Genomic DNA, 60,948 nt, shown 5'->3' with positions numbered 1-60,948 from the left:
TGACCATGGGACTGTAGATCATAGGCGGAGAAGAAGCCGTGGTTCCGGTGACTGGGGTAATCGGAGGTGCTGGTGGTGATGCTGGAGCAAGAACTCGTCGGAGGTGATCCACAATAGGATAAAAAAAATAGGATAAAAGGATAAAAAAATAAATGTTTATTGTCATAATTTTCTCAGAATGTTTGTTGACTTTAAAATTAAGTTAATTCAAGCTTGATTCACAAAGTGGCTTTTAGTGCCTGTAAAGTATCTGCAAACTTTGGCAATGATAAGAATAAAAAAACTGACTGTGTGTGTGAAAGATACAAACAATTATGTTGTGCAAACATTTCCTTTATTGCCAAAATTGTTGCTGACATTAAAAATAAATTCAAGCATGATTCATTTTGTGATTTCATGAGTTGTTTCTTGCTTAAAATTATAATATGGTTCCATTTTACAGAATTAAAGATAAAAATGACAGAAACCAGTATCATACAAATACACTGATTCAAAACCATATTCATTTGTATAAAACACATTCAAAATGTAGGCCTAATACTAAGTCCCTACCATCATGTGACTTTCCTTGATGTAAAAGGCAGTATTCATTTTGAAGGCACATGATGTAGCGCAGTGTCTGTGTCACAATTGAGACATTTTCTATAGATATTTTCTGGTTTTACATTTCAAAGTATTTTTGGCACATTCCTACATAAGTAGCCTACACAGACATTATAAAGCCCTTTAAAATACAGTGCTTTGTAAATTATTGTGTTTTACATCGGTGTGGACAGTAGAGGGCCCTCAGTACCATTGGCAGCAATACGTTTCTTTCTAGTATGAAACTCCCTCTGAATCTCCAGAAAGGTCTTGTTCTTGGTCTCAGGGACCACAAAGAAGATGTAAGTGGCCACCAAGCAACAGATAACGAGGAAAACAAGGAAGCAGTACTGCTTTAGTCCATTCTGAGAGAAATTGAGAAAGAGAAGTTTGTTGAAAACAAAACATTTAAATTCCACTTTGTTTTTAATAACTCTAATCAAAAAGTAATTAACAAATATCATCATTGGATTGTTTTTACAGAATCTGCACAGTAAATTAGGTCCTGTATCTTGGAGAAATACAACTGCTTTGTGAAATTCTGAAGAATAAGAAACTGAGTAACCATGTCAATAAAAAGGAAAGAAGGTGCTCATATATACCACAATAAACGGAAAAATCATGCCAATGAAGAAGAAAGAGATCCAGTTGATAGATCCACCGATCATGTACGCAGCAGGCCGATCGGTTTGGGTAAACAGCTCTGTTGTTAAAATGTTTGTCACACCACCTACAGCACAAAGCACATTGACAATACCATCATAATATAACAATAAGTGTGGATAGAGACGGGTTTTTATAAGGAATAGTTCACCCAAAAATTAAAATGTACTAACCCTCAGCTTTATATCACTTGCTCACCAATGGATCCTCTGCAGTGAATGGGTGCCGTCAGAATGAGAGCCCAATCAACTGATAAAAACATCACAATAATCCACAAGTAATCCACACCACTCCAGTCCATCAGTTAACATCTTGGAGAAAGCTGGCATTTTATCTTTACACTGCTTGATCTGTGTATATCTCTCTCCTGACTCGTGACGTTTTCATTGGAGAAATCAATACTATGGATACAGACTTTTATTTTAGCCAGAAGCAACATTTTGAAGTGAAAAACTTCTTGGATTTGTTTCTTATAAACACACAGCTTTTAATTTCTGGTTGCTCACTGAAGCTAAGCAGGGTTGAGCATAGTCAGTACCTGGATGGGAGACCTCCTGGGAAAACTAGGTTGCTATTAGAAGAGGTGTTAGTGAGGCCAGCAGGGGTGCTGCTCACCCTGTGGAGTGGGTCCTAGCGCCTCAGTATAGTGACAGGGACACTATACTGTCAAAAAGAACCGTCCTTCGGATGAGACGTTAAACCTGACTCTCTGTGGTCATAAAAAATCCCAGGACGTCCTTCAAAAAAGAGTAGGGGTGTAACCCCTGCATCCTGGCCAAATTCGCCCATTGGCCTCTGGCCATCATGGCCTCCTAACCATCCCATATACTGATTGGCTTCATCACTGTCTCCTCTCCACCAATAAGCTGGTGTGTGGTGGGCGTTCTGGCGCACTATGGCTGCCGTCATATCATTCAGGTGGATGCTGCACACTGGTGGTGGACGAGGAGACACCCCCCTTATGTAAGGCACTTTGAGTGCCTATAGAAAAGCGCTGTATAAATGTAACAAATAATTATTATTATTCACAAGATGTTAATTGATGGACTGGAGTTGCTTGTGGACAAACTAATCTTGGCTGGCCTGAGGATGAGCACATTTTCAACTAATTAAAATTTTTGGGTGATCTATTAATTTAATGTTAAAACATTCATAAACTACTCATAATTTTCTTTCTTTGCTTTCTTTTTTCTTTTCTTTTTTTACTCATTCATTCACCTGGTCCAAGGCCAAAACTGAGAATGAAGGCAAAAACACACATCATGCTAAGGTAGGGAACCCAAGGGCTGGACTCCTGTGAGGAAAAAACACCAAACAAACATCAGTAAATCTGCATAAATATTTGAAAATTGAGATCACAAACGTCATTCCATTTTTCAACATAACCCCAAGTATGATTCTAATAGTTTATACTAGCGACCTAATAAAATATTTGTGTAGTACACAAAATAAATATATAGAGAAAAAACAGCAGGTGTCGGGTCATTGTAAACCTGGAAAGTGAGGGCAATGGTGAAACAGACACAGCACACGCTCATGAGAGAGTATCCACCAATAATCAGAGCTCTTCTTCCCAAAGATTCGATCAAAAGACCCTGAAACACACAAACATCAGTATGAATCAACTGTGAACTGACTCACATTACTGTCTTCTGTAGAGCTGCTTACAGCTGAATTGAACTTGTTTCATAATTGATGAACTTAAAGGGATAGTTCACCCAAAAATGAAAATTTTGTCATCACTTACTCACCCTCAAGTAGTTCCAAATCTGTATGAATTTCTTTGTTCTGCCGAACACAAAGGAAGATATTTTGAAGAAAGTTTGTAACCATGCTGTTTTGGGGCACCATTGACTTCCATAGTTGGAAAAAAAAATACTATGGAAGTCAATGGTGCCCCAGAACTGCTCTGTTTCCCACATTCTTCAGAATATCTTCCTTTGTGTTCAAGCAGAACAAAGACATTCATACAGGTTTGGAACTACTTGAGGGTGAGTAAATGATGACAGAGTTTTAATTTTGGGGTGAACTATCCCTTTAATATGGTTATTGAAATGAATCTGAACCAACACTGAACTGACTGAAGCAGAATAATGACACTGTTGTCTTTTTAGAACTTTAAATTTTTTTAATTTGTCTCATATATGAAAAGTTTGCTTCTTTGATTCTGTTATTGTCCTGTTTGTTACTATAAAGCTGCTTTGAAACAATCTGTAATGTATAAAGTACTATAGAAATAAGGAGACCTGACATGTAAAAAAAGCCAAGTGGGATATGATGCTTGATCATTAGGCATTGGCCTAAAAATGTTGTTCCAAATCTGGCCATAATCTACAGTACCAATAGCCTACCAGTTAAAGTTAGTATATTATAGTATTTGCTTTGTTTCTGTGCTCTTTGTCATGCATTCGCAGATTAAAAAATAAAAATACACAGGTATACTGACAAATTCCAGACTTACACACGTCAGTGCGGTGATGCACTCACAAGCTCCAGTTCCCACTGTAGCGTACGGAATCTTGTCAGCTGGAATCCCAGCCTGGGTGAACACGTAGTCTGCATAGAAATAAATCTAATGGGAGAAGAGACATATATTGGCACTGGTAGATCTGAAATTTATGTAACATTTGGACAGTGACAATGAAACTTAACACAAAGACTCTTTTACACCATTGGACCGAATGGTTCTCTTTGCAAAACTGTAGCATGTCACCATGTCAAAATATTGATTGCTTAAAACAATAGCTATAGATTAAAGTAACAAATAACAATGTAAAAAATTGAGACTGGAGGGTCACTTTTTAGCAAAAAGATTTGCGAACACAATGTTTTAAAATGTGTTTTGTTCTTCGGTGCGGTCACGTTAGCGACATTTCTGGGTAAAAAAAAAAAACCCAACAACAACGAGGCATGAAGCACAGTCCGCAAAGTCACTTTTTAAACTATGCAATTTTCTGCTGGTCAGTGATTCAAAGATTGGTCAAAGATTAATGTGATTTTTTTTTTCTCTTTGTGCATGAAATCAAATTTAGGCTACGGTACAGTTATGTTTTTTTTTTTTTTAGAACGTAGGCTACGTAACCTTCACTCTTAAAAATAAAGGTGCTTCACAATGCCATAGAAGAACCTTTTTTTTGTCCAAATGTAAATGGTTCCATAAAGAATCTTTAACATTTACAGAGCCTTTCTGTTTCACAAAAGGTTCTTTGTCACGAAAGAAGGTTCTTTAGATTACAAAAAGGTAAGAAAGAGATGTTTAAATCTTTAAAGTTTAAATCTAATTTAATCAACAAATGATAAGTATTTTTCAGAAATGTGAGTTTGTCCTATCTTATGGTTTGATGTTTTATTAAATGCAATGCATTCATGTATATAAATTTTGTTAAAGGACTAAAGTGTCTAAATGTTTGCGCCTACTGTACATGGTTCACCATTGGCTTTTCAGTTCTACTGTATCTCACATGACACTCCATAAAAGCTTTTAAGCTTGTGTGCAAAATCCCTTTTATGCCCATTATAGGAGCTCAAGTAAATGTCACAGCCTCAAAGCTAAAATCTGAACGATTCCATGGTTTTTTTTTTGGGGGGGGGGGGGGGGGTTGCTCTGAGAAAAGATTAGGGATTAATCCACAGCAGAGCGATCACATGCCACTTTGGAGAGAGGTTTCTTTTTTTACTTTCTTGGTTTTAATAGTGTACACATCAGCAGTCAAGGCCAGTCTAAGCCACTGATGTGAAGTTGTTGTTTCCAATACACACCGCATTGATGCCGTTGAGTTGCTGGGATGTGTGGATCACGACGAGGGTCAGGAGCTGCCAGCGAAGACTAGTGTCCGTAAAAAGCTCCCAGGGCTTTTTGGGTTTAATGCCAACTGCGCTGACCCTCTCTCTCTCCATGTCCTCCCGTTCTCCGTGGTACTTATCTGGGCCATGGAACCACATTAGAGCTAAAAGAAAGTGGCAAAGGGCATAACATTCCTTTACTCACGAGATTCTCTTCTCCTCGCTTCTGTTGTTGGTCACGGCTCATTGGGTTGGATTTAGCTCCCTACAGGGTGCTCTGCTCACATCATGACATCCATTCAAGTGTGTTCATTTCAATGAGATTTTACGCTTCAGCCTTTAAACATTCTGATTTTGTGGTTATATGCAGCTGAGATGACAACACCATCTTTCTTTCAATGGAATCATGAGTTTAAATGTGACTTGTGATCTTATACTTGCAAGAAAAACAGCTAAAAACAAGCAGACAAACTTTTTCGCCTACTCATTTTCATGGTGGTTTGTTTACCTGGGTTGTTGATTAATTATTTAATTGTCATCGATTTATTTATTAAAATATACAATTTTTCGTTACATTTCTGAATTATCACATGAAGCTTATTGGAAAAGTTTATAGAAAATGTGCAGACATTTCACATGAACAATTGATATTTCAATCTGCTGTTGTCTGTAGACTATTAAATTCATCACATAACTTTAACAGTAAAATTAAAATAGCCTTAATGCCTAAATTTGCATGTTTCCAACTCGATTTAGTTTGTGTACCTATTCAGTAAGATGTTATTTAAAATAAATTAATACTTTTTACTCAGCAAGTGACAGGAAAAACATTTTTGATGTTCCAAAAAAAATATCGTATATGCTGTTCTTTTCAACTTTCATGTTTCACGAAATATTATATAGGCATTTTTAACATAGAGTGTAGTAAGAAATTAATGTTGTTCTTTTGGGCTTTCTATTCACTTTTCTATTCAAGGAATCCTGAGAAAACATATCACAGTTTCACCAAAAAAAGCATAACCTTACTAATAAGAAGAAATGAGCTGCAAATCAGCAGATTAGACTGATTTCTAAAGGATCATGTGACACTGAAGCCTGGATTAATGATGCTGAAAATTCAGATTTGCGTCATAGGAATAAATTGCATTTTAAAATATTTTCAAATATAAAACAGTTCTTATAATCATATTTTACAGTAATACCGTTTTACTGTAATTTTGAGCATATGAGACTAAATAATTCAAAATTCTTGCAAAATTCCCCAGACTTTTGAACGGTAGAGCATTTTAACTGACCTCAGCAATCCACAAAAAATAAATAAATAAACAAATAGCTAAAAATGAATTTAAAGGACGGCAGAGAAAGGTCCTGATTCAGGACATTCAAACTCTAAGCTTTATCATTACCTTTAAAAATGTGTATTATCCAACCACATCCTACTATAGCCTTACAACAAATAATGTTTTAGATAATATTGTGCAATTGTACACATAGTTATTAAACCATCCTGCACCCTTTATGCAGGCGACGTCATCTCCACGGTCGATGAGCAGGTAGCGAGGGCTCTCGGGGAACCAGGGAAGAGTCAGCAGCTGCATTATGGCTGGAATACAGGTGGTGGACAAGAGGATGGGCCAGTACTCCTCCTTACCTAACAACTCACTGACACAAACAAAGAAACGCACAAAACATGAGTCTTAACATCTGTACTGGCATCTATATAAATGTCATCAGACATGCAATAAGACAAATCTACTTAATGCTTTTCACTGAACAAGTTGTGCCCCTTCTCATATGTTTTATAAACTGCTTTTTTTCTTCTTCTTCTTACTTGAGACCAATCACTTGTCCTGTTAGGATCCCTCCGGTGATGAAAATGGAAGTTCCCATCGCCATGGCACCACGCAGAGCTCTAGGTGCAATCTCACCAATATACAGAGCCTGCACACATATTCCGATACCTGTCATTTTAAATAAGATGTCAGTTATGGGATCACAAACATACACTTCTCATTTAGCAGAAACATTGAAGAAACTGAAGAAAAGCAGATACAATTTATCATAAAGGCACCAGCAAATTCTATCTATTACAGAAATTCAAAAATGCGGTAACTACCACGAAACTACTTTACATTTATTTGTTTCAGGTGCAGGTTTTTCACTTTTGTGGGAATGTTTTCTTTACTTCAATCATTATCCCAAAAATTATCAAAAAAAAATTAGAATTCAGGCTAAATTTTATATTTTAAAAAAATATTTTAAGGTTTAACAGAGTGAAGCAAGATTGTGCATTGATAATATTAGAAAAAATTTAACAAATTCAAAAATTCAGTATTTGTGAACATGGTCAATTATTAGTTTAAATATATGTGCTTTTTGTACCTTTGTTTTATAAGTTTATATACTGACCTTATTTTTTATTCCTTTTTATACCTCAAACGTAGTTGTATACCTTTCTGTATTATGTTTAATATCACTACCATTCAAAGGTTTGGGGTTGGTCATTTCTTTATAACTTTTTGAAAGAACTCAAACTGAAAAAAAAAATTGTTGTTTCAACTTAAAATAATTTGTTACCCCGCTGACTGAAAATGTTTTAGTTTAGTCAACTAAAATATTTCAGTTGTCCCTTAAATTAACATTGAGTAGCTTAAAATTTAAAATTGACTAAACTAAAAATTTAAATCAGCGGGGTAACAAATTATTTTAAGCTGAAACAACTTTGTGAAACTTTTTTTTTTACAGTAAATGCTGCAATTTTTGGTTAAAATACAGTAATATTGTAAAATAGGATTACAATTTAAATAGCTGTCTTCTATTTTAATGTATTTTTCCTGTGATGCAAAGCTGAATTTTCAGCATCATTACTCCAGTTTTCAGTCACATGATCCTTCAGAAATCATCTGCTGATTTGCTGCTCAAGAAACATTTATTATTATTATTATTAATGTTGAAGACAGTTTGTTTGTGGAAACTGTGATGCATTTTTTCAAGATTCTTTGAATAGAATAGTGAGTAGAAAGTTGAAATCTGAAACAGAATAATGTAATAACTCTATTAATATAATAATAAAATAACTATTTTGATCACTTCAAAGCATTCTTGCTAAATAAATGGACTAATTTCTTTAAAAAAATTAAATGTTTATTGAATACTAATACAAAACTGATCAACCATCACTATGTGCTTGAAAATTTGAGATACCTGCGTTTACTCCTGTCAGGAAGCGCCCAACGATTAAAAGCTCAAAAGTGCTGGAGGGATAACTCAAGCCCATGAAGAAAGCAGCCAACAGAGCAAAGGTGTTGTTGAACAATAGTGTCCCTTTCCTGGGAAAAAAGGTTAGAAATTAGGGCTGTCAATCGATTACATTTTTTTAATCTAATTAATTACATGATGTTTCGATTAATCGCAATTAATCGCAAAATAATTTTGAATCTGGAAATGACCACAAAAGAATATTTAAAGCTATTTTTTGTCAACTGAGAACGCATCAAGTAGACATTACAAATTATAGCTTTAGAAATATTTGATTTGATTCAACAAAAAATACACATAATGAATGAATGAATGAATGAATGATGCATTTATATAGCGCATTTATTGTGTATTGCCGTACACCCAAAGCGCTTTACAATCATGTGGGGGTCTCTCCTCAACCACCACCAGTGTGCAGCATCCACTTGGATGATGCGACGGCAGCCACAGTACAACGGCGCCAGTGCGCTCACCACACACCAGCTACAGGTGGAGAGCAGAGTGTGATAGAGCCAATCAAGTGGATGGGGATTATTAGGAGGCCATGATTGATAAGGGCCAGTGGAGGGAATTTGGACAGGACACCAGGGTTACACCCCTACTCTTTACGAGAAGTGCCATGGGATTTTTTTTAGTGACCCCAGAGAGCCAGGATCTCGGTTTAACGTCTCATCCGAAAGACATAAGCAGTTAGGCTACAGCAGCCTAACATAAACTATGGAACACAAAAGAAGATAATCTGAGAAACATCTCAGTATTGTTTGTTCATACAATGAAAGCGTTAAACCGACAGCCCTATTAGAAATTCATCTAAATAGGGCTGTAATGTCCCCCACCCCCCTCCCCTCCCACGTCATTCAAACATGTACTGTACAATAAGGCTAGATTTCACCTTCCAAATCGAATGGCCAGAGTTCCCCCCACAGATGCTCCGACAAGTCCACCGAGAGTGAATATGGACACTATGGTGGACCAGAGGAGTGTGAGCACCTGGGTGGAGATTTCAGCATTGTAGCGCTCAGTCCATGTCTGGTTAATGAAGTTCTGCACAGCCTGGAAACACACAAGTAAAATAATAAATGCTGTCTGCCTGGCATGAAAGGAAAGGGTGCTTTGACTTGAATAATAGGAACATTAACAAAAAATAGAACACTGAGAAACAACTTATCTTCTTTTATATTCCACAGAAGAAAACAATTCTTAGTAGGTCAATTACTGTTGAAGCATTGAGAGACATGGCTAACCTGGGTTAACAATTAAGGCAAAACAGACACTACAGCCAAAACCAGTGTGTTTTTTCATGCGCTGGTCAGTTTTGAGATTTTGGCCTGTTGTTTTGCATGCATAATGTTGACTACTGGAAAGAAAATATCCAAAATACACATTTAGTGTTTGTCTTGTTAAATCTGTGTTTACATATGTAGACAGACTTTAAAGATGCTAAATGTACAGTGCAGTACATATATCAAATTTAAAGTAAGAAAACTTCACTTCAGCAGCACTTACACCAAACAGTTTTATTCCTATTCTGAAGGTATTTACAGAGAGGTTTGTTCATATCACAGTCACCTGAATTATATAACATTTTATTCCCCTTGTGAAAAAGAAGTGTGCTTAATTGCAGTAAAAGTGTACTTACTGTGTACTTCAATTATTAAAAGTATACTTTTTAAAAAGTGCACTTGCAGATAATATAATATAATTTAAATTAAAGGCCACTTAAGTGTACTTAAAGAGAGTACACTTTAATGACAATAGGTCTTAGCATACTTAAGTGCACGTTTTTAAAATGTACTTTATAATAATGTCTAATTAAGAATTACTTAAGCATTCATTTTACATAACTATGATTTTATTGTATTTTAAATAAGTACACTTATTTTTATATATTTATCAATATACTAAAGCACATACTAAATCCTTTCAACTTAAATGTTCTTTTAGGCTTTTTAATATTAAAACACCCAGGATACGCACATGAAATGGGCATTTTAAACCATAAACTGACACAAAGACATTTGAATATGTGTATATGGTCCTCCTTCCGCACATTTGTAAACACTGACTCGGTACTACGCCTACATCAAGCGTGACCTTTTCAACGCAATTGCGTATTACGTGACGTCACGAACGCGCATCACAGAACAGAGCAAGGCGAGCATTTGTGCTTATAAAACTTAAACTTTTTTATTTATTTTTGAAACGACCGATCGTTTCGCTAGATAAGACCCTTATTCATCGTCTGGTATCGTTTAAAGCCCTTTGAAGCTGCACTGAAACTGTCATTTGGACCTTGAACCGTTTGGGTCCCATTGAAGTCCATTATATGGAGAAATGTTTTCATCAAAAACCTTAATTTCTTTTCGACTGAAGAAAGAAAGACATGGACATCTTGGATGACATGGGGGTGAGTAAATTATCAGCAAAAGTTTTTTTTTAAAAGTGAACTAATCCTTTAAGTGTGTTAACCTTAAAATCTTTCTTTATTCTTAATTTAGTTTTACCATTCCTGCGGCTTTCAGGTCCGTGTACGTTTTGATAGTTTGTTTTTCAATTTGAAATTAAATAAGCAGAAACGAGAAAACAGTTGTTTTTTTCATTTGTAAAAAAAAAAAAAACAAGATTTTGGCTCGATTTTCATTTTTTTGTTTCACGGTTAGAAAAGGATAAACGACTTTAACGAATTAGTTTTCCTCTTGTGGGCGGTCGTGACACGCCCCTTTCCGCTGATTGGCCAATCAAATCTGAGCCTGTGATGTCATACTCAGTTCGTTCAGCAATACTTGGTTGTACGGGACAATAGACTGTAAAAAAAGATGGACGACGCATCTCCGGCTTAAGTGAAGCAAATACATCTCGAATACAGTACGGCCGCTGCCATCTTGATTAAATTACGTCATTTGGAGCCAGAGTCTGCGCAGTAGAGTCGTGAGGTGGAGCCGCGGAATCAAACTCCCGCAGACCCAATCAACCATAACGACACGCCCCGTTTTTATAGCATCAAATTACTAGCTAAAATCAAACTTATCACAAAAACGAACCATTGAACATATATCAGCGTGATAACGACTACCTTAAATGACCAAAATCATATTTCGGAAAATTGTATTGGAAGTGTAATTTATTTTTTTATTTTGACTGAAGTCCCATTCGTTTACTTGGAGAGGGCGGGGTTTAAGACCTGTACTGCAGCCAGCCACCAGGGGGTGATCAAAGAGCCCGCAGCTTCACTTTTATGCACGAGTGAGACACACCCATTCGGGACAGGTCCTAGATCGGCTTTCCTCTGTGTAACCTAACGCGTTTCACAGAAATATTAATTTCAGAAATGTTAATCAGCAGCATCCAGCCTGCTTTATTTAGCTGTGCACGTAGTTAAATCTGTATGGTGAAGCAGCGCTATGCATAAACAGGCAGAATGGATGAGAAGATAAAAAAATAAAAATAAAATAAAAAATTTAGGGGGGTCCCCCGGATATTTTTTTTGTAAAAAATAACTATGGCAAATCTCGGGCTCGGGCAATTAGGCTACGATACATTTCGTTAATTAATTATTTACTGTCATTCATGTGAATGAAGTCTGTTTTTAGGCTGTCAAAATGTAAATGCCTCTAAACTCCTATATATATTTCTTAGCAACAGTGTTTTATTATTTTATTTATTTATTTATTTTTTACATGGTTTGGAGTTTAGAGGCATTTACATTTTGACAGCCTAAAAACAGACTTCATTCACATGAATGACAGTAAATAACTGGCACTGATATTTTTAAAGATTCTTTCAGTTGAAAGAGCTCAGAATTACACTTTAGTCTGGGGCTGGTCTTAAGCCTTGTCTGTGAAACCGAGGGTACCATTAACACAGTTTGGTAATGTTTTACAATAAGGTCTCATTTGTTGTACATGGAATGATAATTTTCTTTAATTATTTTGTATTAAATGTGTGTGTTTGTGTGTTAGTAATCCTATACGATATGGAGACCAAATGACTCCACAAGTATAGTAATACCAGTACATTTTGACCTTGTGGACATTTTTAGGTCCCCAATGAGGAAACAGGCTTATACATCATACAGAATGATGTTTTCTATGATGGCGAGGTTAGGTAGTTTTGTATGTAAGTGATTTTGCATTGTTCTCCATACTCTTTCTAATAGGCGAGTTAAAGTGTTGCAGCTGTGTATAGTGTTGGGTTTTTCTTGTGCATCAGCAAAAAGCTTTTTTTGTCATTAAATGTAGAGGGTTTTCCACTTTGTGTTTGTGTTGATTGTAATTAGGTAATTAATAGATTTTTTTTAAAATACAATTTTAAATTGCCTATACTAAATTTCTTCGTCATTGCCAGAGATATATGACATTTAAGTATATTTTAGTTCACATTAATTGCTTATTCAGAAGTACATATTTACCATATTTCAAAGTACATTTAAAATATACTAAAGTCCCACTTAAGTGGTTCAAAAATATCACTCAAAAGTTCAACTAATTGCATTTAATGTCATTTTAAACTGTAATATATTTGAAATCAATTACAAATAACATGCATTTAGGTGGTCGAAGACATTACATTTAATTCACGCTTAAGTGTATTGTTAACTGACATTAAAGTATAATTTAGCTAACATTAATTGCTTGTCAGTACATTAGTAGTACACTTTTATCATATTTTAAAGACACTAGAAGCAATTATGAAAGTACATATAAAGATGTACTAAAAAGTCCCACTTAAGTGGTTTAAAAAAATCACTCAAAAGTTCAACTTATTGCATTTAATATCATTTTGAAGTTAATTACAAATCCAATGTATTTAAACATTGAAAATAACATATTTAATTTGCACTTATGTGTGTTCTTTTAAAGTATATTATTTCTGCAGTAAGTAAACTTTATAAAAGTACTTAAGTGCACTTCTTTTTCACAAGGGTCCTAAAAATGAAAATATGTATTTTTCTGGTTGTTAATTGCAGTGGTACAAAGAGATATCCAAAATCAAGTCTGTAAAAACCTCTAATATGTCAAGAAAGTTAAACATGGCTCTATGCAGATTTCTGTTCTGAACATGCAAATTAGCGCATATTTAATTTTGCAGTGCCTTAATTAAATGTAACATTTCAGTCAAATTGTGATACAAACCGATTGTCTTAATGTATTAGTGACACCTATTACAGTAGTTAAAATTAGTCTTGCCTGTATACAAAAAAAAAACTTGGGTGAGTCTATCAAAAATGTGCAAGGGACTTAAATCCAAATCCATGTGATATATTAACTATAAATTTCATGTGATTTTTAGTCTGATGAGCTACTGCAATAATAACTCATACATCAAACACATGCATGCTGTACTGAACTGCATGTGACTAATGCATGTTCCATAAAGTCTGCTCTAGATGTAAACACCAATGGGCTTAAGTGATAAGAATAATCACATTAATACACATTTCTTACCTTGGTAGGTGCGTTTATGATAGATATATTGTACCCATATTGAAACGTTCCACCAATGCCAGCTGCCCAGACAGCCAGAAGAAGAGACTTACTGGGAACCTGTAGATAACAGAGTACAAAAAGCATGTTCAAAATTTCTAATTTCATCATTAACAGCTAATGTTTAGAGCATCTAAGACGGGGCAACGTTTTGAGCAATTTTGCAGGCCAACTTTATTTGAGCAATGTTGCTTGGGCACTTTTCCATTGAAAATTTCTATCTTGATACTTTAAATCGGTCGTGGGCCCTGTGTCTCACATGGTTGCCCGTTGACGGCAACAATGCCCAAAAAGTTGCCCCGTGTATCATCAGCCTAAGACTAGAGTATTAAAGTGAAGGAAACTGCAGTGTAACAGCAGAACAGTGAAGAGTTGTGAAAATATGCAATTAAAAAAATGTATGAAATATGCAAGACTTACAAAATATAGCATGAATATTAGTCAACTTCATGTCCTATCCATCACTGTTCATTTTAGATATGCTGAATAGTGCATTATAGCCTACTAGTAATAAATATTTTAATTAAAAAATTGTTGAATATATTTTAAAAAATAATACAAAATTTGATCACAATAATAATAATTATAGTATTTTTAAAATATATTTGATAATTAATTTTATTTTATCATACCTTTATTTGTTGAGCTGGTTCTTTGAAGTCTTTAAGTAAAGGTTGATATTCCTTAAGCTCTCCACTGTTTTTGCCCATTTTTGAAACTCGTTGAAAATATTTTAACATTTTACTTAATATTCCAAACGCCTCTTAATCACAGATTCAGACTGTCTCTGAAATGCGAACTCATACTAGGACAGAACTGCTCTTAAGGTGCATAACAGATATACCAGCAGAAATACAATCGTGCTGTTGTTCATATGAGCATTGAAAACTGCATGGGTTCAGAGTTAATTCAGGATGAAATTCCCTTTAGAGCCACTGAGAAGCTCTGAAGCTCTGTCTTTGGGATATTTTTGTCTTTTAACACATAGATGTCAATTGCTTTTCCATGTTAAGTCCTGTGGATAATGCTGTGGAGAGCCCTTGTTGTGGACCGTAAATTCAAAAGTCAAATGAAAGCTTACCTTTCTTCTCAAAGTCGGAGACTCGTCTGGGCCATTCATTTTAAGTTCATTCATTTAGAGCAACATTTAAAGTTCAGAGTAGTGATAAAGAACTGAGTTATTCCATCGTGCTTTCTAGGTCTCAAAGATTAACTTTGAAGGGCGGTAGGTTTGTGTGCAGTCATTAGAGCAATCATAAGCTCCAGTTGACCACCACTTTACAATTACCTTAGGCACAAATTCAGGATTGTGCATATAAGATGTTGCGATTACGGCTGAATTGTCCTCTATTTATAATGATGACTAATGAAATACTGAATGCTGGATGGCTGTTCTTTGTGAGTAGAAATATTTATTCAACTAGCCTATATCAAGCATTGTGTTGTTTGGCCTTTGATCACAAAGAGCACATTGTTGCTGTTTCAGTCAAGTGACCTGCAGAGCCCATAAGCCTCTTTATGTTTCATAGGAAACTCGACCAGTTTGGAAGTCTCTAACCACACCAGTACCCTTATTTTATGAAAAAATTGTGCATTTGAAGCCAAAAGTATGGTGAACGGACGGTAGGCTCATGCTATATCGATGACCATCTAAAATGCTTGAGACAGAAGGAAATCTTGTGTTGGTTCACCAAACTCAGATGTTCTGTAATGCCTAGGCTAACCACTGGCCTAGTTTAGATATGACTGTTCGGTGACCACAAGAGGGCAGATCTTCAAAGAGAAATGAGTCTAGAAAACAAAATATTAGTATTAAAAAATAATCATTATTATTATTAGCCACAATAGTTTCAAGCAGCATTGACAGGAAAATACTATACAAATAATCATAATATAATGTAATGTAATATAATATAATTATTCTTATTTCTAACTACACAAACAAGCAAATTATACAATTATGAATTATATTAAATTAGTTAAGGGGGTTAATTAAGATATATTGCGATATATTAATCTAGAGAGTTAGTTCAATGCTTAACTCCACTTTGCTTTAAGGATTGAAATAACATTTTCAAGACATTGTTAAATGCAGTTTTACTTGGTACTAGTATGGACATAAATAACCTATATTTAAAAACTAATATTACAATGTGTAACATTTTGCACCTTGCAGATATGGGAGATTTTGTTTATTTGTATATTTTTATTTTTTATTTTTGTTAATAATTCTTGCTGAATAGAGGGCACATAATTACTTTTTACCAAAATATTTACATATGTTTTGTCCCTAAACACATTTTTCCCATTCAGAGCATTATTGCATTATTTGGAAGAATTTTTATTCTTTAATTTCTATAAAGAACAAGAATAGAGCTGAGAGGACATATCTGTTGTTAAAAAATAAATAATTGATGTAACAGTTATTTGACTTATTTTTGATGTAAGATTAAGATATTCCTATACGATTATTACTATGCATAAACTGATGTATAAGTTTTGTATCTGTACAAATTTAAATAATTTGAATTATAATATCATAATTATTTATTTATTTATTTATTTATTTATTTATTAGCTTAATTTAGTTTCGTTTAATGCATTTTTTTTCTAAATTCATTTGTATTTTGATCAGAAAATCCATGTGACCTGAAGCCCCGCCTCCTGTGCGCTCACGTGACCTCCGTGCACCTGGTAACAGCGAAAGCGTCTCTGGTCTCTCATGGAGATGAACTCGGGGAGCTGCGGAAGATTTATAGCCGAAACGGATCACGATGCGCGATAAATCCTTCGTTCACGTGCTTTCAACAATCTCCGACATAACACGCGCAAATGCGAGCCCTTCACTATAACACTGACACACTGACAGCGGTCTCCGGCTTAGCGTCTTAAGGCTTGGGACGGTAAGTTTTGTTTTGGTGTCGCGAGCTTTACTGCATTTAATGCGCGTCTACAAGTGTATCGTGTAGTTTAATAGTATATGCTTGGATTAAAAGCGATGCTGCATGTTTGTCATGCAGTTCTTGCTGATTTACCTTCAACAGGGCAATGCATTTTGCACCGCTACCTCCTCTCTCTCTCTCTCTTCTCTCTCTCTCTCTCTCTCTCTCTCTCTCTCTCTCTCTCTCTCTCTCTGAATAGCTTTTTCAAATCTGAAGGTTTATTGCAGGACATGGAGATATTGGTTTGGCCAAATATTGCCATATTGCATCTTACTTGTTACCTAATGCGATGAGGCACTAATGCACTTAATAGGATTCAGGTCGCCCTCCCTGTCTTCCTGTAGCTCTCAGAAGCAAGCTGTGTCCATACATAACTGAACCCAATACATAACTGATTACCAGCTTATGCTAGAGACACAACATCAGCATCTGTTCTTGGAAGGTAATAGCTCCCTTGTGAGGTTGCCAGGGACATGATGTCTTCATCAACGTGTAAAAAACGGTGTAATTCTTACAGATCCCGAAAGAGTCTGAAGATGGCTTGCGCTGTGGAGAGATGAGTGAGACCTCCTGATATCGGGTGATTAGATGCCCATACAGGCATGGGGAAACTACAAAGCAAGTTTCGGCGGCGCTCGGACCTTTACAAGTGAGATATGATGAGTAATGATGTTTTGGTTGTGATGGATTTATGATTATTGAGGCTGTATTGTTGACAGGGCCAAAGAGGGGGCGGAGCTTGCACCTGTGCACCAGGTAGTTCAGTATGAACCCGCTCACACAGATGCCATCAACTGTGTCGTCAGCCTGACCTCTGACCTGTGCGTGTCAGGAGGGCATGACCAGGTGAGCTGCAGAAGCATTTAATAGGAGGGAGGTTTGGAGATAAATAAGTGTTAGGGTAAGTGTTGCTTAGCTCTACCCACCTTGGTTACTGTGGCTAATTCATAAAGTGGTTAAAAATGATAATTTGTTCAAATTATCAAATATCATTTGTTTTTCTTTAAAGAAATTGGTGTTATCCAGTAACGTTAGAAAACTGTGCAGCGAAACAATCAGGTGAACCATATATTGTTAGCTAAAACTATCTAAAGTCATTTTTGTTAGTTAAAGTAAAGTATAAATATTTGTTGAAAAACTTCAATGTGTATTTGTGTATATATATATATATATATATATATATATATATATATATATATATATATATATTTAATTAACGAAAATTAAAAAACATATCAAATTACTAAAATTTAAGCAAAATTATGAAATTAAAAACTTAAAATATGAAAATACAGACTAATTCAATAAATAATGTATAAATGTTGAAAAATGTCAAGTTTAAGTTAAAAATTAAATTAGTCAAATTAAAATTATGTACATTGCTGTTCAAAAGGTTGGCATCAGTAAGATTTTTAATGTTTTTTTAAATTAGTTTCTTATGCTCATCAAGGTTGCATTTATTTGATGAAAAATACAAAACAATATATATATATATATATATATATATTTGTATAATGTTATTGACATTTAAAATAAGAGTTTTCTATTTTAAAATATTTTCAAATGTAATTTATTCCTGTGATTAAAGCTGAATTTTCAGCATCATTACTCCAGTCTTCAGTGTCACATGATCCTTCAGAAATCTTTCTAATATGCTAATTTATTATCAGTGTTGAAACTGTTGTGCTGCTTCATATTTTTTGAGAACTGTGATACTTTTTCCAGGATTTAAAAGAACAGTGTTTATTCAAAATATAAATTTTGTGTTACAATATTCACTACTATTGAAAAGTTTGGGGTCAGTATATTTTTTTCTTTTTTTTTCTTGGGGTCAGTCAATTTTTTGCAACCACCCAGAAACCCATAGCAACAGCACATGCTAAATCCACTCCGAACATCTTAGCAATTGCATAGCACCGCTTGTGTAACACGATAACATGAAGCATGTAAAAATCTAGCTACTTTTGTAGTTCAAATTGGTGCCACTATTGGCACAGAAATTATACATTACACATTTAAGGCTCTAAATCAATAGGCAATAATAGTTATTATAATATATGTTTCAGTGATTGACATTATGTGCATTTTAATATGATTTGTGCCACTGTTTTTTGGTCAGGCTGTTGTTGTCTATGAATGGAGAGCTGGAAAACAGTGTAAATCGTTCCAGGGCCACAGCAGAGAGATTTCAAAGGTAAAGGCAAAGCTTGGATTTATTTTGGAGCAATTTTCATTGGTGGGGAAAAAATGAATAAAACTAATATTGCTTAATTATTTAATAAATATAGAGATGCCTCAATGAATAAGTGTGTTTTATGTACTGTGTTTTTTCCTTTAGTTATGCTGTTTTAAAGGAAGTTCCTTGATCTTCAGTGCGTCCCGTGATAAGACGGTGCTGATGTGGGATTTGGGTCGAGATACAGAACCTGTCCAGGAGTTTTGTGGCCATGAGCTCGTAGTTAACGGGGGTAGCGGTAGGCCCAGGTGAGCAAACCCTCAAACAATAACATGCTGTGACTACAAAATCTCAAATGCCATCCTGTAATGTGGTTTATTCATTTTGTAGATGGCTCAAAGCTGTGCACAGGCTCTCGTGATAACTCCATTCGCCTCTGGGACATTGAGTCCGGAGAATGTCTGCAGAAAAGCACCATCTCACGTAACCTGGTTAGAAAGGCTGTCTTCAGAAACTGACTTCTGAGATTCTTGTGTATGTGTTAATAGTCCCTGAATATGAACATGTACTGTCCTGTTTCAGGTAACCCATCTGTGCTGGGTACCAGGAAGCACATCTATTGTCCAAACCTCAGAAGACAAAACTATAAGGTTAGATCGCTGGTATGGTCTGTTGTGTTGGTGAACAGTTATTGTTTGCAGAGATGCATTTCTCTGGAAATATTTGTTAAACAAATAAGCTACATGATTGTGTAAGCTATATCACCACACAGCTCTGGATATAAAGTTAGATATATAGTATATCTTTGATGTTTCACTATAAGGTCCCATTAGTTAATGTTGGTTAATGCATTAATCAATAAGCAATTCATTTGTACAGTACTTTTTTAATCTTTGTTAAGGTTGGTTATTAATATATAACAGTTCATTGTTTGTTCAGCTTAGGTCCATTAAATAATATTTAAAGGAATATTTCACCCAAAAATTTTAATTTGCTAAAAATGTACTCACCCTCAACCATCATGTTTGTTTCTTAGAACAGATTTGGAAAAATGTAACATCACTTGCTCACCAGTGAATCCTCTGCAGTGAATGGGTGCCGTCAGAATGAGAGTCCAAAGAGCTGATAAAAATATCACAAGTAATCCACACCACTCCAGTCCATCAATTAACATCTTATGAATTGAAAAAAATATTTGTAAGCAACAAATCTATCTATCAGGGCGTTTTAACTGTATGCCACTGCTTCCGGCCAAAATAAGAGTCCATAATCCATAATAATGCTTCCTCCAACAGAAAAAAAAAAGTTCATCCCCTGTTGTCCTCTCACATCAAAATCCACTGACATATTTGTTTAGAACTATTATTGACTGTTTTCACTTGTAAACGGGGCTTGATCTGTTCATATTTCTCTCCTGATTCAGACTTTTTAATTGGAGAAAGCAATATTATGGACTCCTTTTTAGCCATGAAGTTAAAAGCGTCTTGATGATGAATTTGTTTCTTACAAACAAGCAGCTTTTCACTTCAAAAGATATTAATTGATGGACTGGAGTCATGTGGATTATTGTAATGTTTTTATCAGCTGTTTGGACTCTCATTCTGACGGCATCCATTCACTGCAGAGAATGCTTTGGTGAGCAAATAATGTCATGCAAAGTGATGCCCATCTCTAATCTGCTTAATTTGACTGTAAGGCATGAAAATGTTAAGCTAATATCCTGATTTTGTGCAAAGCTGCCTTGAAACAATGCATTTTATTAAAAGCGCTATATGAATGTTTTTGATTTGTGTGTGTGCTGTGCATAATCTGTGTCAGGGTGTGGGATAGCCGTACCTGGCAGGTCTCTAACACATTTCCGGCAAAGCAGTACATCCAGACACACTGTGACATCAGCTCCAACTGTTACCACTTGCTGTCGTCCAGCAATGGTTTTGGTGGTCAGGGTTGTGAAGCCACGGTGAGTGTGTATACGGATACTGCCAGCGCACAGTTCTCCGTGTGTATGAATTCAAAGATTTGTGTGTTTATGCTTGTGTGTAGCTGTGGGACCTCAGGCAGCCCGGCTGTAAGGTGGCTGAGTACAGAGGACACCTGCAGACCACCGCATGCTGCGTGTTTGTGCCACCCCGTCCCGGATGCCCTGCCCTCGTGGCGTCATCATCATATGACAGCTCAGTAAAAATATGGGATCAGAATACTGCAGGTAACACACACACATACACTTGTATTATGTTTTTAAACATAAATAAGTGAATTGGCCAGCTGGCTCATGGGTTAATAGGCCAGCTTCCTGTTTATGGAAGTAAAGTCAGAAAACACTCTAAGATGTTTGTTAAGAGAAAAGGAAACTTTGTGAGGAGCCAAACTCAGCTGGGGAAGCTTACTTCTCCGGCTGACATATTTTTAATTGAATATAAATTTAAATTGGTCCAGTAAGTAAGAAAGAAAGCATTTATTTATTTAGTCTTTTTTTTTTTTTTGAAGGAAATTAATACTTTTCTTCAGCAATAATGCATAAATGACAGTAAAGACTTTGTTACAAAAGATTTATATTAAAAAAAAAAAAGAATCCTGAAAAATTTCATAAATATATAAGTGGCACAAACATTTTCAGCATTGATGATAATAAGAAATGTTTGTTGAGCAGCAAATCAGCAGATTAGAATGATTTCTGAAGGATCATGTGACACTGAAGACTGGAGTAATGATGCTAAAAATTCAGCTTTGCATCACAGGAATAAATTATATTTCAAAATATATTATAGCAGAAAACAGCTTATTTAAAATAACAATAATATTACACAATATTACTGTTGCTACTGTATTTTTCATTAAATAAATGAAATCATATATATAATTAATTTCATTTAATGTGCATAAAGACTATATAAATTTCCATATTTATTATTTTTTTTTCTGTGAGTAGTATTTAAAGTGTTTTTAAAATCCAACATATTTAGATAACCGTTATTAAAGAGCTGTGATTTACTGTGAAATTAACTACATTTTTTGCCACAAATAACAACAATTCTCCTTTAAATAACAATGTCATAAGCAACAGTAGACACTTTCACATTTGCTTTCAGGTGTGTCATGCTTTCTGAAACGAACATATTTTGCTAAACGTGTCAAGCTAGTATAATCATGGAAAAAAAGTGTCACATCCGCTTAAAATCTTCATGGTTTGACTCTGGTCTCCTTCATATTCTCTCTTCAGCATGTTTGTACTCGTTAACTCTGGACGGTTCAGGGCCTTTGGTGTCTCTGGCTCCATCTGACTCCAGCAGTCTCCTGTGTGCCAGTTTTAACACAGGACTGCACCAGCTGTATCTAGATCAGGGAGCAGTGCCCAGCCTCACTGAAGTGGCTCGCTTCTGACGTCCATCTGGGCCGCCTGGAAAATCAAACTGATGAGTTAAAATGAACAAATTTAATAACTGGAACTCCTGGAAATGAGAATGCACACTGCATTTCCAAAGTACTGTATGTGGACACCTTATACTTATTAAAGATATAGGTCAACCAAAAATGACAATTTGCTGAAAATGTACTCACCTAAATCCATCCAAGGTGTAAATGAATTTGTTTCTTCGTGGGAACACTCACCAGTGGATCCTCTGCAGTGAATGGGTGCCGTCAGAATGAGAGTCCAAACAGCTCATAAAAACCACTCCAGTCCATCAGTTGATGTCTTAGGAAGTGAAAAGCTGCGTGTTTGTTTTTATCAGATCTTTGGATGGCACCCATTCACTGCAGAGGATCCATTGGTGAGCTAGTGATGTAATGCTGAATTTCTCTAAATCTGTAATGATGAAGAAACAAATTCATCTACATCTTGGATTGCCTGAGGGTGAGTAAAGTTTCAGCAAATTTTCATTTTTGGGTGAACTATTTCTTTAACAGGATGGCGTATTACTAATAGGGGCATACATTTTGTTAATGTGTCTAAATGTTCCAACATTGTCCACATATTTTTGACCATGTAGTGTATGATCGTCTGAATACACAAAACATTAAAGGGTGTAAAAACATAATTAACTTACCTAAAGCAAAGAGACTGAGTCGCTATGAAACTCCATACCTGCAGAAATGATTTACAATATGGCATTTTACAAATATGGCTTAATTCAGGGTTAAAAAATAATCTGAGATAAGATGGGTGCTGCTGGCTTTTTTCTGTGTGTGTGTGTGTGTGTGTGTGTGTGTGTTACTGTGTAAACTGATATAGGCAATAAAATGCCACTCAGCTTCTGCTTGGTTGCTGAATATGCTTGAATAAGTTTTTAGAAGCCAGGAGTGTAAAGTACTGGAGTAATTGTACTTAATTATACTATATGTTAATGTATTATTTTACAAAGTTTATGCTTAATTATACCACACTTAATAATTAGTCCCTACAATTTCAAAATACATAAAGGTATTGTGGTTTAAAACATTTAAAAATCTTACAATATTGTGTGTGTGTACGTGTACGTGTGTATTATTTATATATATATATATATATATATATATATATATATATATATATATATATAAATATACACTCACCTAAAGGATTATTAGGAACACCTGTTCAATTTCTCATTAATGCAATTATCTAATCAACCAATCACATGGCAGTTGCTTCAATGCATTTAGGGGTGTGGTCCTGGTCAAGACAATCTCCTGAACTCCAAACTGAATGTCAGAATGGGAAAGAAAGGTGATTTAAGCAATTTTGAGCGTGGCATGGTTGTTGGTGCCAGACGGGCCGGTCTGAGTATTTCACAATCTTTTTTCGATTTTCACGCACAATCATTTCTAGGGTTTACAAAGAATGGTGTGAAAAGGGAAAAACATCCAGTATGCGGCAGTCCTGTGGGTGAAAATGCCTTGTTGATGCTAGAGGTCAGAGGAGAATGGGCCGACTGATTCAAGCTGATAGAAGAGCAACTTTGACTGAAATAACCACTCGTTACAACCGAGGTATGCAGCAAAGCATTTGTGAAGCCAAAACACGCACAACCTTGAGGCGGATGGGCTACAACAGCAGAAGACCCCACCGGGTACCACTCAGCTCCACTACAAATAGGAAAAAGAGGCTACAATTTGCACGAGCTCACCAAAATTGGACGGTTGAAGACTGGAAAAATGTTGCCTGGTCTGATGAGTCTCGATTTCTGTTGAGACATTCAGATGGTAGAGTCAGAATTTGGCGTAAACAGAATGAGAACATGGATCCATCATGCCTTGTTACCACTGTGCAGGCTGGTGGTGGTGGTGTAATGGTGTGGGGGATGTTTTCTTGGCACACTTTAGGCGCCTTAGTGCCAATTGGGCATCGTTTAAATGCCACGGCCTACCTGAGCATTGTTTCTGACCATGTCCATCCCTTTATGACCACCATGTACCCATCCTCTGATGGCTACTTCCAGCAGGATAATGCACCATGTCACAAAGCTCGAATCATTTCAAATTGGTTTCTTGAACATGACAATGAGTTCACTGTACTCTAATGGCCTCCACAGTCACCAGATCTCAACCCAATAGAGCATCTTTGGGATGTGGTGGAACGGGAGCTTCGTGTCCTGGATGTGCATCCCACAAATCTCCATCAACTGCAAGATGCTATCCTATCAATATGGGCCAACATTTCTAAAGAATGCTTTCAGCACCTTGTTGAATCAATGCCACGTAGAATTAAGGCAGTTCTGAAGGCGAAAGGGGGTCAAACACCGTATTAGTATGGTGTTCCTAATAATCCTTTAGGTGAGTGTATATATACATACATAGGCTTGCTGAGCTAACAAGCCAGTCAAATCATTTTGCTTAAGTTTTATTTGAGTATTTGAAACTGCCAAATGTGTGAAAAAATAAGTTGCCACAACATTTAATATTGTGAAGAATTTTATTAAACCTCTTGGATTATAACCACTGTTATACCGAAGACCAGGATAAGATGTGCAAACTTGACTTTAGATAACAATGTTGGGCTAACTTTAATATGTCCTGTGTACTTAAGTAAAAAGTTAACAAAGTTTGTGCATCACATATTAATGTTAATTTAATGGGTCAATCTTGTTCCTCTCATCTATTTCTTAAGCTAAAAAATAATGTATATTTTTGGTATCTAATGCTTAACTACAATTAAATGTGGACTCCTTTTTTTATACATTCCCACAAATGCATTTTCAGCCGGATACTTTGTCTTATAGCTAATTGAGTCAAATTTAGAGGAAAGAACACACCCATATACCTTGAGTATAATTTCCCTGTACTTTTTACACTCCTGTTGGAGACCTTTTATTTGCACTTTTCATTAAGTAATTGCTAATGGGTCAAAATGATTCACTTCCAAAAGTATTCATGCAGAAAGCACATAAATGTGAAATCTCAGTCTCTTTCTCTCCCTGTACACACACACACACACACACACACTGATGGTTACATTCACACAGATTCAGGGTTTGGCAACATGTAAAGCTGAATCATTTTTCACACAGAAGCTGCTAGAGTTTACAGACAAACACATAAACCGATTCGAACATTTATGTAAAGAGCCTGGTCTTGTATTTCACACACGGAGAGACCCAGAGGAGAGGGAGAAGATGCTTATGAGATGATGTGGCCCTTTAGAGAATTCAGTACAAAAATAGCAGATCTTAATATTTTCCCAGAAACAGATGATCAGACTATGGAGAATGTGAAATCAGTGAAGCAATGTGTTTTCTGTCATTGTTGTGTTGTTTTTAATTTTTTAATTTTTTTAGCTTTTTTTTTAGAAAATACTGTCTTGCCAACATGGCAATGTTGATTTGACGTGTGATGAAACTAACTGAATTTTTTTTCACAAATATACCAACCAAAGAGTGTTTGTTTGTTTTATGTCTTTTATTTCTGCATAAATATACAGCAACACCAAAAAAAGTATTTGAACACTTAAGTCACTCTTAAAACTGCCTGAATGTCATTGCATTAGACAACAAAATATCAATGAAATGCTGCTAGGGCTTTTCTCAATACAAATTGCATTTTATTTTATTATTATTATTTTACAGTATGTATTTTAATTGTTGATTTTTTTTATTATTATTATATTTGTAAATGTTTTTATTGTATGGATTTTTATTTTATTTGTGTTAATGTATTATAAAATAATATTGTATTGAATCCTTTTTTTTTTTTACTATCAATAGCATTTGTCAACGACTTGCTTCGATGCTACATTTTTCTGTGTAATGCAATGACAAGACATTAATTTTAAAGTGTTGAAATACTTTTTGCCTCCACTATATAATATTAACAGAATATTGATGAACAAACCCAGCAAGGACATACATGTATTATGTGATGTTGTTTTAATGGTACACAAAGATAGGAAGGTTACACTGATGTGATTATTTGACTGTTATGTAAATGCTGAGGTGTGGAGTTATCATTGGAATAACATGGAAAAGTTAACATGGAAATGTTTATGTAGTTGCACGTTGCGTGAATAAATTATTTCAGTTCAATGGAGTCAACACATTTTTTGGCTCTTTTTGCATACAGTCACAGGTGGAAATGGAAACATCTGTGGAGTAATATGTGCAGCTTGATCTTTGTTGTTTATGAATAAGAGTATGAAGAACGTTTGCATGATCAAAACCAAACGTTTTTTTTAGTTTAGTTTTTTTTTAAAACACCTTAAAATTATAAGAACATGTTTGTATTAACAGAACTGTACCAAAATGTCCACTGTTGCAAAATGTATTTATAATTTTATTTTAAACAGAATTTCTAGATGGTATTGCAAACATAATGTTTATATACAATATATATATCAGCATGATTCTGTCACAGTGACTTGGTGAAGTAAAGATAGAATTCTTTTGGCGCACAGTCTTCTCTGCAGCTCAGGTATGTATTCTCTATTTCCTCTTTGCTTCTCTCTCTTTCAGGTCAGGATTGTAGAGTTTACTCTGCCGATCTGCCTAGTGGCTGTATTTGACTACTCGCTGTGCATTTCCTCCTGCCTGCTGCTCCAGTATTCAAATGCTGCCATTCTTTACAACAGAGGTAGAGAGAGACTAAGAAAGAAAGAATGTGGTGGAGTGACTCTTGGTGTTTTTGTTTTTCATGTCAGGAAAAGTGTGGTAGATGTACAAAGAGAGAGAGACGGCACTGAGAAAAGACACTGACGCATCTCATTCTCTCCGAAAGGCAACAAAGACGCAAACAACAGCCTCAACGTCCAGGACACCTGCCTCATCTGACGGGGTAAGAGAAGAGACGTCTTGAGATGAGTGAGTAACTGTGGATCTATACATTATATGCGTGTATTTTTATATCTGCTGTCTTTATACCAAGTAGAAGTGGACTTTAATGGGATATTTTGTTTGAGTTGATTATAGTCGAGCTAAATTTACAGCACAAATCCAATAGTTTATGAATCTCCAGTTGAAAACCAATGTGGTTAAATGGGATGATACCAGGGGAAGGTTTTGAGACCAAGACGGGTTTGGAAATCTAAACATGTTATGCATCTCTCAGTCAAATCCTTCAGGTTTGTTATATGAATATCAGATGTTCGACACTTGAAAAATTGGATGTAGGTAAACATAAGGTAATACAATTTTTTTAAATAATACAATTACAATTAGTCTATAGTTAGTAGACTAAAATACATTGCAGTTAAATTCTAAAGCCATTAGCATCATTTACGCTCATCTGCCATCATAAATGTAAACTATGATCAGTTGAGGCCAAACCAAAGGTCATCTGATGGACCTCTAATGAAGCAACCCAATCATTTCTATCTGCATTATGGGCGTCAGTAATGGGACACCCTTCTGCTGCTTTGCATAGTTTTGGGCCGTTCTTTGATGGAAACCTGTAAGCATTTCCAAGGCAAATCTGTTATTGCGAACAGATCTAGTGTGTGGGCAGAACAACAAACAAGTCTGTTTACCAGTTGTACTTCATTCTTTACTTACAACTGATAGCTATGTTCTAGAGAGGGACAAGGACAGTCCATCCAGAGCAACCTGAAGTATCTTGTTCAGAAATTTGCTCTTTGAACAAGCAAGTCTTGCAAGCCAAGCTAGTTAAAAAATATTGGTGCACACCAACATCCAAAACGCATGATGACCATATGCAGGGCTTATAAGTCTCAAAATGTTATTTTATTGTATTGTTTTGACATTTCCATTCTTGCATTTAGCAGATACTTTTATCCAAAGTAGGATATGTGAAATTCAACACATAGCGAATCCAAATCAATTTTTTTCTTTTGCTTTTGATTTTATTTTTCATCCATCCATCCATCCATTCTCCAAATAAATTTGTTGAAGGTAGAGAAACTCTCTCAATGAATGGCCAGACCATCACAGGTTTACAGATTTATTTTATTTCATTTCATCTTTCATGAATTTAGCACATGCTTTTATCCAAAGACAACAATGTTTGTTTTGTACAAAGCAGGTTTTTTTTTTTTTTTTTTTTTTTTTTTGTATTTAGCACATGCTTTTATCAAAAGACAGAAATATTAATTTTGTACAAAGCCAGGTTTTTTGTTGTTGTTTTTTTTATATATTTGTTAACGGCAGAGAAACACCCTCGGCAGATGGCCAGACATCACAGAATTTTATTTATCTTTTATCTTATTTTATTTTAGAGGAACTATAGCAATGAGCAATTATAAGAGCCAACAATATTCTATTATGTACAAAGTTAGGTGTTTTATTTTTTTATATATACATTTAGCAGACACTTTTAATCCAAAGCAGCTTGTAGTAAAAGAACATAAGCAAAAAGACCAGCAACATGCATTGTGTACTAAGCCAGGTGTCTTTTATTTTATCCAATCCAAGGACAACTTATAATAGAGGAGCATAAGAAATTTGTCACAAAGCCAACAATATTCATTGTGTACAATGACAGTTTTTAATGCATTTATTTTTCCTATTGGTGGTGGTGGAAAAAAACAGTCTAGCTCATGAAACTGAACTGTTCTTCACTCCCAACTCTTCTTCAGACTTGCCACATCGCCATGGATCTTGAAGATGCTCGTTGACTTCCCTCCCCCTCACCTCCTCCCTTTGTCATGGAGTCTGACCCGAACTTCCTCCGTGACCCCTACAAACCTGTGGATGACAACGTCGAGCCCCCCGATCTGGAGTGCGCCATCTGTTTCTGCCAGTTCAACAACGTCTTCAACACCCCTAAGGTACTCCAATGCAAGCACACCTTCTGCCTGGAGTGTCTTGCACGGATGAACGTGAAGTCCACCCAACCCGACACCATCCAGTGCCCTCTGTGCCGCTCATACACCCCGTTACCCGACTTGGGTCTTCCCAAACTAGCAAATGACTCCACGGTGCTGTCTTACCTCCCGGCTGCCATGCAGCACGTCTACAGCATTCGCTTCAACCGCAACAAAGGCAAACTGCAGGTGAAGAGAGTGCCCAGCTCTGCCCCGGCCCTAACACAGACCGTCAGCCAAACTCTGGACGTCGGGAACCCAGCGGACTTGGAGGGGCAGCAGGGCAGAGATGGGGGTAGAGAGAGGTCCCTACTGATGACCGTACTGCAAGCACCACTATGCAAAGCTTTTATCATGAGCATGGTGGCCATAGTGACCGTCATTCTCACCATTGTTATCATCATCACCACCAACAAAAAGTAAGCCCAAATACTTTGGTTTTTACATGTACGCTAGAGCATGCGTGCAGTAGCGTAACACGAACATCGCGCGCAGCTCAATTTTTCTAATGCCGTGTACAGTGTACACACAGCTTGCATATGCACTTTGAAATTTTTTGCACTAATTAGGTTGTGCAACGGCTCGGAACGTTGTTTCGCAGTCAGAAAAGAAATGGAACGAGAAGCAACAAACTACGACGACAAAAACAATATAGACTTCTGCATTGACAAGCGATTGTCTGAGGGGATTAAAATACACCAGAGACTCTAATTTAACAAATACAAAGACATTTTTACCGCTCAAAACTTTTGGAGAGGAAAAGCGCAGACACTGGGATCAATATCGCGCATGTGTGCGCACACTCTGTAAATGGCTTTGAAAGGTTGAGCTTTTGACTGTGCAAAGTATACAAACTTTGGGCTTTATTATTACTGGCACTGGCTGCATCCGCGTCAAAAGGTCAAATGACAGCATAAAAAACAAACAACATGACAAATACATTTTTCCATCCTAGGCAAATCAGAAATTCCCTTGTCATGAAGTCTATATATTTTACAACTGAGGAGGATTATGATTGCAAAAAAGTACTATGATGGTATCATGGTGTTTATGTGGTACTACTATGGTAAATGTACAAAACATTATGGCATCTTGTACCTTTGTTTTGTGTTCCTAATAGACAATAATCTGGTGGTACGGGATGGTGATACTATGATACTCTAAATATACTATGGTACTCTTTGTTAACTTCTGGCTCTAAATTCTTCAGGGGGGCCCTCATAACTGTACAGTATCTTCACAAAATGTAAGAGGACGGTAGTATAGTCAGTACTACATCTCCAAAATATGTACGAGGTAGATTAGCTATATACAGCTGTAGATTATGAAAATGATAACATAAAACAGATTCAATGTCTTTACCACAGTAAAGAGGAGTTGTCTTGTTTTATAAACCGGTGGTTCTCAACCTTTTGACTCAAAGGCCTCCCATTATCCAATATAATATTCAAAGTTTTTACTGAACAGAAACTAGTGTTAAAACATTAACCACAATACTTTTTGTGATTCCAGAAGTTAGTTTAAACAAATATTTCAGTTTGCTTCTTTATTCTATGTTTTTAGCAATTCAGTTAAGTTAAATTATGATTGAGGACCACTGCAAATTTTAACAGATGAAATGAGGCTGTGCAGGACAGATTTACAGTATTTACAATGACCCGCACTGTAGAAAGATCCTATATCCTGTCACAACTTTGAAAACATGGCGTCTAGTGTATACTAGACGTTTTTTCAGCTGGACTGGTAAATTGATAAACAGCAATCCAATTATTGAACGCATTCTTTCCCTCACAGCCTCGTTTTCAGTCAATATGTCTATTAATAGAATAATAGAATTAGTAGATTTAACCTTTTTTGTAGTTGCATTTCCTCCTCATTGGATTCATATTCTGAATTAAATTCCTTTATTTGTATGGTAAAAGATAAGGCTTTATTGCCAACCCTTACGAAAACAATGTTGTAATCATGAGGGGCGTACTGACTCCCATTTTTATTACCACAGTTTTACTACAAAATGCCGTGGTTAAACTATGATTAGTGTAGCAAAACCATGCGATTACCTAGTAGATAACCATGTTTTGTTTTTTTGGGGGGGGGGTTTTAAGTATTGTTAACATTTACACACAAAGAAAACGAATAGCCTATAAATAGGCTAAACAAAAATAAGAAAAATACTTTTTTTATTATAATGATTTGTTTTATAATGCATGCTGGTTTACTACGTTGATTAATTATTTCTGTTTCTAAGTCATTTTGTCTTGTTTTACAAAGCGATTACATAGCGATAACATTATCAAAGTTTGTCAGTCATGTAGAAACGACAAAAAAGAGCGAAATTGGTTGCTCCTCGCGTGCACCAGATGGCATCCTCTCGCCGAGTTCGTTCACGGAGTTTCAGGTAATGTGCTGCTGCCTACGCAATGGAAAAGTACCAGAGCTCTGAAGCTACTCCCTCCACTCTCTTGCCTTGTATGGCTGACAAAACCAAACAAACCAGTAAAAAGATGATGAGTGTCATCTGAAACCTCAGAAATGGGGAAACTCAGCTAAGAGGATGTGAGGAAAAAATGAAGGAAGTAAAGTAATACTTTGCACTGAACTAGCTGGACTTTTTCATAATTTTGAAATCAATACATCAATGTGCTATAAGAAAGATCTAAAAATAGCACAGCATGAGCACAATGACTCAATAGGGTCTCATTTAACATTAGCTAATGCATTAGCATTCATGCAATATCACAATGATCCAACCAGCTAAAATACAAATCCATAAAAATGCTTCCTCCAGTGAAAAAGTCCATCCCTTCTTGTCCTCTCACATTAAAATCCACCGACATATTTGTTTAAAAGTGTTTTTGCATGTAAATATTGCTTGATCTGTGCATATTTGCACTCCTGGTGATAGAGGACTAGCTGGAAACAACACTTTAAAACATCTTAATGATGGATTTGTTCATTACAAACAAAGCTTTTCACTTCGCACAATGTTAATTATAATTTTTGTGATGTTTTAATCAGCTGTTTGGATTCTGACGGCACCCATTCACAAGTGACGTAGGCTAACGCTAGAGTTCTCCACATCTGTTCCGATGAAAGAAGAAACAAACTCATCTAAATCTAGGATGGTCTGAGCTGAGTAAATGCTCAACATATTTTAATGTTAGAAGAACTATTCCTTTAACTAATGTTTAAAATGAGACCTTTTTGGAAAGTGTTTCAGAAATCTCTGGTCTTAAAATAAATGTTACAGTCTGGACTGGTTATAAGCCATGCTGGCTGTTTCTGTGTGGATTTTAATCAGACATCCACAAACATTACAAGTTCTGTTTTAGAGAAGGTTTGATTGTACTGTAGAGATGGTTTTTATGTACTGTAGTGAGGTAAACGCTGGGTTAGACTGATCACCAGTGATTCTTCCAGCCGGTGATGTCCTGATGCATCATCTCTGCCTTCGTATTGTCGCAGCTAATGCTAATGTACGTCAGATGATGTTTAAGCCAACACAAAGACTGAGCAGACCGGATTACAGCAATCTGTTTGTGTTACTCATCCGCTTGTGTACAGCATGTGAACTAGAATGCACACAATTGTACTTTTGCTTTGAATGTGTTATTGATGTAGAAAGAGATTTCATTGAAAGAGAGTGTGTGTGTGTGTGTGTGTGTGTGTGTGTGTGTGTGTGTGTGTGTTTATGAATGTCTGTCCGCTTCAGTAAACTAGTGTGGGCTTGTGTGTCCTTCATGGGCACTGGCATGAGGTTTGTCTGTTCCTTTTCTTTGTTTTTGCGGAGGTCAGATTTGTTTTGCATGTTAAGTCTCTCTCTCTCTCTGTGTGTGTGTACTATATGAGAATGAGAGTTCTGGCAAACTACATGAAAAGCTTTTATTGATGTTTAAGTACTATTAAATAATGTTTACCACAGTTATTACTGTCTTAATTTTTGCAAGTGTTTTTTTGTTGGTTTGTTTTTCTTACAACAGAGCAGTCTCCATAAGTTGAGAAACTGGTTTGTACTGATAATGTACATACGTATACGTAAAGGGCAGATCTACAATAAACCCTGAGATTACGTTATAATGCTAAATATGGGCAGTCATGGCCTAATGGATAGCGAGTCGGACTTGTAACCCAAAGATCGAGGGTTCGAGTCTCAGGTCCAGCAGTGATTGTAGGTGGTGTTGGGAGTGAATGTTCAGTGCTCTCTCCACCCTCAATACCACAGCAAGGCACCAAACTTTCACTTTCATATGAAGTCAGTGTAATTTAAAAGATTAGGCTACTATCCAGATTATGAGTACTATATATGAAGAGTTAATTTGCTAAAACAGAATTCCGTTTTTAATAATTCTCAAAAATCATGTTTTTCCATTGAGCAGTCCTATTAATTTCAATGAAACTGTACCTTGGTTATTTGGACTCGCTGCAGCCCACAAGATCCAGGGGGCGTGGGTGGATCCACATCTAGGGGGTGGAGATTGGTAGGTTTAGGTAAATGTAAGGTGGGAGGAGTTTCATCTGGATCCAACCACGCCCCCTGGATCTTGAGGGCTGCAGCGAGACGCTACTCTTTTGACTGGGCTAAAAAATAACTTTAAAAAAACAGCTAACTTACACAATAAAACACAATAGAAACATGATAACAATAAAAAGTTAGATTTTTGAAAATTAAAAAAAAAATGGAGTTCTCCGTTTTCGCAAATAAACTCTTCATATATTCAGTAAGATTTTTTGAGAATTTTTTTGAAAGAAATCTCTTATGCTTTGCAATTATTTGAATAAAAACTATTTAAAACAATTTTTTCTATTTTAAAATGTAATATCGAGGGGTGAGAACCAGGAGGGGCCAACTTTACAGGAGAGCCAAAACAAAAATGTTACCATAGTTTGATCTGACTTTGTGTACTGATTTCAATTGTTTATAATAAAAATGTGTACACTTATGGATGACAGTACTTATGCCAGTAGAAAGAGCTCATTAACAGCTTTCATTTGATGTATATATCTCCATTTCACCAAAAATGTCACTTATGCCCCTTCTGGTTCTCACCCCTCGATATATTCTTGTGATGGAAAAGTGGAATATTTAGCATCACTCCAGTCACATGATCCTTCAGAAATTATTCTATGCATATTTGATGTTCAAGAAACATTTCTTGTTATTATCAATGTTGAAAGCAGTTGTGCTGCTTAATATTTTTGTGAAAACCATTTTAGGTTTTTTATCAGGATTCTTTGAAAGTCTTTACTGTCACTTTTGAAAAAAAAAGATTTTACTGCAATAGTTTTTAATCGTTTTCAATTAAAACTAGAACTAATAACAAAAGTTGTATACTGTACCATTCATTTTTTGATTTTCAGTGCTTTTTTAATATTATACATTTTTGTTCTAAGTTTGTAATTTTGCTATGAATCTGTCAAGAGCTGTCAAGTTTGGTTAATGCTTACAATGTTTTATTGAAGACTTTTGAAACATTCATCCCTATGGAGGAAATGAAATGCCTGAATCAGCTGAAACACTGCTTTACAGAGACAACAGAGACAAGAATGTCATATTATGAAGTGCATAAAAATGCCAAACAAAACAAGCTTCCTCCCACCCTGCTAAATTTCTCCGCTCTTGCAGTCTGATGAGCGAGTGGCTCTTGTGTTTCTGAGGTCAAGGCCAATACAATTCACCACAAACAAACCAGCAGTGTTACTCACATCACTCCCACACACAGAGCGTTTTCCTGATGGCTTTCTCCCAATGGATGAGTAATCGGTCACCTTTCCATCTGAAGAACAGAAAACGCTCCCCTTTTTTGTGCACGTGTATATATATATATATATATATATATATATATACACACACACACACATTTACACTTAGTCATTTAGCAGATGCTTCTATCTATATATATATATATATATATATATATATATATATATATATATATATATATATATATATATATATATATATATATATATATATTCTATTTATTTATTTATCATGTCTTTATCATAACATCTCATGAAAAGAGTGGCCACAGTCTAAGTGACATCACAGTGACCGATATATGTATATAACAGTAGGTTAATTTAGACAGAAAAAAGTAAAAGATGATAAAGAAGAAAAAGGAAAAAATATCAATATATTATGAATAATTTATTGCTATTGTGTGAAAAAAAATAATCATGTCAATCAATAAACAATAAATCATCATATCAATAAACAAGTAACTGTAGTCTGATTATGAGCATTTTAAAATGTAATATAATCTTAATAATTATTATTTAATAGAATCTTTAATAAGAATTAATACACTTTTGGAATCTGATTATGTTCTCCAGATTACATGTAATCAGACTAATACCAATAATATTTTAAAGTTATAATTTAAATTTAATAATAATTAAAATATACATTATTATTAACAGCAATTATAAATCAATAATAATTTACTAGCAATTATTTAATGCTAATTATTATTAAAGTAAATATTATTATAATAAATAATAATTCAACTATAATCAAATAAAAAAGAATAAATCAGTGTTATTATTTTGATTAAATTATTCAAATACATTTTATTTATTTATTTAAAAATTTTTATAATAGTAAATACTTTAAATGACTAAAAATATTTATTGTAATAATATTATTTATAATTATTATTATCGCTAATAATAAATCAATAATCATTTTCTTACACTAATAATAATAATTATTATTATTATTTAAATAAATATTATACTAATTTAATTGTAATTAGAATATGTTTTAACATGTTTTTAATTATGTATTATTATTGTTGTTGTTATATGGTTTATTCATTCAAAGTGGAAGTTATGTTTTTATTGTTGTAGTTTTGTAATTATTTATTTATAACAATATTATACTTTTTTTTTCTGGGTTAAATTACAAAGTGTGTTTCCCCTACTGTATGGCGCATAAAATATGTAATTTGCAAAAATCTGAATCAGAACTGCAAATCACAAAAGTGTTGCCATGTAATGTTGCCATGAAAATATAAACTCAATGTCCACTCAAGATTGTGACTCAAGCGGTCGTTCAGTTTTGTGTACAAACAAACATACAGATGATAAACTCTGTAACAAACGTCTATCAGGTGGAAATTCAAGGAAACTAACAGTAGGAATTTAATAAATATTTCAGGCTTCTGTTTATTTGTTAATCTCTCAGTCATCATTTATTGCATTGCATTATATGCTTTGAAACTACAGAGCTTTGATCATAAAGCATTTAAATATTTTAAGACAAATTAATGAGAGATATAGAGTGATGAGTGGTATTTATATAACTGTATATACTGCTATAAAGATTTCATCGATGTACATTACAAGCTATCAGAATTTCATCTAACTTTTGACATGTAAATATCAGTAACTGCACCAAAATGCAATTCCCTGAGAGTTTTCCCTCCTGGAGTATGAGCTCCATGTTCTCACTATATCATAAGCCTGATGTATCAAATATGATGTCTTAGACTATGTCAGGCTTTACAGGGTTAAAAGATTTTGATCATAAATTATCATCATCATCACAATTTTTTGATGAGCATGAAATGTTCCTTATATAATATCCGGAAATAAAGCTGTTTATTTTGACTACTTTTAGGGACCTTAAGACAGCAGGCCATGCTCTAATAGACTTCACCTTAAACCATAAATAATAATAGGATGATTTATATTATCCCAAATTAGTCTAAAAGGTGCTTTAAAGCATGCACAGTTTTCTATATGATTTGGATTAGGACTTTTTCCATCTGACTGTGCAGCTACAGTTTTACAACGACCCTGATACTGGCTACTTGTTTGCGGTTTATTCCATATCACAGGAAGAGGAAATGACTACAGGGAGCGAGAAGGTGGAGCTCAAACATAGAGATGGAGTGAATGCAACAGGAAGGTATCTGACAGGTGGACAGGACTGAGGGAATCTCATTGACTATCAATCATCAAAATCACCACCTTAAAGAACAGAACCAAGACTCAAGGAGCAGGAAGCAAGTAGACGCCTCATGCAACTTTGAAGGTAACAGTCTCTGTTTTCTCTCTCATCTTCTTGCATTCGTTGGGATCTTGATGATTCACATATTTCTCTTTAACGCATGATATCATCACAGCTGATACCAGACTGATCCATGTGAGGTAAAGGCCCATATTATATTGCATATGCATATAATCAGACAAGTTCAGGCATATGTCAGTGATTTATTTATTTTTTGGAATCTAATTCATATTTCTGGATCACTGTCACACTGTCTTTAGACTCTTACAAATGAAGTTTAGGCCATAGAAGAACCATTTTTGGTTGCCTAAAGAACCTTTGAGTGAACAGTTCCTAAAATAACCATTTCTTCTTATACTTATAGCGTGAAGCACATTTTGAAAATCTGAAGAACTTTTCCACTATTAAGAAAACTGGATGAATGCACGCTTTTAAAAATAAAGGTTATAGTCATTTATGGTTCAATGAAGAACCTTTAACATTCTTAAAACCTTTCTATTGGACTAAAGGTTCTTCATAGTGGTTCTTTAGGTTTTTTCAATGTTTTTCACACTAAGAAAACAAAAATGTTCTTTTATGAACTCTTGACTGAAAAGTTCTTTGGGAACCAAAAATGGTTCTTTGCAAAAACCCTGTTTTGGAATCTATATCTTTAAGAGTGCTAGATGTTAAAGGCTCTTCACTGAACCATAGATGGCAATTAAAACTTTTATTTTTAAAAGTGATTATTCATGTTTTATGTTACTGCTGCTGTACAACAGAACCATTTGCATGGTCAAGTTTGCATAACTGACCTCACAGAGCTGTGTGCAAACAAACACCATTCGCCAAACATCTCTCCAAAGAGTCATGTTTTCATATATGCATCTACAATGTCTTTTTGACACTTAAGTCGCACTTAAAACTGTCTGAATGTCATTGCATTAACTAAACAAGGCATTTATATGTATGGCAAGACACCAATGGTGAATACAGGGAAGATTATCTAGATATCGCCATACTTTGCTAACATTTTTTGCATTACAAGTTTTCTGAAATGTCATCTTTCAAAATACAGAGGGAATTTTGGATAATGTTTACTATTTCATTATTCAGAAAATACTGTCAATGGCCACTAAAAACAATAAAACAAAAAACTCCATTGATCTTTGTTTTAATTACAGCTTTGAAAAATGATGTTTTACACAGTAATTTACCATGTCATAGTATGTTATACATGAACTCCCTGTTGTTCCTTCCTTTGCATCTGCTGTAATACAAAACGGCAATGTGAGTGTACAGTAATGCAAAACGGTAAACTCGTCACACACTCACATATTGTATGAGAACCTAGCCCCCTCTCTCTCTTTCTGCCTAGGCTTGTAGAAGACGAGGAAATACTCTTCAGATAATATGCCTAGGAAGTAATACACACACTGTGTCGAAAAATTTAGTTAGAAATATGTTTGGACTTTCCCTACATGTATACGTGTGGATCTTGCGTAAATAGAAACTACATTACTCTATGTTTTCTGAAGAAAATATTAGTTGTGTTTGATCATACAAAAGATGCCACAATTATGCTGATGCGTTTTAGGTCATCGTGAAGCCCCAAAATCTGTAGATATAGCTTAGGTCTTTTCTTTAATTTAAGTCTTAACAATAATTTCACAGATTTTTCATCTGCCAGGCAAGATGTTTTTATGTCAGATGCTTAAAAATTATAGTTATGAATGAATGAATAATTGATTCATTGTTGTTTTAGTATACTATTGTTCTTGTAGTAATATTTGTAACTTATTTTTTAGATATTCCATTTTTATTTAGCAATTTTGTTGCTTTGTCTTTTTTTTCTGTTTTTATTTATCATAGTTTCCGTTCACAATTTGTTTTGTAACGTTTTGTAACCTGAAATGTAGCAGAGCTTACCTGCCTTTAATATAATTTAACCAATTTATATTGTCATGGCACAAGCTATTTCTCAACATAAATGAATATTTGTTTGATACTCGTTCTTTGTACTCTGTTTACAGGCACAAATGAGCATGCATCAAATTTTATATGACTTGCAACATTTGCTTAATTATATTACATGCATGGTGATTTATAACCACACATTTTAGTCAATACTGTTAATAGACTCTCTGGAATTATAGCAATCGATAGCAAATTATAGACTGTATCAGAAATGTGCTTTAATGTGAGCATCCGAACTTTCTCAATGACCTTAAAAAGCCTTGAAAAGTGAAAACCATTTATGAGCCACTATTTAAACTTTAAAAGAGCAATTAGGTTGATTTAGGGCCATAAAGCTCTTTGCTTTACACTTTTCTTGCCTCAGGTTCATGCTCAACATCGTCTATTGTTGCCAAATCCAGCTCTTAATTACTTCTAATTATCAAGCATTTGCCAAGATACAGCAAAACGCAAGACTGTTTAAAGCAAGTCACGCCACCTACCATGACCTCTAGCAGAACTGCATGAGTTGTGAGGAGCTGTATGCTATAAAACACACACCTAATCTGAAATACTGTTATAGAAGCTTTTATATAACATAGCATTATGTTTGCTTCTCTCAGTTTCCCAGGCCGATGGTGGACTGTGAAGGCGTTTCAATGGATGCTCAGGTGGAAAAGGAGAGAGGAGATGAGGAGAAGGAAGGTAGGCAAAGCACGTCTATCCTCTCCCCACAGCTGAAAGCCATGATCCGGATCAAGAAGAAGTACCTAAAGAGATCTAATTCGGTCAGGTTGAGCACTAACTCGGCTGTGTCTGATGGGAGTTTGCACCCTAAGAGTCCCCAGACCAGGAAGTCCAAACGCAGGAAGTCCCGTGTGCTGTTCCCAAATGACACTTTGATATTCAAGCCAAAGAAAGAGCGCAGCGGGACGAAACCCTTCCTGGTGCTCTTCAGCGTGATCGTCTTCATCCAGGTAATTCTGCCTGATCATTCCTTGAGTGTCATTTTGTGCCAGAACTGATTGTTTTCAAAGAAGTTTCCCCCATATACCATTGGTTTGTCCTCTTTTTTACCAGACATGTCCTAGTCGGGATTTCTAAATTTACTAAAAGGCAGAGGTGGAAAGTCCATGGGTCAGGAAGTAAAAGTCCTGCCATATGTTTATTCCACCCATGAACTCAGCCAGCAAATTTCACTAATTAGAAAAACTGTGCTAATTAGCAAATCCTGGTGATTGGAACAAAATACTGAGGACTTTTACTTTCTGAACCTGAACTTTCTACCTCTACTAAAAGGTCCAGGTTTTTGCTTCATTTTCCTATTTTCCTCATACTTGTGACTAAAAAGTAGTCTGACCAATAGCGTGCATGCATTGTACATAATCGACCAATCATGGCATGCAGGAAGGTGGATTCTAGAGAGAACCATCAAAGCAGCGCAAATATGCATACATACAGTAAAATGTATCTGTACAACAGAAACACTGTCATCAGAAAAAAATAAAGCCACAACCTAGACATTATAGGCAATTTCTAAATCCCAACCAGGACATTTCTGGGAAAAATTGGATAAATGGTCTACCTAAATTCAGCATATATATACTTTTTATTAAAAAGATTCTGTTCCTGTTCTCCCAGATCTACAACGCTATTGAGAATCTGGACGACCATGTGTTGAAGTACGATCTCGAGGGTTTGGAGAGGTCGCTGCACAGGGAGGTGTTTGGCCAGTCGGAGGCGCTAGAGGAGCTGACGGAGCATCTGAACGATTACCTGTCCACTTACGCCCACCAGCAACCCCTCGCCCTGTCGTTGCATGGGGCGTCCGGAGTCGGGAAGAGCCACCTGGGTCGCCTGCTGGCACGCCACTTCCGCTCCGTGGTCGACGACAAGCTAGTAGTGCATTATTTATCCAAACACCACTGCCCGCTACAGGACGCGGCACAGCACTGCGCCTCCAAACTAGCTCAGCGTATATCCGAGGTAGTGACTCGAGCCGAGGAAGAGGAGCAGATTCCCTTCTTCATCCTGGACGAGGTGGAACTGATGGCGCCTCCACTGCTGGACATCCTGCAGATGTTTCTTCAGTCCAGTCAGACCAATGAGTTTTTGAACGTGGTTTACGTTTTTCTCAGCAGTCTGGGGCAAAGGGAGATCACAGCTCATGTTCTTCAAAACTCCTCCACCGCCGGGGCCCATAAACCGCTCCGACGGGCCCTGTCTCTCATCCATCCTCTATGGACGGAGCCCACAGTCGGGCTCATCCCTCTTTCCCTGCTGGAGCGGGAACATGTCATTCAATGCTTTCTAGAGGAAATGACCCTCGAAGGGTTTTACCCTGACCTCAGCCATGTAGAGAGACTGGTGGATGAACTGGCCTATCACACTGCAGCTGGAAGACAGTACGCAAAAACTGGATGCAGACAAGTAGTGGGAAAAGTGAACATGCTTTGAGAAAGCTTTTAAGAATGTGTAATATTCTCATTTTTCAGCTATTTTCAGCCATCTCAAAATGGCTGAAAACATACACTACACCGAAATAATAGCAAGGATGCACTAAATTGATGAAAAGTGACAGTGAAGATGTTTAAGTGCAGCAATGATTTCTGAAGGATCATGTGACACTGAAGACTGAAGTAATGGACAAACTTGTGAGATTGACCCAGAAAAACTTTTACAATTTTTATCACCAGTACATTTAAAGAATCTTTTATAGAATTGTATGTACAAAATCTTGTCTTTTTTGTCATAAATGTTTGTTTTTATTATATTGTATTTATTACATTGTTGAATTTTTCATCTATACAGGTATGTGATGTGAAGCTGAAAAGACAATAAATGTAACAATAACAACAACTGGCATAATGGCTGCAGAAAATTCAGCTTTGCTTCACAGGAATGAACTACAGTTTTATTTTTATTATTTAAATTGCAATAACATTACACAGCAGTGATATTAAAAAATGAAACGTTTTGAGTTTAAAAATTAAACAAACAGGACAACAACCTACAAAAGTATTTTCTTAAAGTCACCGTTATCCGTAATGCTAATAGCCTTGAGGAAGAAGAGTTTGTGAAGAGAACCATCAAATCATATTTAATCTGGCTGCTTGTTGCGGCATTGAAATATTTAAATTGTGTTTCATCGTACTTTATATAGAAGCATATAAAACTGCGTTAACTGTCTCTGCCATGTGTTTGTGGTGTGTGCTGCTGTTTTCGCTTGCTTGTTGTTCGGGTTTGTTTCCTCCGCTGTGATTGGCAGGTTGATCTTGATTTCACCCTTGTGTGTATATGTGTGTGAGAGACAGAAGCCTAGTTACCACCACAAATCATTTTGGATCCCAATTACAAAGCCCATACCTGCCTACAGCCCTCTGTCTGAGAATGCTAAACATAACAAGATTGACTTTTAATCACTTCGAAAAGCAAATGTCACGCGACCACCACACATGCACACGCTTTCCATGTGAAATACCTTCCACATGGAGAAAATGTCTTGAAATATGAGTAATTCTGACTGCACTAGCAAAGGATTTGCAATGAATGAATTTAGCCATGGCTTTTCCACTACGCAAAAGTATTTTTAACAGTCATTTTAATGCAATCCTGACTATTCTTGTTCCATATTTCACACTGCTCATATTAGCCTGTTTTTAAGACAAATTTTTAGGTGTAATTTAACAATGGCACCACAATTCTGTGTTAGCATTAACCCAGGCTTAAAATTTGTGCTAAATTAGCACGGGGTTAAAAAAGTGCTTTGCAGGGGTAAAGCATAGTTTCAGATACATCTGCAATTTTTTGTATAATTTTGTCAGTTTAGTCTGTCTGACTCAATAAATTGACTTATAACTATTTGAACAGTTGTGTCGGTATATTATGTAGTATTGTAATATGTGCACAAATATATATATTTTTTAAAAGTCTTATACAACCCGAATTCCGGAAATGTTGGGACGTTTTTTTTTTTATTATTATTAAAATGAAAACTAAAAGAATTTTAAATCAAATGAGCCAACATTTTATTCACAATAGAACATAGATAACATAATAAATGTTTAAACTAAGAAATTTTACAATTTTATGCAGAAAATAAGCTCATTTGAAATTTGATGCCTGCTACAGGTCTCAAAATAGTTGGGACGGGGGCATGTTTACCATGGTGTAGCATCTCCTATTCTTTTCAAAGAAGTTTGAAGATGTCTGGGCATCGAGGTTATGAGTTTCTGGAGTTTTGGTGTTGGAATTTGGTCCCATTCTTGCCTGATATAGGTTTCGAGCTGCTGAAGAGTTCATGGTCGTCTGTGATGTATTTTTCGTTTAATGATGCGCCAAATGTTCTCTATAGGTGAAAGATCTGGACCACAGGCAGGCCAATTCACCACCCGGACTCTTCTACTACGAAGCCATGCTGTTGTAGTATCTGCAGTATGTGGTTTTGCATTATCCTGCTGAAATACACAAGGCCTTCCCTAAAATAGATGTCGTCTGGGGGGGAGCATATGTTGCTCTAAAACCTTTAAATACCTTTCAGCATTCATAGTGCCTTCCAAAACCTGCAAGCTGCACAGTATGCACATATGCACCCCCATACCATCAGAGATGCTGGCTTTTGAACTAAACGCTGATAACACGCTGGAAGGTCTCCCTCCTGTTTAGCCCGGAGAACACAGCATCTGTGATTTCCAACAAGAATGTCAAATTTGGACTCGTCTGAGCATAGAACACTTTTCCACTTTGAAACAGTCCATTTTAAATGAGCCTTGGCCCACAGGACACGACGGCGCTTCTGGACCATGTTCACATATGGCTTCCTTTTTGCATGATAGAGATTTAGTTGGCATCGGCAGATGGCACGGCGGACTGTGTTTACCGACAGTGGTTTCTGGAAGTATTCCTGGGCCCATTTGTCAATGACAGAATCATGCCGATGAGTGATGCAGTGTCGTCTGAGGGCCTAAAAACCATGGGCATCCAACAAAGGTCTTCGGGCTTGTCCCTTACGCACAGAGATTTGTCCAGTTTCTCTGAACCTTTTGATGATGTTATGCACTGTAGATGATGAGATTGGCAAAGCCTTTGTAATTTGACATTGAGGAACATTGTTTTTAAAGTATTCCACAATCTTTTTACGCACTCTTTCACAGATTGGAGAGCATCTGCCCATCTTTACTTCTGAGAGACTCTGCCTCTCTAAGACATCCCTTTTATAGCTAATCATGTTACAGACCTGATGTCAATTAACTTAATTAGTTGCTAGATGTTCTCCCAGCTAAATCGTTTGAAAATTTCTTACTCTTTCAGCCCTTTGTTGCCCCCGTGCCAACTTTTTTGAGACCTGTAGCAGGCATAAAATTTGATATGAGCTCATTTAGTGGATAAAAGTGTAAAATGTCTCAGTTTAAGCATTTGTTATGTTCTCTATGTTCTATTGTGAATAAAATATTGGCTCATGTGATTTGAAAGTCTTTTAGTTTTCATTTTATTAAAATTAAAAAAAACGTCCCAATATTTCCAGAATTTTGGGCTGTGTATTAATATTTAAACAGTACTGAAAACAGGCCTTGATAATTATTAACTAAATTTTGACTATACTTTACTGTACTTATATCTCAAATAAATAAGGAAATATACATTTTAACATTTTGATGTTAAAACCATTATTGTTTTGGGGGTTTTTTTCCACTATTGTTACTTCAAGGGAATAGTTATTAAATTATATTAAATTATTATTATTTTACATATTATATTTATGTATTATATACATTGCCATAACACCCTGCCCTAATTCTGCATAGTTACAGTACTTTCATTTCTTTTTCACTGCACACTTCTTATTTCAATTAAAGCACGTGCCATGGAGAGGTTAAATAACCTCAGTATGAATGTTGAGACATGCAAAATCTTGACAGCAGCATTTACAGTCAGTTCAATTATGTGCTTTGAGCTTTCTGGTAAATCAGTGTGGTTCAAAATAGTTACAAGGGTGGAAAAGGCCAATGGAATTGCTGGAAGGATCAACTTTTCATGTCTCACACAATCTGACAGTACAGAAAAAAGTACAGCAGCACCACAACAGATTTAGAGTTTGCAAAGAAGCATCCTTTGTGTCATTTGGCAACTTAAGAAAAAAATTGAAAGGTAACAGGTCATGCGTGAAGGTTTAATTGTGCGCCTGATCTCTAGATCGCGTGCAGCTATTGTAAACAAAGAGTTAATATCCGAGGGAAGGTGGAGACGAGGGCCAGTACATTCCTCCGTTTTGTGGTTCAGCCCAATACCAGACTAACTTTGTATAGCTGCCAGCTATTTTACAGCAACATGATCTTTCAGATGATCTCCAGAACTTTCCACTGCTGCATTACTGTACATTATACAATAGATTTACTGCATAATTAAATTGATTTTAAATATCAAGTGTTTATGGTTGCAGACTGCAGTGGAAACAGGAAAACATAGTGAAGCAACCCGGATAAAAACTTCAGGAACTGAAAACACACTGCACTAAAAAAAAAGAAAGAAAAAAAAAAGGAAAAGAAAATCGGACTCCTGCTTTTGCAAAGTCTGAGTTTCCCCCAGAGTGACGCAAATCACAGGCCTATTAACGTTAATTTTACCTTCTGTGTGGAAATTATATCAGTTTCCTGGCATACACTTACTGCAGAATGAACTCTATCATTTTACTAAGTCAAGCATCACTATTATTATTGCTTACGGTAAGTGATTTAAACAAACTCTTTGGCATTTGTCCTGCACCATATATGCTACACTCTTAGAAAAAAGGTACAAAAGTTGTCCCTTTGGTGATACAAATTTCAAAAGGTACACCTTTTATTTGAAAATGTACATTTGAGGTACTATTATGCACTTTTAGGGATAAATATGGTCAAATAATAAGGTAAAAGGCACATTCAAAAGGTACATCTCTGTACCTTATACTTCTCCCTAAAAGGTGCAAATTAGTACCTCAGATGTACATTTTAATACTAAAATGGTACAACTTAGTAACTTTTGACAGGGTACCACCCCATTGACAGCGTTTGTACCTTTTTTTCTGACAGTGTACAAACGTGAATGATTTGTGAATAATTTGATTTTGCTCTGCCACACTATAAAAGGTGAAAAAATACCACATACGAGCAGAGAAAGAGGCCCTCAAGCCATGTTTAGGGACCAGAATATCATATAGAGACTAGGGTTGGGCTCTTTTAACTTAGGCCAGGAGGAAACCACCTAGCAACCACCCAGAATCACATAGCAACACATTAAAAAGACTACCATAGCTATTGCAAAGCAATGTCTTGACAACGACAAACAGCTCCATAGCAGTGGGTAAGAACCACTCAGTTGTTCAAAGAATATGTAAACATCTAGTTTATTTTGTGATTGATCACCTTGACACAAACTTGTTCTGTTTATATTCAGCAGGCTGTTTATAAGACTATGTACCATAGTCAACCTGTTGACTGAACTTGCCGGTACCACACATTGCGCTTTAATATATAAATTAGTCATTTTATATATAAATTAGAAATATTTCATTTATAATATAATACAAAAATTAATACATTTGTGACCCTGGACCACAAAACCAGTCATGAGGGTCTTTTTTTATTATTGAGAGTTCTACATCATCTGAAAGCTGAATAAATAAGCTTTCCATTGATGTTTGGCCGAGATACAACTATTTGAATATCTGGAAGCTGAGGGTGCAAAAAAATCTAAATATTGAGAAAATCGCCTTTAAAGTTGACCAAATGAAGTTCTTTGCAAAGCATATGACTAATTAGTAATTAAGTTTTGATATATTTATGGTAGGAAATTTACAAAATATATTCATGGGACATGATATATTGATATATATACAGTCAACATGGGACTGCACTTCATCCTGCAGCATCTGGACAGACCAGGTACTTATGTGAGGATCATGTTCGTAGACTTCAGCTCCGCTTTTAACACCATCATCCCGGACACCCTTCAGAATAAACTGACACAGCTCTCCGTCCCCACCTCCATCTGTCAGTGGATCACCAGCTTCCTGACAGACAGACAGCAGGTAGTGAGGCTGAAAATTCTCATCCAACACCCGCACCATCAGCACTGGTGCTCCTCAGGGCTGCGTTCTCTCCCCACTGCTCTTCTCTCTCTACACCAACGACTGCACATCTAAATACCCCTCTGTCAAGCTCCTGACGTTTGCAGACGACACCACACTGATAGCCCTATGCTGATCGGGTTAGTCGCACAGGTGCTCCTAAATATTTTTTGATAGTCGCACACAGTAGCCTACTTTTAATGTTTTTATATATATATATATATAAAACATTAAAAATATTTTAAAGGTCTTGCCATTATCTTAATCACTTGGTGCCCCCCTATTGGCTGGTGCCCCAGGGCATACGCCCAATCCCGTCTATGGATAATCCGGCCCTGGTTACAACCAAGGTATGCAGAATACCATCTCTGAACGCACAACACATCGAACCCTGAAGCAGATGGGCTACAGCAGCAGAAGACCACACCAGGTGCCGCTCCTGTCAGCTAAGAACAGGAAACGGAGGCTACAATTCGCACAGGCTCACCAAAATTGGACAATAGAAGATTGGAAAAACGTTGCCTGGTCTGATGAGTCTCGATTTCTACTGTGACATTCAGATGGTAGGGTCAGAATTTGGCGTAAAGAACATGAAAGCATGGATCCATCCTGCCTTGTCTCAATGGTTCAGGCTGGTGGTGGTGGTGTAATGGTGTGGGAGATATTTTCTTGGCACACTTTTGGACCCTTAGTACCAATTGAGCATTGTTTAAATGCCACAGCCTACCTAAGTATTGTTGCTGACCATGTCCATCCCTTTATGACTACAGTGTACCCATCTTCTGATGGCTACTTCCAGCAGGATAATGCACCATGTCACAAAGCTCAAATCCTCTCAGACTGGTTTCTTGAACATGACAATGAGTTCACTTTACTCTAATGGCCTCCACAGTCACCAGATCTCAATCCAATAGAGCACCTTTGGGATGTGGTGGAACGGGAGATTCACATCATGGATGTGCAGCCGACAAATCTGCAGCAACTGCATGATGCTATCATGTCAATATGCACCAAAATCTCTGAGGAATGTTTCCAACATCTTGTTGAATCTATGCCATGAAAACAAGGACATTATCCTGTAATTTTACATACATTTCCATTAACCTTAAAAACCAAACGCAATGAAGTGTGAAATTTTAAATATAGAAATACAAACATTCAACATTTCAATCATATTAATACAGTACATTGTGAATTATTGTCATGGATTGTTTTTTTAGGTGTACTTTAGTGCAACTGTAGACAGTTCAATATATGTGACTCTCTCTGTGAAATCCAGGTTAAAGTCTCAAAATCTAATTATGAGATAACAAGCATCAAAGTTAGATTTCAAACATTAATTTCACTAAAATTTCAATCTTTGACGTGGCCTTACTCAGTCAATACTAAAGATATAAAGGTTACATTTTCACAGAATGTTCTTTACCTTATGAAGGATGATTTTATGTAGAAAACAGTAAATCACAAAAAAAAAAAAAAAGACTTTAGCTGGGTTTTCACAGAGAGGGTCACTTATATTGATTTAATATGCTGTGCAGTCACAGGTCTTAGAATCTGACTAGGATTATTTTAGCTATAAAAGCAATATCAAGGGTTGTAACTACACTATTCGGCCTGACATTGGGTAGTTTGCTATGTCCATCTCTGAGGAGATCCTAAATGTTTTAACAACTTAAGCATTTGTACATGACCTGTGTGAAAGTTCATTTGTGAGTGATGCAGTAGCTACTATATAAACACGCCTCCACAAACAGCCGGTCACGAAGTGGAAATCATTCACTACGGCATCATCTAAAAGATAACGTGACCCCATCACTCACCCAAAAAATACATCCGGTTAAACACTAATGGCACATTTTGGATGTTTGTGTGGGTGGTGATTATAAGCACTGTTATAAAGTTCAAAGAGTCTGTAATCTCGGACTCTGTGTGCATCAGTCATCAGTGTCATCTGCACAATTTTGTGTAGGAGCCTGGCTTTTCTTCTACCTGTGTTTAATATTAGTAACCATAAACACTCATGGATTCTCCAGGTGAGTGGATTGTCAGTTGCCTTGGGAACAAATGAACATCTATGAGGAGTTCTTTGAAGGCCAGTGCCTATAATAATCCTGTGTGCAATGTAAAAATGAAACAATCTCCTTTAGGTGTTCCCTGAGATTTCAGAAACGCCCAGAATGTTCTGTTTGCTTTCGTTGTGCCTCAGGCTGCTCACTACCATTTAGAAGCCTGTAATATTATCACTGGGGACTTTAAGTAACATTTTCTGAAAACTGTCTTCAAACTACTCAAAATAGCACCATCAGCAGATGTGGATACTGTTTCACTTCATGTATCACTCTTTGACGTCTCCAGACTGATTAAAATACCATGAGGTAAAAGTCTGTTGAACAGAATTATTAGAAATATACAGTTTGGGATCAGTAAGATTTTTATTTTTTTTGGAGGAAATTATTACTATTATTATTTAGCAAGGATAAATTAAATGGATCAAAGGTGACAGTAAAGACTTTTACATTGCAACAAAAGATTTATATTTCATATAAATGCTGTTCTTTTGAACTTTCTTTTAATTAAAGAATTCCCTAAAAATATTTATACACTATACACTGTAAAAAAAATTGTTTCAAAAAGTTTTCGATTTAAAATAATTTGTTACCCCCGCTGACTTAATTTTTTTAGTTTAGTCAACTTGAAATTTTAAGTTACTCAATGTTAATTTAAGGTGGAATAAGTTTAGTTGACTAAACTAACCATTTTAAGGCAGCCGGGTAACAAATTATTTTAAGTTGAAACAACTTTTTTTTTTTACAGTGTATATTAATTAGCACAACTGTTTTCAACATTGATAATAAGAAATCCTACATGAGCAGCAAATCAGCATATTATAATGAATCCTGAAGGATCATTTTACACCGAAGACTGGTCGATTCATCTATCTATCTATCTATCTATCTATCTATCTATCTATCTATCTATCTATCTATCTATCTATCTATCTATCTATCTATCTATCTATCTATCTATCTATCTATCTATCTATAATTTCTTGGGGGGGGTTTTTCTCACACATTTTGCATCATGTAGCTATTTTGTAGTTAAGTGTTTATATTCTTTGAGCCATCACATTACTATTACATAAAATTGCCAACTTATATATATACAGGTGCATCTCAATAAATTAGAATGTCGTGAAAAAGTTCATTTTTTCTTGTAAGTTATTTCAAAAAGTGAAACTTTCATACATTTTAGATTCATTGCATGTAAAGTAAAACATTTCAAAATATTTTTTGTGTTAATTTTGATGATTAGAGCTTACAGCTGATGAAAGTCAAAAATCAGTATCTCCAAATATTAGAATATTTATATCTGAGTTTCAATTAATGACCATCCCTACAGTATAAATTCCAGGTATCTCTTGTTCTTTGAAACCACAATAATGGGGAAGACTGCTGACTTGGCAATGATCCAGGAGACGAACACTGACGCCTTCCACAAAGAGGATAAGTCACAGAGGGTCATTACTGAAAGGTGTGGCTGTTTACAGAGTGCTGTATCAAAGCATATTAAATGCAAAGTTGACTGGAAGGAAGAATTTGGGTAGGAAAAGGTGCACAACAGGGATGACCAAAAGCTTGAGAATACTGTCAAGCGAAGCTGATTCAAACACTTGGGAGAGCTTCACAAGGAGTGGACTGAAGCTGGAGTCAGTGCATCAAGAGTCACCACGCTCAGACATCTTCAGGAAAAGGGCTACCAAGCCACTTCTGAACCAGACAACGTCAGAAGCTTCTTACCTGGGCTGTGGAGAAAAAGAACTGGACTGTTGCTCAGTGGTCCAAAGTCCTCTTTTCAGATGAAAGTAAATTTTGCATTTCATTTGTAAATCAAGGTCCCAGAGTCTGGAGGAAGAGTGGAGAGGCACAGAATCCATGTTGCTTGAAGTCCAGTGTGAAGTTTCCACAGTCAGTGATGATTTGGGCTGCCATGTCATCTGCTGGTGTTGGTCCACTGTGTTTTCTGAAGTCCACAATCAATGCAGCCATCTACCAGGAAATTTTAGATCACTTCATGCTTCCTTCTGCTGACAAGCTTTATGGAGATGCTGATTTAATTTTCCAGCAGGACTTGGCACCTGCCCACACTGCCAAAGGTACTAAAAGCTGGTTCAGTGACCATGGTGTTACTGTGCTTAATTGGCCAGCAAACTCGCCTGACCTGAACTCCATAAACTATGGGGTATTATCAAGAGGAAGATGAGAGACACCAGACCCAACAATGCAGATGACCTGAAGGCCGCTATCAAAGCAACCTGGGCTTCCATACCACCTCAGCAGTGCCACAAAATGATCAACTCCATGCCACGCCAAACTGAGGCAGTAATTAAAGCAAAAGGAGCCCCTACCAAGTATTGAGTACATACACAGTAAATGAACATACTTTCCAGAAGGCCGACAATTCACTAAAAATGTTTTGTTTTTTTTATTGGTCTTATGAAGTATTCTAATTTGTTGAGATTGGTGGGTTTTTGTTAAATGTGTGCCTAAATCATCACAATTAAAAGAACCAAAGACTTAAACTACTTCAGTCTGTGTGCATTGAATTTATTTAATACACGAGTTTCACAATTAGAGTTTAATTACTGAAATAAATTAACTTTTCCACGACATTCTAATTTATTGAGATGCACCTGTATATTACATATATTTCTTAAATATATAATATTAGTAGACTATTATTATTATTATTGATGAAGTAGGTTTGGTCACACTGAAATTTAATTCTTAAAGAAGTTATCACATTGTGAAATATTGCATAACCCAAACCCATTTGTGAAAACCTAAGTGTGATGTTCTGGTCCTGATGTTCTCGACCCCTCCTTGCTGTCTCGCTGTTGCACTTCTCTAAAAAAAAAAAAAAAAAAAACAGCAAAGAAAGTAAGCAATGTGTTTTTCACGGAGATGCAAGCAACGAGAAACACCCAATTTCTTACATTTTGTTTCAACACAGTGCTCAACTTGCATCATGATCATGCAAAAAGCAGATGCAGAGTCTCTAACTTTTACTGAAAGCCTGAGAATACAGACAGTGTGTATAGATCGTGTTTGTTCCCTCGGGGTAGCAAACCAAGCTGTTCCTGAAAACACACTAATTTGAAAAGCCACAATGTAGCAATATTGTGATTTTAATCAGCATCAGCATTAAGAGGCGACATGCTTAAACAGTTAACGGTTGCAACAAATAAAACATAAAATTAGCAAGTATGCAAGGAATATCACATAGCGTGAGGACTTTCCTGTCAAAGGTGGAGGGAAGGTCGCAAAAGTAAACAGACATGTGCAACTCTAAAAATAACCCAAGGAACCAATCAACCGCACACAAGGCGGGCCCAGAAACCTCAGGTGTGCAGGTTACACCCATCCCAAGTGCATCTATAAAAAGCAGAAATGAAATAAGCAGAGAAGAAAGAATAGACTGCATAAAGATCTCAGCTTAGTCTCAATTTAGGACAAAGAGCCAGAAGATTTTTAAGAAAATCAAGAACAGAACGCCAAAAAAGATGTACTCTGCATGCTCAAAACATCCTCATTCTGGTCTGGAAAGGTTTGGAGATGGAGAAAAGCCACCACTGACGTCCCCAAAACCCTCCAGACCCCAAAGACCTCGTGCTCGACGAGTCCTTTACCCTCCTGGACTGAGGAAGATCATGCCAAAAGAGGAGTCAGATCCTGCCAGACGCTGGCTGATTTTGCTTTCCGCTCTGCTTTTTCTCCAAATCTACATGGAAGAAGGGCTCTGCGACACTCAGGGCGTCGCAGACCGACCGCAGGCCCAGGACGATCAAAGCTCGACGCTTGGGGAGAATCCCTTCAGCCAACCGCCTTCAGAGACAGACGTGGCTCAATGCTGGGGAATCGAACAGTCATGCAACTTGTACTGGGAAATGAGGAGCTGTTTCTGAGACCGGTGCCAAATGCAACAACAGTATGTGAACGCAAGCACGCATGCTGAGCTGTACAGGACGCTCGGACGGCAGGCTGCAAGGTTTAGGCTATTCGCTGAGTGAGCTTTTCCAGCCGTACTTGGTCACAAGAGTGTGTGCAGATGCTCACACAGAAAAAAGAAGGGGCCCTTCTGCAGAAAGGAGCAGCGTGCTTGGATGAACTCGTCTGAGCTGGACTGGATTTCCTGCATTCATTGAAACGCCGCGCTGCACAGCAAAATCCCCAGAGTTAAATCAACTCTGCTCAGAGTACATATTGTCCCAATCTACAGAGTGTTAAAGTAACACTGAAGTAGAGTTACCACTGTTGAGGATTATGAGATAAATTTTCATGTCTAAAAGCCAGAGCAGTAGTTGTTCATCTTCAACATTGTTAACAACGGGTTTTCTTTTCTAATGCTCACTCATCACTTAATGAATCGCTTAATTATCCCATTAACTTTAACTCTGCTTCAGTGTTACTTTAACACTCTGTAGATTGGGACAATATGTACTCTGAGCAGAGTTGATTTAACTCTGGGGATTTTGCTGTGTGGGATCGAAGCTCTGGCTGTAACCTGATATGCATGCACGTCACTTCAGCGTAGGGGAAAGTGATGAATCACAGAGTGAAAAACAAACTCGCACACTGCGCTAAACAGTCTATAGCGCTGAGACTCATCCGTGTGTGTGTCTGGAAATGCTTGTCATTGACTGTAAAATATGTGTAATACTATGTGTGCGATTGAACGTGTTTCCTGGGGTTATTCATAACGGGTAAAAAAATGATTGTGTGATGATGTAAAATGTCTGTGCTCCGTCTGGATGTGTTGAGTCCTCCTTTGTCTGCTTAAAAATCACTATGTAATCGTTACAAAGACAACATACAAGCAACGATATGCATCATTAATCAAATAAATATGTAATTACATCTTTCTTTGTGAATGTTTTCTTAGTGAGTGCTCAATTAATCTTCAAATTCCTTGAAAAGCAGCAAAAGAAAACAAAATATGTACATACTGTACATACATATGTATATAGTATACAAACACATCTATACACACACAATAGTTTATCTAATGATTTATGTACATCAAGCAGTAAAGAAAAATAAACAATTCTGCTGTAAATGAACTGCAGAAAATAGTGGAGAAGAAAAATACAAATGATAATAGAATAAGTTCACACTTACATACTGTATATTTAGCATGAGTAACGTAATGCGTATTTGGCGAGTATGGTAATACGTAGTTGGCGTGCTGTCCTGGGGAAGGGCTCCGAGCTCAGGAATGGCCCGAACTCAGAGTATCCCCCAAAAAGCAATTGAGTGTAGGACAGCCGCCAGACTGAGATCCCCCCCCCCCCCCCCCCAAAAATACACACTAGAGATCTGGCGGGAGCAAGTTCCGAGGAGTAGCCTGTATAGCAGGGCCTGGGCAGCCTATGAGCTCTGAGGGAGCGGTTTGGCATGCATGGGTAGGCCCCACCGGTCGCTGGTGTGAACTGCGTGGTTTAGGGCGACCGGTCGAGGAGGGCTCGAACCGAAACTCAACGGTGTGCTCATCACGTAGGGACGGTGAGCCCTCCCCGCCGATGGAGGAGCAGCGTGGTTAAGGCCCTGACCAGGAGGACCCGAGTTGCCTGCAGTGGGATAGTTCACGGAGTCGGCATATAAGCTCTAGTGGCCGTCAGCCCCTGCTGATTAGAGGACAGAGGGCAGTGCCGATGAAGCCTCCGACTAGAGCACAATACTCCGTTGACGACGAGTGGGTCCTATCGGCTTGGCAGATACAAAGAGTTTGGGACGTCCGGCAAGGACGCTCTCGCGACATCCGACGGGAGATCAAGACATCAAATGGATGAGCCTCACTTGCGGGCGGCAAGTATAGGAGCCCACCGGGAGACCAGCGTAGACGTCTGACACGATATCAAGACTACGATGTCAGACGGATAGCCTCGCCGGCGAGTAGGGAGAAGAGAAAACCCAGAACTGGGAGGGCTCTCGCAGCATCCGAAGGGAGATTGAGACTCAGAGCATCAAACAGAATTCATTCATATTCAAGTGAAACAAGAAATGCTAACTAGATGTGCATGTAAGGAAAGTAAAATAATATAATAATAATTCTAAAATGTATATAAAACAAATCTAAACTTAAAGCTATTAAAACATACTTTTTGTGTCAATTTTAAAGGATTAATATATATATATATATATAAATAGTGTCAATTTTGGGGGAATCAATGAAGTTAATCTAATGTAATTAATGAATTAATGAATTTGTGTTGGAGCTATTATAACTGAATTTAATAATAATAATTCATTACATTTATACAGCGTTTTCCTGCTTTTCCAAGCACTCAAAGCGCTCTACATTGTCAGGGGGTATCTCCTCGTCAGTTTTCTCCTGAAGAAAATTCTGAAGAAGGAAAAGACGCATGAGGCATTTTAATTCAGTTTCAATGTACAGTCTATAATTCCATGTAACATCGTGTAGTTTTCTTGCAAAGGGTTTTTAAATCTTCCTTTCAGGAAAAAGAATCCACTTTATCATCATTTTACAAACCTTACAATGCCTCTCTATCTGTAAATAAATGAAAGTCTAAAAATAAATCTTAACATCTAATAAAAGAACGACACACTGTACAGACAAGTTTATAACAACAGGTCAGAATGACACTTTACCAGCATTTTTTGTTGTTTACAGACACTTTTTATACAAATCAACTCACTAGGTGCACATATTTCTTTTTTTTAAAACAAACCCACAGCTTTAGATTTGCTACTAATGTAGTGTGAATGTGACGTTGATGGCTGACTGCAATGGCAGCTAGTTTAATACAATTGTGCCACATAAACATCAGTCTCATCACATACACACACAAACTTTATCTTTCTATCTTCTGTAAACACACATTATCTGACCTCCCTCAGGTATCTGTGATGAAAGATATACTTGTATTTTAATGACACGTTTCCCATTAAATCTATCTGCCTCCTCTGAGCTAATGCAATATGACTTATCTGCTAATGATGACTGTCACTGTGTCATTATGATGAGACTAGTGTGTGAATGAATGAATCCAGCTGCTAGTCATAAACGGAACTCTAAAACCAAATGGACTGAATTTTACATCAAATCCTGTACTGCCATACGCAATAAGCATAATAATAAAACTAACAAAAAATTTCGAAAATATAGGTACATTAGTATATTGTTTTTTTTTTTTATTAACTAAAACTATTGAACAATTTTGTTAAATAAAGCTGAAATAAAATAGAAATATTGGATAGAAAATATTAACTAAACAAAAATGATACATTTTGTCATGGCAACTAACTGAAATAAATTTAAGTTAAAGCACTAGATGTAACTGGAAATAAATAAAAACTAAAATTGAAATTTAAAAACTTAATCCAAATATTAATGTTTAAAAAATAAAAAATAAAACTAATAAAAAAAATTAAAAAACACATAACACATTTACTACTAAACTAAACTAAACTAAAATTGAAATTAAATTAAATGAAAACTTAAAATATAAAAATTAAATTAAATTCTTAATTACATTAAATTAAGTTTAATTATGAAATTCATTACATTCAAATTAATTTTTTTTAATTAAATTAAATTAAAGTAAATTAAATTAAATTGTAAGTAAATTAAACTACTCACACATTACACTGCCTGAAACCCACCAGTCATCATTACATCATTGTGAAAACAACATGAGCCAAACACCTGTCTACAATGAATGACAAAGTGTAACACCTGCTGCGGCTAACAGAAAACCCCTTTAGCTCTTTCATATTGTGTACGTGTGTGTTTTAGCATACATTACAGCTAAGAAGAGTCTTGAGCAGCAATGACTTCATGCTTTCCCTTGAAGTTTTCTCATCTCTCATACAGAGCAGGTATGATGCATTTCATCCGCTTATGTTGTATACCTGCTTCACTTACATTGATTTCATGATAAATCATTCAACAAACTCTCATTGCAGTGATTTCTTCACAATAATTAGTCATTTGGTCCATTCCAAATTACAATGATTGCTACAGAATGCATCAGTCTGGTTGCCGAAAGATTCATTCCTTTCCTTACAGAGAATTTGATTTGAATTTAAAATGTGTGAAGCTTTCAAGACAGACCATCCGTGACCTGTGAGGTTAAGCAATGCACTTCTGAAGAATTCAGTGTGACTTAGAGCCAGGTGGATTGTCAGTTGAGTTGAAAGTGACCCTGTAACTCAGCTGGTAGAGTATACTGCATTACAAACGTCACAGGTTTAATTCTCAAACAAAACACACAAATGAATAACCTGAAAGCACTGTTAGTCCCTGAGGATAAAGCTTTCTGCCAAATGCGTAAGTGCATGATCCACCCTTGTCTAAAATTGCAGACTTGCTGATGGTTAATTGGGGGTCAAATATTTAGATGTCTTGAATTCTTCAGACACATGAGATGCCTTAATCCGTATGACGCCACGTTTGTCAGACACGCAGAGTTCTCAAACCTTCTTTGACAACTGAATTGTTTAGAAAAGGTCAGACATTGTCATTCCTACACAAAGAGGAAGCATTCCAACCTAGAAACAAAAACAGGTCTATAATAAAGAGATCTATTTTAAGACTTCAGAAACGTTTCATTGTGTGCTCCTTTGTCATCTTTATGCTCTTTAGCACTTTTATGCTAAAATAATATTTTATATTGAATATCATGAAACCTGTTGAGATGTCTGTCATCTTAAAAATTAAATAAATAAATAAGAAATTATATTTTGCACATTTAAGAAAATTATATTTAGCTAATTTATATTTATATCATTTTATATTTATATTTTGCAAATGTAAGCTTCTCTTTTGGACCATTAAGACTTCTTTACATTTATTGTAACATTATCATGCATCAAAAAAATTATGGTATTAACTGATATTAATATATTAGAATAAACTTAATTTTCTTTTGCAAAACATAATCTTTTTTTTTGCTTGTTTTTTTATTTTGGCGTGAAAAGGAATATGTTTTTTGTGAGATCCAACTTTATTCATCTCTAATCAAACTATATGCAACACACAAAAATGAGGTTGAATGAAACTGAATGAAGAAGTAATTAAGGCCCATGGTAAATACAAGTAGCTACTGTATGTGAAGTTGAAACAGTCTGCCCCCTGTCTTTAATGAGAGGCATTGCTGATAAATTACATTGAACTGTCATCATAATCAGCACGTAGACACTTGGCATGAAGGACACACTGTAATGAGAATTGAAAGCGAACAATGACCCACATCTCGCTAACAACCCAAGAACTCAGATGCTCACTGTTCTGCCTGTCAAGTTGCATCTGTTGCATTCGCAAAAACACAAGCTCAGTCAAACATGCTCATGAGAACTGTTCCCTTCTGTTACTGAATTAAGAAATATATGAAAGTTATACTTCCTATCCCACAGTTTATATCTTGCAATTCTGAGTTTCTGTCTCGCAGTTATGAGATTATATCTCACAGTTCTTTTGTGCTCAGAATTGCGAGAAGCAAAGTAGGAATTTTGACATATAAATTTAGAATTGTGAGAAAAAAGCCAATATTATAAGATAAAGAGATTTTTATTCTTCCGTGGAAGAAACGCGTGCTTCCATAGTTTAGCGATATCAAAATTGTTCTACGCATGATTAAGCTCAGATACTTGAAAGAGCACAATGTTAAAGTCACCGCATGCCGAGCTACATTGCTTCACACCACTGAAACCATAAGTCATACAAGCTCGACGCTCACACCCACGAGCATATTCACTCTCATTCCTTGAGCTTTAATTTTAGTAAGGTGACGCAAAGCCCCTGAGGCCTTTCCTAAAGTAAACATGCCAGGCCTGAGGTTTCACCCGGAGCAGACATTCCCCATACACAGAGGGTGAGACATGAAGATAAGTTCATTCATATCATGAAGCTAATGACAGGTACACGGAGGAATTAGTCCATATGATGCCACTACCGCTTGCACAAGGAATCCTCATAAAAATTCACAGAATTTGATGTGCAGTGCATCTCAAGTGACCCACTTAGGCTACTAACCAACTAGCCGTCTGCTGCAAGTAAAAAAAAAACTGTATGTCTGGACTAGCACTATTAAAAATGTGGAAAACATGCGAGATATAAACTCAGAATTCTAGATAAAAGTTTTTTTTCTAGTTCGCATTTTTTGAGATATAAACGCTAAATTCCTCTCAATTCTGGCTTTTTAGAATTCTGTGTTTACATCCTGCAATTTTAACTTTTTTTTCCTTTCAGTTCTGAGATTACATCCCCGCAATTCTGTGTTCCCCCTCAAACATCACAATCAATATCTTACAATTTAGACGTTTCTTGTCTGAAGTGCAAGTTTTCCTGAGGAAATACTAGACTAAACTACACTGTGGGTGCTTGACCGAAAACATTTTTCTCTCTCTCATCTAAGATAAGGCTTGGGAAATCTCAAGTTGTTGCGTGTAATCAGTAGCTACGTGGGAAACAAGACAACAGTGATAAAAAAAAACATAAATTAGGTGATGCAAGTTTAATGAAAAAGGCATTTGCCAAACTCTTAGTTTTATGTTCAGTTTAATTTATTGCCCCATAATCACATCAAAAATGTTACTGTAAAATTATGCCTCCATTTCAAGTCGTGGTGAAAATTCCTAGGAACACAGCAAATACTATACTATCTATTCAGGCACAGTGAGTATAGCTTTTCTGATGAGCATGTTTTCAAATTAAAACTGATTTTGATTTATTTACTTTATGCGGCCTAAAAGACAGAAATGTGTAGGCATAATTTTCCAAAAATGAAAGAAAAGGAAGTTATCTGAAAAGGTCTTGTTCCAAAAATATATTTTTTTGCCCTTGTACTGTATTTCAAAATAATTTTATTTAATTTTTTTTTTATGTATGTATGTATAGCATGTGTATTTATTTATATTGAAATATGTGTGAAATATATCCTCCAAAATCAGTGTGGCAACCAATGGGGGATGACATTATGTCATGTGATATATAGCCTAATTAATATATATAGTTTTCGACAGGGTTTAAATTTAGATACCACAAGTAGCCTATATCAAAATGCAATTTAAAAAAAAAGTGTATAAAAATAGTAAAAAATAATAGTATAAAAAATAAACGTTTATAAATAAATAAATATATATATATATATATATATATATATATATATATATATATATATATATATATATATATATATATATATAAAAATAAAGGTCAGCTAACTGAAACTCATAGGCTAGGCTAATTCGCATGAAAAATAATAAAATAAAAATACATGGGAGGGTTTGTTTTTTTTATCAATCAAGCAATAAGTAGCCTAGTCTAAGTACGTAAGTAGTCTAAGCAGGCTAGTAGCAAGTAAATACAAAAATAAATAAAAGTAGGCCTACTTAAAATCTAACGCAGTGTGATCCTATGGTTTTTTGTTTTAAAATTTGACAAATGAATATTTTTGCTTTTATCTAGGCCTAACCTTTTTTATTTTCTACTGAACTATCTGAAGTCAGGCATAGCTACTTATTGACTTTTGTTGAACTCATCTAGGCTATTAATGTAAAACGTTGGAATTTTTGGCTAAAATCATGTATTTTTCCGTCTCGCCCGAAGGTGTGGCTTTACTTATGGGCGTCTCTTAAAAGCAAATTATATAAACCTCACGCTGAAGTTACAGAAGTCACTTTGAGAAGCAGAGACACAGAGCACCTAACGCATACTAGAACTGACCTGAACTAGCAATGTATACCAGATCAGACAGCCTGGTCTT

The 60,948-nt window shown here is 36.0% G+C and overlaps 5 protein-coding genes across 7 annotated transcripts in view; 4 read left to right on the top strand and 1 right to left on the bottom strand.

The window, feature by feature from the left end:
- Nucleotides 1-319: 319 nt before the first annotated feature.
- On the bottom strand, nt 320-14,973 carry LOC306870363 (solute carrier family 2, facilitated glucose transporter member 11-like). Of its 2 annotated transcripts, none has more exons than XM_079417595.1 (12): nt 14,851-14,973; nt 13,731-13,829; nt 9,179-9,339; nt 8,233-8,357; nt 6,860-6,989; nt 6,542-6,690; nt 5,005-5,192; nt 3,707-3,817; nt 2,739-2,840; nt 2,464-2,539; nt 1,185-1,312; nt 320-947 (listed from the first exon to the last, which is right to left on the bottom strand). In XM_079417595.1, exons 1-12 carry the CDS (start codon nt 14,902-14,904, stop codon nt 759-761), a joined length of 1,512 nt encoding a protein of 503 aa, XP_079273721.1. In that variant the 5' UTR covers nt 14,905-14,973; the 3' UTR covers nt 320-758. The 2 variants fall into 2 exon arrangements, with proteins under 2 accessions (XP_079273721.1, XP_079273720.1); XM_079417594.1 differs by lacking the exon at nt 14,851-14,973 and adding an exon at nt 14,402-14,581.
- Nucleotides 14,974-17,313: 2,340 nt separating this feature from the next.
- On the top strand, nt 17,314-22,268 carry LOC306869623 (WD repeat-containing protein 31-like; the record flags this gene model as incomplete). The annotated part of the gene is given in 10 exon segments (XM_079416432.1): nt 17,314-17,360; nt 17,431-17,557; nt 18,831-18,905; nt 19,050-19,175; nt 19,177-19,195; nt 19,278-19,378; nt 19,470-19,537; nt 20,706-20,847; nt 20,931-21,093; nt 22,108-22,268. Coding segments are annotated over 10 exon segments (1,029 nt in total).
- Nucleotides 22,269-27,012: 4,744 nt separating this feature from the next.
- LOC306869749 (E3 ubiquitin-protein ligase RNF183-like) lies at nt 27,013-33,029 on the top strand. 2 transcript variants are annotated; one of them, XM_079416650.1, is made up of 3 exons: nt 27,013-27,128; nt 28,885-29,531; nt 32,131-33,029. In XM_079416650.1, exons 2-3 carry the CDS (start codon nt 28,954-28,956, stop codon nt 32,168-32,170), a joined length of 618 nt encoding a protein of 205 aa, XP_079272776.1. In that variant the 5' UTR covers nt 27,013-27,128; nt 28,885-28,953; the 3' UTR covers nt 32,171-33,029. The 2 variants fall into 2 exon arrangements, with proteins under 2 accessions (XP_079272776.1, XP_079272775.1); XM_079416649.1 differs by having other exon boundaries at nt 27,020-27,154.
- Nucleotides 33,030-39,708: 6,679 nt separating this feature from the next.
- On the top strand, nt 39,709-41,518 carry LOC306870364 (torsin-4A-like; the record flags this gene model as incomplete). The annotated part of the gene is made up of 2 exons (XM_079417596.1): nt 39,709-40,038; nt 40,703-41,518. The coding sequence occupies exons 1-2, from the start codon at nt 39,721-39,723 to the stop codon at nt 41,516-41,518; spliced, it is 1,134 nt and encodes a 377-aa protein (XP_079273722.1). The 5' UTR covers nt 39,709-39,720.
- Nucleotides 41,519-60,865: 19,347 nt separating this feature from the next.
- Nucleotides 60,866-60,948, top strand: part of ier3 (immediate early response 3) — a 1,540-nt gene continuing 1,457 nt past the window's right edge. Inside the window, exon 1 of the mRNA XM_079416220.1 lies at nt 60,866-60,948. This exon is cut by the window's right edge and continues 1,457 nt beyond it. Coding sequence (XP_079272346.1) covers nt 60,920-60,948 — 29 coding nt within the window. The 5' untranslated portion in view covers nt 60,866-60,919.

The sequence above is a fragment of the Barbus barbus genome, assembly GCF_936440315.1.
Source record: "Barbus barbus genome assembly, chromosome: 5".
NCBI classification, from domain to species: domain Eukaryota; kingdom Metazoa; phylum Chordata; class Actinopteri; order Cypriniformes; family Cyprinidae; genus Barbus; species Barbus barbus.
Note: the sequence above shows the minus strand (reverse complement) of the source record. Positions and strands in the feature narration are given on the sequence as shown.

Bases quoted from the DNA above. Each gene is read 5' to 3' on its own strand.
- LOC306870363 (XM_079417594.1), bottom strand. From the start codon at position 14,509: ATGTTAAAATATTTTCAACGAGTTTCAAAAATGGGCAAAAACAGTGGA. The intron at 8,358-9,178 runs GTGAAATCTAGC...CTTTTTTCCCAG, and splicing joins CTGGCCATTCGATTTGGAAG to GAAAGGGACACTATTGTTCA. The intron at 2,841-3,706 runs GTAAGTCTGGAA...TGTGTGTTTCAG, and splicing joins GCATCACCGCACTGACGTGT to GGTCTTTTGATCGAATCTTT.
- LOC306869749 (XM_079416650.1), top strand. From the start codon at position 28,954: ATGGAGTCTGACCCGAACTTCCTCCGTGACCCCTACAAACCTGTGGAT. The intron at 29,532-32,130 runs GTAAGCCCAAAT...TGTTTTAATCAG, and splicing joins ATCATCACCACCAACAAAAA to CTGTTTGGATTCTGACGGCA.